Here is a 70,526-nt window from a genome sequence, read left to right on the forward strand (position 1 = left end):
AAAGAATCCAATTTTTAAGGACAAAATAAAAATACATATAAAAAAATGACTCCAAAAAAATGATTAGTTTAACCAGCCAAACGTGCTGCTTAGTTCATAAAATCAGAATAACCTGATTGAAAGAAAATTAAAAAAAATCATGAAACCTACTTTTCAAAAGAAATAACGTCGAATGATGAAATTAAAAATTAAATACAAAAACTCCATGTTAACTTTTCAAACTCGTAACCCAAGTCGCTAAATCAGAAGCAACAATTAAAAAACCATATAGTCTAATTCTCAGTAACTCAGATATCAAAAGATGATATTTTAAAACAAAAATTATAAAAATGTTAAAAAATAAAAAATAACAATTAAGTTAATGAAGATCAAATGTGAAATAAAAAAAATGAGATGACAACTTAAAAATTTGAATTGAAGGGTAAAATAAAAAAAAAAGGTTCAATTCATAAAAGAATCTAAAAAAAATCAAAATCAAAAGAATAATGAACAGATTTGAAAAAATAAAAATTCACAATTATAAATTCAATGAAAAAATTGAAAATAAATTGAGATTTGACAAAAAACATTAAGAACAAGAAATAAAAAAAAGGATCAAAATTAAAATATCAATAAATAAAAAAACAATTTTGAAATTTTAAATGAGAAACATGGGTTTCAACGGGAAAAAAGAAAAGCGAAAAAGAAAAAAAAATATTCCATTGGCAGTACACCGTGGCCTAAACCACCACAAGTATCGCCGCATGTTAAAGAAGCCATGGCGCTTCCAACGCGGTTGTAGAAAGCGATATTTAGGTGCAAGATGACACCATAAGCCCAAAGGGCCAGGACATTCCCTCACGCCACCTTTGTTTTAAATGTATTTATACTTGTTAAACTACTAAAATGCCCCTCGATTATAGCCATTATAACAAAAAACAATGATAGAATAAAGAGATTTTGTTTTCAGGAATAATTTAGCCATTGTAGCTAAAATGCCCCTCGATAAGCTAGCAAAGTGATTTTTTTTTTCTTTTAAGGAGGTGATACACTGATTACATTTAACCGGAACAAGTCCCTGGCCGCAGATGCTATCTCCGACCGAGCAAAGGGCCTTGTTAATAAATACCTAAATAGGCGTGTTCTTAGTCTAGCCAAGATTGCCCATTCCCTGTCCTTGAAGTTGCGCTACGGAGCCCCCTTAAGATTCAAGAAATAACGGATAGGTCCAGCAGAGAGCTTTCTACTAATAGCTAGCCATTGGTGTTTTTTTTTTAATAATTACTAATAGCTAGACAGAGAGCTTTCTACTAAAAATTTGGATAGGACTAACAGCAGCTGGGAAACGAGAGAGAAGATGCAGCTAGCTTTTCAGGATCTTGATATGGTAAATACCTTTCATATACTCTTGCATGGTTCATAATCTATGCTACAGCGGGTTAGTCCAAGACGATTCACTTGGTTCATATGATTAACTCTCAATCTAGTTTGATATAAAACTCAATTTGGGTAAGCCCCGAATTAGCAAATTATCGGATTAACTTGCTGGGCTGAGGATAAATTCTATAACAATGTATTTTTGTGATAAATTATATTTTTGCTTACACATATAAATTAAAAAAAGGTTCAAGATTTGATCTCTTATAGATTAGAATAAGTTGTCGATATTTATTTTGTCGAGGTCGCAACTTGGCAAGCATGATCGTGTTGATAGAGACAGTACTAGTCATGCTACCACTTTTTGTGCTCTTACCAAAATGAGTTTACTTTGAATCAACTCTAATTGTGAATTCAACCCTTGCGCATGATCGCAGAACCACCTTCCCACCCACGCACGAAGGTTCAAGCCTATTTACAAATCCCGACCATAATACCCTTCAATGATATATACAAGAGACATGCTGTGATCTCAAGAATCAAGAAATTCTACTCCTCATATTTCATTGTTTTCTTGAACAATCTTCTTCCTTGTCAGTACGTGATTCTTAGTTCGATGGAGGGTGTGGAAATCACTGTAGAGGAAGAGCAGAGAGATGAAAGTACCCAGGAGTTGCTTCAACACCTCCCAACAGAAATAGGTATGGGAGGTAATCTTCTCTATCTATACCAAGGATTCTGGTGTCCACAGGTATCAATCAAGGGCATGATGTTGTTTCAACAACACTTCAAGGCACAAGAAACTGACCTCATACTTGCCAGCATTCCAAAATCAGGTACCACTTGGTTAAAGGCCTTGACTTATACTATAGTTAATCGCTCCCATCACTCACTTGAAAAGAGCCCTTTGCTCACCAATGGCCCTCATGGGGTGGTGCCCTTTCTTGAGTTTGATATCAGCTCCAGAAAGCAGTTTCTGGAACAAGACAAGCTTCCCGAGCCTAGGATTTTCGGAACCCACTCACCTTACACGGCACTCCCGTGTTCGGTCAAAGATTCTGCTGCTAAGATTGTGTATGTGTGTCGGAATCCTCTGGACATGTTCATTTCCTATTGGAAATTCAGTGTCAACATCCTGAAGGAGAATGAGAAACACCTTTCACTAGGAGATGCCTTTGACAAGTTCTGTCAGGGACTTCATGGCTACGGTCCATTTTGGGATCATTTATTAGGGTATTGGAAGGCAAGCTTGGAGAGACCTGATAAGGTCTTGTTTCTGAAATACGAGGACATTAAAAAGAACAATGTCCTCTACATCAAGAAGCTAGCTAACTTTCTGGGGCTTCCTTTCTCTGTGGAGGAAGAGGAGCAAGGTTTGATAGAGGAAACATCAAGGCTATGCAGCTTTGAAAGCATGAAAAACCATGAAGCAACCATGACAGGCACAGGCCCTCTTGGGATACCAGCTAGTGCCTTCCTCAGGAAAGGAGAGGTGGGAGATTCACTGAATTATCTAACACCCTCAATGGTGAGCCGTGTGGAGAATCTGATTCAAGAGAAGCTCCAAGATTCTGGTCTCAGCTTCTGTCTGTCTAGCGCATTCCAAAATAGTTCTTGAGCTTTACTTTTTCTTTTTAAATCTTTGATGTATTGATCTGTATTGATGATTGAATCTATACAGAATAAGTGATGAAAGATATGAGATTAGATGGGAGACAGGCAAATTAATGATTACTGATTTTATTTCTTGGATATGCATGTGGAAGGAACCCACAGGGAGAATGAAATTAGCTTTCCTTTGTTCCTCTCTTCTTCTCTTTTTTTTTCCTTGCATAGCTATAAAATCCGGCTAAATTTATTATCGAAACTCCAAGTTAAACGGGTTAGTCCAAAGCAATGCTTTTTCAAGATTCATCTTAACCGGTAGTGGTTATAATAACGTATTTTTGGGATAAACTATATTTTTCTTACATTTATAAATTCAAGAATGTTCAAAATTTGGTCTGTTATATATCAGAATGATCAGTTGTCAATATTAATTTGACCGGTGCGAATGGATCCCGGCTACTCAAGATGTTAAACATGATCGATGTCTTTAGACAGCCATGGTTACCCTCCGAGATGCAGAGCATGAGGGGAAGAGGGTGAGTCGTTCGACCCCAGCTATCGAGGCTGCTAGGGAACGCGAGGGACCTACCTAGTCACTTGGTGTGCAGCTAGGCTCGTTAGGTCACCTGGGATTCGAGTTGTACAGCCGGGGTTACAGGTTGCCTCCTCCCCAAGTCTTAAAACGTAGAAACGGACAAACATTTACACACTCTAACCCTAGAAATCAATTTATGGAATTGTTGAATGCTTTCCTAATTTGGAGTCATGCTGATAATGGTATCTTGGTGAGATGGGTCCACGCCACGAGTAACAACTTGTGTCCACTCACTTTGCTCTACTTTGGTGGCTTTGTAGGCAGGATAAAGGGTCTTGGGCTCCTGTTTTTTCTCGGATTTTTCATTGATATCGTATTAAATGCCATTGCCCCAGTTTACCACTAGCGAACCTGTAGCCTAAGCCGGTCTAGATAGAAGAACAAAGTGACCTAGTCTAACTCGACAAAAAAACCTCGAGTTGATATGTGGTCGGTATAAAATTCTATTAAATATCAACCAAAACATAGTTACGTCGAAGATTTTTCAAATCTGTGTCGAAGTTTTGGACTTGTTATCTGCTTGAGGGTCTTGTAAGGCTGGTGATGGAGGCTCTGGTTTGGTCGGACTGGAGGCATGTTGCTGGTTTCCATGGCTACTTTTTGGTGAAATGGGTCCTTGAGTACATGCACTGCTTGCTTTCAGCTCCTTCTTTCTTCTTTCCTGTTGCTTCCTTCTTCCACCATTGAAGTGTCTCTTGCTTCATAGAACCACCACTGCAACAACTTGAGCCGCTGCTATCATCATCGTTGGTTTTTGAACCACCACCGCTCATGCACACAATATACACGAAACGCTTCTGTTTAATTACAAAACAATATCTATCTATTAGCTCGAAATATTTGTTTGCTCGCTGTATATGCCACGGACGGCGGGCCTAATTTCTATTTTAAAACATAAAAAAAAAAAAAAATCTTGCTCTCTGTAATTTTTTGATCATCAAACCTTGAAATATATTTGTTTTAATAAACATAAAAAAAATTATCGACATATTTCTTATTTATTTTAGCCAACATAATATATATAAATTCTTACTTGCAAGCATTATTTTTTTTCTTTTAAAAAATATGATTGTTAAAACAAGCTTTTTTTAAAAAAAAATATCAAGATAGTATGTTCATATATTTATGTGATTGAAAGATGAAAAGATTAAAAAAAAATTTAAAGTGGTAAAATCATGTTTCAAATCTATTAATATATTTTAATAATAAACAGCTGATTTCAATCGAATTATTTTTATAAATAATTTATTATTAGTATTATTATTTTCGAATCAAATACATAATAACTAAAAAACAATTTACTCGATCTCAAATAAAATTTTATAATAGTATTTAAGAACCATGTTAAAACTGAAAAGGAGGTGAATCTTATAAAAAAATTTCAAAGTGTCAAAAACAAAAACCAAAGAGAAAACAAAGGCAAAGAAAGCAAAGAAAAAAACCATCAAAGGGTCAATCTCGATGCTTGGCCCTATTTTTTTTTAATTTAAAGAGCGAATGATATGTTGTTCGGCCCTTATTTTTTAAAACAGAAAAGGTGACATACGACAGTTCATTTATCATAATTTAGAAAATAAACATGTCTATTAGCTCTCAAAACCCGCAATGTTGTGGTTGTCACAATTAAGTTGTGACTTGGATTTGTTATAAAATTACTAAAAAAATATTTAAGGTGAATCCCGTAAAAAAATTTAGAATGTAAAAAAAAAACAAAGAGAAAACCATCAAAGGGCCAGCCCAAAGTCTAGCCTTGTTTTTTTTTTTTTTAATTGAGGGGGAATGACTTATTATCTGACTCTTATTTTTTTTAAAAAAAAGAGAGTAAGAAATTACAAGTTTTTTATTATAATTTAGAAAATAAACATGCCTAACAACTGATCAAGACCTGCAATGTTGTGGTTGTCACATGTCTTAACCAACTAAGTTGCGACTTGAATTTATCATAAAATGAATAAAGTTTTTTATAAAATGTTTCATTGTTTATATGAATAGTAAAACATCATGAAAACCCTAATTTTTTAAACATTTCAAGTAGGTGACTCGCTAATGTAGAGCTAGAATCGAGTTGGGTTTTATTTCGCATTGAATTGACAAAAACAACTTTTTTTATTTTAAAAAAACAAAACCTAATTATTTTGATTTAAGGTAGGTGACTCGCCAACCCAAAGTTTTTAAAGTTTGAATAAAATTTCAGTATGTTAAATTCCAAAAATTATATATCAAATAAACAAAACTAGCTAATAAAGTACTAAGATATTTGTTTATTTAATTTGACAGCCTCGGTTCAATTAAATCTCTATCATTTAATTATTATTTTTTCTTCTATCAAATGAGTTTGTTTTCTCTACTTCTCAGAATATCAACATCCCTATGATCACCCACTGAAATTAAGGGGAAAAAAACCACCATTATTTAATTAAATATGATATGGCCGGACAAGTTTAATAAAAAAAATTAATTTAAATTTAATTTGTTTGTTGAAAAATAGTTTTTTATTGATCAATTTTTTTAATAGTAAATATAAAAAAAATTAAAAATTATTTTTTAAAAAGTTACTTTTTAAGAAATAAACATAATCTTTGCAAAGGTAGAGTAGCATGCACCACACCCTTCGAGATGACAGCCGCCGTCGCAGCAACAGCAGCCACCACCACAGTCATCGATATCAAGGATATATAAATTGCTCATTGCCTGTGATTTTTGTAAATGAGACGATTCTATGTTATTTGTGATTTTTGTGGTATTCAAATATAAAAATAGAATTAAATAAATTTTAAGTATTTATAATTAATATCTCTTAATTAATATTTTCATCATTCTTATTTTTAAGGAGAGATTTACATATTATATCAGTATTTCTATATGTTATAATATTAGAATTGTATTAAAAAAAAGTATGATCGTGGCTATTTTATTTTATTTTATTTTATGTTTTTGGGATTTGAAGCACAAATATTTGAAAAAACCAAACAAGTTATACAATTTGAAAGAACAAAACTCAAGATTTGCACGCAATATTTGAAGCTTACCAGAGGTCACATCTCTTTGTTCTCTTATCTTCAAGGTTTAATTTGCTAGAGATATGCCAAATTTCCATGGAGGACTCCAGCTCTATTTATAACTTAATCATAATTAATTAGTGTTCAATCCCAGACTTCAGTTTTATTAATTATAGAATATTAATAACATGATTTCTTAGGTCAAATAATTAATTCAATTTAAGGAAAAATAATTATGGATTCCTCATTCATTTAATTTGTGGTAAGTCAACCTTATTATTTACATCTATATATATATATATGCTAATTTAATTAATTTATATCTGATTTATTTAAAACTTCATGCTTATTTAAAGATGTGACAAATTAACTAGATTCTTATGAAAATTTAATTTTTTTATTATAAATTAATTTTGTAGTATTTTTTAAACTATTTTATATGTTAATATCAAAATAATTTTAAAAAATAAAAAATATATATTGTTTTATTAAATTTCTAAAAACAACACTAATATCAAAAAATATATATATAAAAAATTCATCTTAATATATTTATAAAAACAATCGTTACCCCCCACTCGGTAACACCCCTTTCTTCTTTCATTCATTATAATTATTATTTTGCACACTTCGCTTTGAGGCAGGGAGGCAGAAAGAGAGATATGAGTGGATTTTTAAGAAGAAGAAACAGATCTTCTTTACTTTTTTCGTTGTTCTTCCTCTCTGTTCCTCTTCCTTTCTTTTCAGGTTTGTTTCTCTCAGATCTCTCCTTCTCCCTCTCCCCTTTCCTTTCTTCTTTACCATATTTACTCAAATCTTTCATCACCAAACGAAAAATAAATGCTTCTATTTCTCTTAATTGGGAATGATTTATTTATCTTTTTAAAATAAATGATAACGCTTCATTTTCCCATAGAACCTATTGAAAAGGGAAAAAAAAATGAAGGCAATGCACGTAGCTTTCAGGGAATTCTATCAGGTTTTCAGGTTTTTGTTTTTTTTTCATGTTTACAGGTATAGCCGATGACTCGTCTGGGCCAAAAAATGGCACTATGAAGTCTGATAAGCATGCTGCTTCTACAAACAATACTGGGATCCCCAAGATTGCCATCATTTTTGTTTCCGTGGTGGCAATAGGGTTTCTCGCTTTTTTCCTTTTCAAGTTTTGGCAAAAGAAGAAAAGAGAAGAGCAGTATGCCCGTCTTTTGAAGTTGTTTGAAGAGGATGATGAGCTTGAAGTTGAACTTGGCCTTCGGGACTAACTCTTTTATTGTACTTAAAGGTGTCTCTATTATTAAAGCTTGATTTTTTTGGTTCCCAGTTGGAGAGATTTTACTGCATTTTTCCTAGGTTTCGACTGATTGCTTAATGTGTAAAATGTTGCTCAAAGTTCACATCAAAACATTAAGCTATTTAGCTAGCACTTGCTTTGAATGATAGTATTTGTCTTGATGTTGGGTGCCCATCAACCTTATGTTCTGACCTTGGTAATGTTGTGCAGGCTTGAAAGAAATTTGTTCAGAGGAAAAGTTGCTTCTCTGTTGCCAAGATTGGGCTGTGGTGATCCCTGTGTAGAGGTTAGATGATCTTCCAATTGAATTGCGTAATATTTGTCACTTTTCATGAATTTGAATTCTTTGATTACTTAGAGAAGATTAGATTCTTCTTTGAATAAGTTCCGAGGGTCTCATTCCCAGTTTGTAAAAATGATTCTTTGTTCTGATGGACATTGAAGTGTATAAGATCATGCATTTTGATGCAAAGCATCTTGAATGCATATATTCAATGTTACTAGAAAGGATGAGTGGATGTAACTTCTTCGATTCTAGCTGCTATTTCGAGCTATTTTTTCTCCCATAATGGATGTGTGTGCCTGCTGATAATGGATGTGTGTGCCTGCTGATAATGGATGTGTGTGCCTGCTGCTCTCTGGCTCTGGACTTATTTAGTTTCTCTTATAAAAAACAATGAAGAAATATGCCTCAAATGTTACAGCCTTAGATGCTTGCTGTGAATGAATATAAACTGTGCCAGTGCTGTTCATTTACAGGGATATGCTTCTAATGAGCTTGAAACTTCATAGATTCGAATGAATTTGTTTTTTATTTGCTTCCTTTTCCTTTTCCATTTCTTCATGATCTTGGAACTTCATGGATTCTGAAAATTCTCAGGTGAGAATGAAAATGCTTGTTGACTACACACATTGTCGGTCCGGTAGGGAACTTGTTCTTTGTGGTTGAAATTTCCCCTGTACACATTTTGTGTCTCCCATCAGCTGCTGAGCAAATTTTTATGAATTTACCGGGCAGCATTTGGTTGCTGAATTTTTTTTACCTTTGAAGCTTTTTTCTGCTTTGCATCCAACCCAAGAAAATGACTTGGATATTCTTGGCCTTGTTTGCAACTAGCGACAGATTGAAAAGGTGGGCATAAATTTTTTGGTAAACTGTATATTTTTTTCCCTGTAGACTCATCAATTCCCCATTTATTTCCTTATAATTTAAAAATTCTATTTGTTAGATTAAAATTTTGAAAAACCCCATTGTTTTCCTTGACCATTTTACTTAAGTTTTAAGCAGAGGGAATGAAGGTGAGCAAGGCCATATTTTTTTCAATTGGTTTGATTTTTTTATATATTTTTTTTTAGGTCTTGAGTATTTTTTTTGTTAAATATTATCACATATTTCAAAAGAATTAAGAGAAGATACGAGAAAATAAGACAAAAGGAATGGAAAAAAAAAAAGAGAGGAGCTTTTCCTTAGATTTGTTAGAATTTTCATATTTAGGGATTAGAATTCCACATGTTTCACAAAATAATAAATGTGGTCTGTTTTCTTTAAAAGTTTCTCAATCATGAACAAAAAGCTTACTCCATTGTTTACCCTTGAAAGAGAATTTCTCAACACATGAACCCTCAAACCTTCCTCCCCCTAAAATTGTGATACACATGGTTCATTTTCTTAAAAAAAAAATTGCAATTTGGTTGCAACCCCAGAGGGGGTGGTGTTAGTTGTGCTTATAGTTGTCAGATTTATTCGAGAACTGACTTGAAAAAAGTACCAAGTTACCAAGTTACTTGGTCACAAGGTCAGTTTTCAAGCATGTTAACTCAATCAGATTCGAATCTATATTATCCAGTTTAATTAAAAACTCGAAACTCCACAAGTATGCTTATACCAATAGCACATTCCTTTGTCAAACAGCAATATTAGAAAACCTTAATGTTTTATGCGTCATCCGCATGTACAGACCTTAATTGTCATCCTACATGCAAGAATATCATCAGCTATTGCAGCATCGGGTGAAGAGATAGGTCAATTTGGAAAAGTTATTCCTTATAAAATTGCTATCGATGTTAAAGCGCTCTTCATTTTGCAGAGAATTTAATGACCTGTTAGGATTTAAAAGCTTACTCACCAAGATAAGGGTGGAAAGGAACAAGCACTTAGTTTGTCTCAGCAAGACAAGACACTGGTAAAATAAATAAATAAAACCCCTCAAGATTGATCATATTCTTCAATCGAAGGAAGAAAAGGGCCTGTGAAATCAATGGATTCCTCTGATACAAAGCATAGCCAAAGATTGATAATGAAGCCATTGTAAAAGTGTAAAGATGCCTGCTTTAAACATTGTCATTCAACTGGAATCTTGTTGAGAAATTGAAAGCAAATAAAACATAAAAAATTCTATCACTAGAAATTTAAAACCTTTCACCGTTTCTCTTTCTTGGTTTGCTTCTTTTAATTCATTAGATTATAACAAGAATATATTATCTATAGATTATTTCCTTAGAATTTCAAAACGAATAGCTCGGGATAAAGGTAAAAAATATAGCAGTAACATAGAACTACAAGCAATTGTGATGATATGGATGTTACTTGTGCAAAAAGTCTTTTCAAGTAAATTTAAAGTTGCATCACTTGAAATAACCTAACTGAATTGTTGATTATTAGTTTATTTAACTAATGAAATAGATAATTCCATGCTCAAAGGAATAATACATGAAAAGAATAGAGATTATTTGATATATGCTAGAGCACATTGAACAAAACTAGTGAAAAAAGATAACCTATGGAAGATTCCAAGCAATCATGCCCAGAAGAGAGGAGCTCGTTTGTGACGGTCAAATGCTCAGCCTCCAAAGCTCCTCCCAGCTTTCTGGGTATAATGCACCAAGAAGCCATTAGGGCTCCAATCAATCAGTTGCTGTCATCAAGCAATGAATAAACGGGGTTTATCTTCCTGTCTTGGCTCGTTTCATTCCTGCAGTGTTGAAGGGTGACATGCTTGGGCTCATGCTAGGACTCATGCTAGGGCTTTCCTCCCTTAGTGTACCATTTAGCAAAGCTAGTTCCCTTAATTGTTGTTTCTTATAGTTATCAAAGGATTCATCCTGCAGAGAGAAAGCATAACAGTCAGAAAAATCAGAAAGCTGTGGCGGGGCCAAGAATTTAACAGCAAAATCAATTAGTCATTCGTGTCCATACCACAGGCTTCAGGAGGCTTTCTAATATTGTTATTGCATGGTCCAAGCGGGCATTCATTATATCCTCTGGAAATTCAGCCTCCACCAACACATGCAGTGGTTCATTAAGGTGTTCATATCCAGGTTTATCTTTAAGTTTTTCTTCCTGGACAAAACTCATAGTCAATCATTGGACTTCCTTGTGCAGTCAACAAATCATTTATCAAAGGAAACCATGACTGCTACGAAACAAAAGCTTTATCTTTCAAGAGAGTTGAGAAATATTAACTGAAGTTCCCTTCTGTAACACATCAAATAAATGGTATGCTTCGAGGCCTTCAAAAAGTGACTACATTAAATATTGTGATTCCTAAATACGAGTAGAATATCTTTACCAAAGAACACAGATGAATTAAAAAAAATAATAACATATGAAACTGAATCATGGAAGCTCCATCTCGATTATATTCATATTTCTGATCAGCTCATTTATAGTCAGATTACCACTCCTCGTCATCTGATCAACTCATTTATCGTCAGATTACCACTCCTGGCCATCATCATAAAATACGAACTCTCCTAAATGAGATGTGAAATCCTGAATACAGATGACACACACTCGAGCATGCACAAAGCTCAAAGTAGTAGTATTAGATATTCTTTAATGGAAACTGGAACTGTATACAGCTTTAACCCAAACAAAACCAAAAGCGGGAACCAGTTCAGCCCATAGGCTCAACCTTCCAGCCTTTGGACCGAGTTACCAGCAGAAACTGAGGTGCTAACAAGATAAACATTGCATTTACATCTTCCTGGTTTTTCAGTACTAAGTGGCCAATTTACCATACTCGGGCATCAAAAACCAACAATCAACCGTCATATCAATTCATCATAAAGTAAAACACAGATGGTCATTGTGGTAGTTTACAGTGCAAAATGGAGGAGAATATGAGTAAGAAACCAAATTAAATCTCCTTAATATAATTTCAACAATCCATACATAATGAAATGTGAAGGGGGAAAACAAGACAGAACAGCCATGATCGAAATAGAAATAAAGGCTAAATATTATACCAGGAAAAAAAAAATTGTGTTTTATGACTCCTTCTATGTACACTAACACGAAAACCAAAACCAACCACAAACAACATCAATATCCAGTTACAACTAGATGTGTCACATTTCTGTCATGGCAACCATGGCTTGACTTAGTAAAACCTATGACTAAGGAGCAAATACTGATCAAAACTTTCATAAATACGAATACGAATATAAATATTCAAAGTGAAAAAGACATCACTATTAAACAAACTTCGCAAAGAGCTATTAGTTGGATCACAACAAATTAACATGTCCCTTTCAGAAAAATTCCATTAGGAGAAAAATAGGATAATAAGACACAGCTACCCATTTCAGTAAGAAAACGTGGAAATCAATGTTACGTGAAACACAAACAGAAAACAGAAATTTCAATTTCAAACATGATATAGTACATGCAAGTAGCAGCTATAGAGTCATTCACCAAGAGTTCACTTCCGATTCTCCGTGAAGTGCAACCTAACCATCTAACTAATGTAAAACGTACTTCTTTGTCAATTGAATTGAAAAGGGTAAAAAACCATAGTCAATCATACCTTTAGAGAATCCTTTACAGAGCCCTTGCCTCTTATATACACCCTACATTCTGTCAAGGCTTCAACTCTTTTTAAGGAGTTCCCTCGTGGTCCCAAGATTCGGCCAACAAAATTATACTGCCAAATTTGGGTTAGCTAGAAATTATAATTAATTCCAATCTCCATTACTTCAAGAAACATCTTTGACTTACATTTGGATATTTGTCAACAGGAACATCGAGTCTAATTACTCTCTTCACAACTGGCGTACTTGAAATTCCAGGGACCCCGGGCCAACCCATTGAAGCAGCTGGTAATGAGGCCATTCTTTGAAGATGCCCATTCTCCTGTAGTAAGACATGACATGTTGGTTGAAGTATCAATTATTTTGTTTCAGAAATTACAACTGGGATGTCTTAGTTTGCCTGAAGTGAGATAATTTGGGGCATGGGGAGAGGAGAATTGTTTTTCTCAAGCAAACAACAGAAGGGTTTTGTTCAAGATGGGGCATGGAAGTTAATCCAATCCTAAACAACTCCCTCCCCTCAATGAAATACCATGTTTCTTTTCTTCTAACAGGTGGTAACACCATAAGTCAAATAAAATTTCCTCAGGAGATGCACTTAGACAACCAAAAAGGGTAGTCCAGGACATTTTCCAAGTGATCCAGATATCTGGAAAAAGCAGACAATCATTGAGTTGCTAATGATATTCATTTGCAGAAATTATATGATGGGGTTCAGGTTATCATCCTTAGGACGACACAGACATCAGTTTTATAATTTTATCCAACATGGGTACCCCCAGTAGAAGTCACCTACTCATACGATGGAACTTCAAAGAATTTTCTTGCAAGTTCAAACAATTTATAGTTTCTCAAGGACATATGTCCGAAAGAAACAATATAGTACACTGCTTAAAGAATCAGGAGAGGGTAAGAAGTAGTTGGATACCATTCACACATTGATAAATTTCAAGCTTATTGCTTTTATGTCAAGCACTCAAGGTCAACAAACCATCCCATGTGATCAAAAGATGGATCAAGTAGTTAAGATTTGCTTCCTAAAGGGTTTTTCTAATTCCCATAAATCTTCAACAATTTCTAGTTCATTGAAGATGACTTGGTGGTATTACCTTCTGTACAGTCTTATGTTTGCACATTTTCTTTAGTTTCTCAAGGAGAAATGCACGTTAGAGAAATAATGAAGGGTCAAACTACCAATTACCAATAAAATTGGAGGTAATATGATAGCCAAATAATTGATATATTAGAACATTCGAAAGAATGACACAATCAATAATTGATATGGGCAAATATTTACAGGAATGAGTTAAATTGAATGGCTTGAAAGCAGAACATCTCGAGCACTTTTTGTAAGTTTGGATTCAATAATGCCAAGTGTTATGCTCCCAACAAAGTTAACACATACTGCTAACAACCCCTGCAGTAATAGGTAGTAAAAAACGCAAGAATGCAAGATAGCAGGATCACCATATGGCAGTTAAAAAGCAAGTCAGGTAAAATTTATTTCCTGTATAGCATACCAGGAGTATCCAAGTCGGGCACAAAACCACAAACTCGCATTACCTCTTTTGGCATAGCAGACCATCCCTCCAGATCCATCGGCCTTCCATTTGGATGCTGACCTAATGACCTAAATGGACTCTCATGTTCATATCTTTCATGATCTACAAAACCTTGATTGTAAGCTGATGCCCGTCTGATTTCTGAATTGGAATTAAAGTATAGCAACTAAGTGTGTAGTTTAAGAATTTCTAGCAGATCAACTATGGAACTATGATGTATCACTCAAACATACACTTGATGTTTCCAACAGACAAGAGCAAGCGTGTGCTATAATAAACACCATAAGACAAAGCTATGAATGATGTCTGATGTGTTCCTTAAAAACTGATAGTTCAAGAATTTCCAGCAGATCAACCACAGGCATCGTGATTTATAATTCAAACATATACCGAAAATTCTAAGCAGACAAGAACAGGCAAGCTGATAAACCAAAACCACCAACTTCAAGGTAACTATATATTTACCAAAAATCCATTATGCAATGGCCTTCGTGAGACAGTATTCAGTTTTTCATCAATGGACTGTTGCAAGATTTCCCTTCCCATTTGTGTGTAAAGTACCCAATCTAGGCCCATCCATGTAACAAAACAAATATCCAGCATGCAATCATCTACTTAAAAATCATAAAACAAACAAATAAATGATGATTTCATGTACCAGTATAGCATGCGCATCCACATGCAGGTATGTATGCAAACCATGCACATTGATATAGAAATTGCCAAATTCAAAAGATAAGAACACCTGTGATGCTAGCAACAAGAAATCATGTATATACAGCATGTATCATGTAAGATAAGTTTGATTCAATAACCTTGATAAAGAAGTCTGCAACAAATTGGTAAAACTTGCACAAATGGCCCCAACTTATGCTTCTCTGCTAACAACTCGGCCAAATATCTGCATCAATATACTACTCAAATCACATATGGAAATACTTGCAAAAAAAATGGTCATGGAAAGAAAATAAGCATCCGAGTATTTACAGCAAGATTAGCATTGTGGGTATGGGCAAACTTATGATGAAAGACATACCACGATTCACAATGAACATAACAACAGCTATTTAGATAGTAGTTTTTTTCACATTTGAACTGCAGTAGTTGATGTATATTTCAATGGCATGCAGACAGATACTCTTACAATCATTCACAAGCATGAACAGATATAACAATTCTAATACAAGCTCAGCAATCATGGTTTTAAATATCAGCCATTACATTACGCAACCACCAAATAATTAACAGAAAATCTACATTAGTGGTTTTCAGTGTTAATACTCATACACACTGCATCACATACTTAGTGGCCTATATCCACCGGCTGATATATTGAAATATTCTGAGACCAGCAGGTATCCAATTATTCCAACACCTATTTTGTCAGTTTATGTTCCCATCATCCTCTTTTTTAGTTTTTTCACCTCTTAGCTCCACACTGGGGTCTCCATCCAATTATTTCACCAAAATTTGTTATTCTAGGTCTAAATCAAGTTTGAACCTTGAAATATTAGCTTAAAAAGTCAAAATATAACTTCTTTTGTTTCTTTCTTTTTTTGAGTTGAAGATTTGAAGACTTCTTCATTGGTACAAAGTTGTTAGGACTCGCATTTTTTGGCATACTTCATAACTATATGATTATAAATGAAATTGTTAAGAAGTTGATTTCCAGCAGTGATGGCCATGGCAGTTATTTATGCCTAACAAAGGCATCTTCAGCGACTGTCCCTAATTTAACCATGCTACTAACAGCTTCATATTGTTTTGCTTTGGTCATGGACAAATTTAACCAGGCACTATGCTATGATTTTACTTAAATCTATAGCTCCTAGTTTCAATCTCTTCACTGCACTCGAGCACCAAAGCACCCTGCAAATTTAGGGTTGTAATTATTTTCTGTAATTTACTCAAATCTATAGCTCCTATTTTCAATTTCTTCACTGCATCTGGAGCACCCTGCAAATTTAGGGCCTTTATTTGGACTGTGATACATATAAGGATGATTGTATATCCTAATGGCCACATAAGATCTTGTCCCCTGTAACTGTTTCATGTGTGGTAATGACGGAGAGATAAAAGTATCTTTTGTTCGACCATTTAGTAGCTTTATATATGTGGAATAGGTTTTTCACTTAATCAAGACCAATTACAGGTGGAGTGGAGGATTTTTCCATTGTTCAATGATTAAGGGAGGATCTTCTTCTTCCATGGAAGGATTCTTATCCTGATTATCTCTATAAAAATTACATTTTATCTTGCATCATTCTTTCTCTCTTCTAATAATATATTCTTCTCTTTACCTGACAAATAGCTTGAAGAAGTTTAGTCATATTAGGAAATAAAGGTCCATAGAATGAGCCTAGCTAGAACATAAATGATACTTTATTCAGTTCAGTTGAGTAATTTGATTCCAAAGAAAGCAGGCAACTCAACTCAATCTAAACAAATAACAATGGACTTTTCTTTTTAAGCCTGAAAATGATGAAAATGATTATTGTTTTCATACGAAGCAAAGTGATGTGAGGAGAAGAATAGCACCATAATGACTTGAAGATGCTTGCAACTTAAACACCAAAATGAAAAGAAAAAAATCAACTTTTAAGAAAGAAAGAGCGAGACATGTCAATTAGAACAAAAGGAAGAATAAGACATTTTCTCAAGAGCAAGATAAAAAACAGAAAACGTAAGAAGAACCATTTGAAAAAACATCAATGTATGGCGATCCTTTTGACAATAGAGAGTGAAACACCACGACAAGATATATTCCCCTAAATCCCCTAATCACAATGTGGTTTTGCAGTAAAAAAAATTATTTCCAAAAGTTCACTCTCAAAAGAGAACAAAAGAAGGAATTTTTCTTCAATTTTGATAACAAAACTTTTTCAAAATAGAATTTCCAATAAACAAGAATCAAAGACAAACTCTTTCTCTTAAATACCAGCATGATAGTTTAAAAAACCATAAAACTCCTTCATTTCTGTTCCTTCTTTCCAATCCCATTATCAGATACCCACAAAATGAAAAGAAACACCTAGAAGAAAGAACCCTGAGCACAATACCAACACCATGATCCACATAAAATAAGTCAAAAATTAAAAAAACACTAATGATAGCAAACCCCATATAAAGGAGGACTCAAAAATCCATGTATGCAAGCAAAGGAAAACAAGCAAAAGAAACAACCAATAACAACAAGAGAACAAAGATCAATTAGCACGACAATTAAACATGAGGAGTGAAAAAGCCAAAAGGGCTTAAAAAACTAACCTTTCAAGATCTGAAGGAAGAGAACTGGACCTCTGAGGAGTAGCATGGTGGACTCCAGAGGGAGGGTACTGAAAGTAACTCCCGGATGGAATTCTCTCTCCCATCGCACAACCACACACACATACAGAAAAGGAACAATATTACAAAGTGTGAAGCTGTTTAAATACGAGAAAAAAAAAAACATCAGGACAACTGTGACACTGTGATAACAAGTCAAGACATAAATGAAACAAAAAACAAAACAGAACCAAGAAATGAAAAGAAGAGAGAGGGCTTACTGGATGTCGATGGGAGCAGAGAGGCAGCTAGAAAATGAGTGCTTTGCTTTCAGCCTCTCTCCTCTCTTGCCTCTTTATTGTATTGTTGGTTGTTGGGGATGAGATGGAGGAGAGTATGAAAGGGCTACAGTTTGTTTTTTTTAATATATTAAAATATTTTTTTATTTTTTATATTAATTTATTATAATCATTGGAAAAATACTAATTTTATATTTTTAAAAAAATAAATATACTTTTAAAAATATCTAAAGACAGAAACTATAGCACTTTTCAATGGTTTTTATTAAATTATATTTGATTTATGATAATTTTTATGATTATGATTCGAAGAAGCAAGTTTAAAACATAACTAAAATTTATGATTTATACAAAATTATAGTATATATTAATTAATTAAATATTTCTAAAATTATAATTAAAAAACAAATAATTTCAACCGCCCTTCTTGGCTTTATCAAATGGATCCGCGTTGTTGTTTTTGTTGGTGGATCTTTCCACATGCGGTGGACCTTTCCTGTTTTCTTTTATTTTTTCAAGGAAAAAATCTTTTATTTTTTATATATATATATATATATATATATATATATATATATATATCCTATCATTTTTATGAATTAATAAGTTGATATAAGTCGATAGGTAGGTGTAATATTAATGTTATATTAATATAATACATCAATATATAAAATGCATCAATATAAATGTTATTGTAAAATAATATGTCAATACCAATAAAATATTGGTCTAACAGTTAATGTATTGTTATATTCATGCAAGAATGAGAATATAAATTTGATTTTCAAAAAACATACTTATTAAAAAGGGCAGTTACGAACCCCAAACATAACTAATCCCATTCTTTAAAAGTTTGTGAGAATATCTAAATAAAAAAAATAATATATGTCAATATATTGATGGAAGAAAATTCGAGTCGTGTTGATGTTATTGGAAAACATAATATAAATATATACAATGAAAAGGAACATATCAGTAAGATAATATGATGTATAGAAAAGGAGTATTTTTTAAAGCATTAAACGATGGAAAGTGATATAACATGGTGTTGGGTCGGTCTAGTGGGTTGACAATTCATGTCTAAGTCTGTTCAACTGTCATCGGTCTCTCCCCCCGTTCATTGGGCACCTCAATCCATGAACATGTCTGATCATTAAGGTTGTAAATTTCGTTACTGTTGATGTTTTGTTTTTTTTAATTCAAATTATAAATGTTGATTTTAAGTTGCACAGTTCACACACATCGTGTTATATATATATATATATAAGAAAATTCATGTGTTACACTATAGGCTGGATTAATTTTTTTAGCATAAGAAAAATATTTAGGTGTAGCTAATATTTTATTATAGTATAAAAAAATTAAACAATGTAAAAGTTGATATAATATGACCTAATTGACTTAACAGGTTTAAAAACAATATAGACTATTAATAAAAACATAATTTCACTTAAAAAAATCAAAGACAACATTATTTTTAAAGATATTAAGATGATATCACATTAGATTGACTTAAGATAATTTTTTAAATTCACAACCTGGATCATTAGATCATGAAAATCCCAGATAAAACAAATTGAAATAAATTATGAGATTTGAACCTTAATAAACTTATTATTGAGTAATTGAATTAGAAAAATAATCAATTTAGAAAAATGACACATAAAACGATTCAGGTCTATTTGAGTTAACTCGCAAAATCCGTTATCTAAACCACGAGACTAAGATAGCTTCATAAAAAACAAATCAAAATAAATAGCAAGGCCTCGCTCATATTTAACATAATGTTGAAAATGTTGAATGATAAAATTTTTAAAATATAATTTAAAAAAATAGACAAAAAAACTTTAGTTAATTGGGTTAACCTATCAAATCTATGATATGAGTCATGAGACTATGATAACTACAAAAAAAAAACCATGATCAAATTTGAAGCTCGATACTCAGTAAATCAAGTGTTGAATGATGAAATTAAAGATAAAATACATTGATTTTTTTAAAAAAAAGGTGGAATGAAACTGAAATATCTCGAATGAATTTTGAGTGGTAATATTTGGAGTGTTTGTTTCTATGGTTGCTTCTGCTTTTGAAGCAAACCACAACAAAATTATGTTTGGTAATCGAGGAAACATTGTTTAGTGTTTGCGGGACTCATCATTTTTTGCATTTTAAACGCAGGGTAGCTGATAGCAGCTACACGCTGCTTCTCCCATCAAAATGTTCTCCATGGTAGAGAGTGAATTAATTCACTTCCCATTGTTCGTTGTTCTAGCCGGACCAGGTCCGGTCCAAAGCTAAATGCATTGAATCGTGTCCGACCCAGTAAAAAAATTAAATTTTATTTTTATTTTTAATTGTGTTTTATTCAAAAAACTAGTGTTTAACATTATTCAATGACACTACATAAATTAAAAGGAAATCGCTTGATAACGTAGCATTTGTAAAATTTGATCACAATTCCAATTTTGTTCATGATGATATTTTACATAATGTTGTTGCACGCTTAAGAAACCAAAGAAACTATAGTCATTATCGGATAGATTTTGCACGTGATAGAATTATAGATAGTTTAATGCAATAATAACAAGTACTTTATATGAAGTATTATTTATTTTATGATGTAATAGCAGTGGTTAAATTTACAATATTTAAATTAAAAACCTTCAGTATTAACACACACACACACAACTTTAATTTGAAAAGTATTCTTAACCAAATACATTAAACTATTTTTTATTCAGTCTCAATTTCAACCATAATTTTAATTAAATATATATATAAATATCATATCTATCTTAATTAAAATTACAATATGTTCAAAGTTGAGTGCCATTTTATTTTTATTTTTCTAGCACTCAACTTTTTTTATTAATTTTATCACTGCTGTGATATTTTATTTTCTTTGCATATTTTCAACGAATCAAGGTATTTGATCATAGTTTATAATTTAATCAGAGGCCACTGTAATAAAATATAATTTAAATTTGTAGTGTAAAAAATAACTAAAAGAAAAGAGACCAACATAACAATAAAACAAGGTTTTTTTCTTTAATTTATTTTACATTCAAGTCATATTTTTTTATAAACTTTAATTATAAATTTGAGAGATGAGAGGGAGTATTACTAGACAAAAAAAAAAAAGAAAAAAAAATATATTGACTACATAAAACAATAAAAAAATCGATCTTAATAAAGAAGCACTATTAAGGTGTTTTAAAACTCTCTTCAGAACCTGAGTTTTTTTATTTGATTTAATTTTAAATTTTTGGACTTGTGTTTTGAAGTTAGAAATCCACGACCCAGACTAACCCAACAAATAAACAACCCGAATATTAGACCAGACCAGACCAGACCAGACCAGCCCAGCCCAGCCCCGGACCGGGTCGGTTAACTATGCACCCAACAAGGAAATTTTGCGTGAAATATATATATACACACACCAACCCCTCTCTCCTCTCTCTGTCTCTCTCTCAAATTCTCAATCCCCACACAACACGCGGACGACAGTCTTTCTTTACCTCTTTACCAGTCCTACTGCATGGCGATTAGGGCTCGATCTCAAAATCAGGGCACGTAATCCCCCTCGATCGATGCGATTTCAACTCGATTAAGATGTAATCTCACACTGATTTACGACCTTTTTAAACCAATTTGCAAGCCAACTGAGTTTTTTCCATTTTCGATTCGGTGATTTTAGATTTCTAGGGTTTGTTTCTGTTCCTTTGGTTTTCTTTTCGTCATGAAGGTTGGTCAGTCTGACAAGACCAAGGTGGTGGTCCGCCACTTGCCACCGGGGGTTTCTCAGCCGATGTTCGTCGAGCAAATCGACCTTGCTTTCTCTGGCCGCTACAACTGGCTCTCCTTTCGTCCTGGCAAGAGCAGGTTAGGGTTTGCTTGTTTTTTATTTTATTTTACCTGATTTAGGGTTTTATCTGACATTTTAGTTTCATGTAGTGTGGTCTAGGGTTTTCTGTGCGTGTAGAGCTTAGGTTAAATTAAGGTTTCTGTGTGCGTGAGGCAGTTCTGCTCATGTTTTGTTATATTAACCATGATCCGTGTAAGGTAGGGTTTGATGGTTGCTTTGAATGAAGTTGGATAAACTTGATATTTTAAAATGGGCTGTTGCTTTATGAATCTTAGGCAATTGTTGTGGATGGGGGAGTTGGGAACTTGAATGGGTGCGAATTTGGAATTAAAGACATTGAGATGGCTAAGAATTACATCCAATTACAAGAGTTATTGCTCGCTTGAATTGAAGTTGTTTCCAGAAGCACGGGGAATCTGAAATGACGGAATGTGTTGGGGCCTTAATGGACAATCAACTGATTTGTAGAACAAGACGCTTCTGGGTGTTTGTTTTAATGTTTTAGAATTTCAGAGTTGATTGTCTTTGTTTAATTAAACCAGGAAAAACAGAGAATGCTAGGTTTTTTTTGCCAATCCTTTAACTGCTGTCTCTCTCTGGTTGTTGGTCGTTCATGCTCTTTAACTGGTGTTTCCTTTGTTTGATTGTGATGTCTGGATTATCTTAGCATGAAGGAGTTTGTTTTTCTCCTAACTGTAGAATGTGGTGCAAGTAGCTATTTTTTTTCTTATTCTGTCTAAAGATAGTTTCGAATTGAATATAGGCTGTAACTGTTTTTTGTATTCCCTCTTCATGGGTAACCAGCATTGGAGAATTAATGAAACATTTTGATTCACGAATGGAATTTTAGTTATGGCATTTCTCCTTTTGACTGTTTTATAGTTTCCTTTTCAAAATCTTGTTTGATTTTAGACAGAATTGCAGTACTGCTTTTCTAATGAGTTGATTCCTGTGGAAAGTCCATCCCCTTCTTCAAGTTACTAATCTCTATGATCTAATTATGACATGTGAAGATAGATGGTTTCAACCCAAATTCGTGTTTTCAGTGAAGTGTGTGATTGATAGTATTTCCTTCTGATTGTTTCTTAAAATTGTTTCCCAGCCAGAAGCATCAATCCTGTTCTAGAGCCTATATTGACTTTAAAAGGCCTGACGATGTTATTGACTTTGCCGAGTTCTTTAATGGCCACCTATTTGTTAATGAGAAAGGTAAATCTTGAATACTCAAATCTTGCTGCCATATATAAATATCTTTGTATTTAAACCATGGTTTGTCATTGCAGAATCTGATGTCAGATAAAATTTTCGTAACTTATTATTCCATCTATTGTTTAGGCACTCAGTTTAAAGCTATTGTTGAGTATGCTCCTTCACAGCATGTCCCAAAGCAGTGGTCTAAGAAAGATGGTCGTGAAGGCACCATATTGAAAGGTATTTGATTGTTTTTTTTTGTGGAATGAAATTGAAGAATATTTGTTCCAAGTGAACTTAATATGCCATCACTTTGATATCTGTAAATACAATCATTTCCTTGTTGACATATAGATCCTGAGTATTTGGAGTTCCTTGAATTTATTGCAAAGCCTGTCGAGAATCTTCCAAGTGCTGAAATACAATTGGAGAGAAGAGAAGCTGAAAGAGCTGGTTAGTCACAAAGATCTTGGAATGCAGCATGTTGAAATTATAGTACTAGAAATAGGGAAAAAATGAATGATTGGATTGTTTAAATTGGAGATAATTTTTCATTTAATCTTGCTTGATGTTTTTCCATTTAACTGGGGAAAAATGAATGATTGGACTGTTTGAATTGAATATCATTTTTCATGTAATCTTGCTTGATATTAGTTAGTCACAAAGATCTTGGAATGCAGCACTTTGAAATTATAGTACTAGAAATAGGGGGGAAATGAATGATTGGATTGTTTGCATTGGATATCATTTTTCATTTAATCTTGCTTTATGTTTTCCCATGATGTATCTACAGGTGTTGCAAAAGATGCTCCCATTGTTACCCCTTTAATGGACTTTATTCGACAGAAAAGAGCTGCTAAGAGTGGACCTCGGGTATTGTTTGAAATTGAATATTTATGACTGATGTGAACTTCATCAATTAATTTGAAGCTGCATTTTTTTTTATCTCAATTTATGTGCTATTGTGAAAGCTGTAGTTTAAGTGAATTTAGAACAGTTTTTTTGTTAATTACTATAAATTAATTTGCAATGGATTCGTTTGGCATGTATGATTGCTTCAATTGGACAATTTTTTTCTTGGATTTTAGTAGCAATGACTTTATTTCAGAAAAAAAGACAACTGTAATGCAAAACTCAAAAAATGCCTTAGCTTGAACTTGGGGCTGGCTAATTTTCATTGTATTCACACTGGGAAATTAGCCTGTTAGCTAAGAGTTTAGTCCTTGTGTTAGTTCATATGCTAATGTTTAAAAAACATGTACCATTTATACTCCTTGCTGCAGTTATAAATAAAGGCATGGTGAAAGTAGCTGAAATCTGGAATTAGCATTGCTGTAAGAATATCTTTTCATAGAGTGATGCACACAGATCTTTGCTCTTGTTTCAAGGTTTCAGATGAGTTTAAATTTGTGAAACTGATTTGATTTGATGTGTTTTTCCTGATTGTGTGGCTGTTCGCTTTGCGTAATTTTTCTTTGTTCTACTTGTTATCTTATTTGTAACCATAATAATATAAAGTAATTCTGATTTTGGTGACAGAGGATTTTGTCCAATGGGAAACCGAGCAGAAGGGCTGGTGGCAGTGGAAGTCCGAGCTCTTCCTCATCAAAACGAGGTTCTGAGAAGAAGAGAGCTTCAACAACAATGGTACATGTTTATAATGATGTTTTATTCCTGAAGCCACATAGGGGAATGCTTTTCTGAAGTTATTTTACCAGCTTGGATGTTGTCTGTGATTTACATGATTTTCTTTCAATAGAACTTTGAGCCTGGTACATTCTGCATCCCTTAGCAACACTTGATAAGTTATTAAATGGGCCATGATGATTTAAACAAGCTTTGCAAGTGGTTGAAGCTTAAATTAGTCATATTTGTGGTGTTTAAAAGATGATGAACATCTGATGTCTTGTTTCTTTGGTATTTGCTGAGCTACTGTTCTGAAATGCTCTGCTAGTTGAAGATAGTGCCTTGAACCTGTCTTGAGGTTATTGTGCATTTTGGGATCATGTGTTCACCAGAAATTGTAAAATGCGAGGAATACGGAAAACACTTTGCAGAAAATTGAACATGGAAAGGTGGAAATGTTGCTCTATGTGCTTGTTTTCTCGATCCAAACCACAAATTGTATGTGAACGTTTATGTTTTCTATTAGAAAATATCTTGGTATTAATTACCTGTAAATAAGAAAATACAAGCCCAGTAGAATTTTGCTGGTTGTTTCTTGCTTGGAACTTGTTGCTTTATTTGTTGAAGGATTCCATTCCATTTTTCTGTCCTTTGATCCTCACATGCATGCTTTTAGATGTCCTAATTTAAGTTTGTGTAATCATCTAGAAGCCATAGTTAGTGAATATTGAGATGTTATATTTTTTAAATTATTAATACTTTCCCTTGTCTAATGGGCAGTATGTTTTAAGGGACACTGTGAAAGGCACAAGTGGAAAAGACAAATCAATTTATGCGCAGGTTCCCAAGCTAGATGATCGGCAACTATCTAAAGCTGTAACTTTAGGTTCTGGATTTGGGACTGAAGTATCAGAAGAGGAAACTGGTATGATGTGAAACTGAATTTTTAGGTTTTCAATGATGCTTAGACTGGCTACTAAGCTCTTGCCTGTTTTATGGTTTTAAACCTGTATGCTATTACAAGTTGCATTCAGCTTCTTCACAATTTGAGGGAATGCATTAACACTCGTTTTATTTTTTTGGGTTAAGCACTCTTCATTCTCTTTCATATAAAATTGTAATTTTTTGTTCTTGATCTTTCTGAGTATCTTGTTTTCTTTTTGGAAGAAAAAGCTGCTGGTTATCATACAACTCTTCATGGAAGAGAACATGTTCCCTACTTGTCTGAGATTGTTGGCTTTTACCTTGCTCTGTTATTCATATTTCAAAAATCTGCTTTTAATAATCATTAGATATTTAAATGAGTCTTTTCTCTTTAGATTACATGTGTATTTTTTATGCTTTCTCCCTTTTATTTTAATATACTTTTATTCTCAGTGCTGTAATTAAGCATGGTTTGTTATCAATTTTTTATTCCAGCAGTTTCTGGAATTACTGGTACCGGGAAGAAGAAAATCCTGCTTCTGAAAGGGAAAGAGAAGGAAATTTCACTGGTGAGCCTTGCATTTCTCTTCTCCTCCCTCTTTAGTGATTTAATTGGCGTATAACACGCTATGGATGGAGAAAGCATGCTTAATGTTTGCAATGCCCTCAGAAATGCATCACAAGAGGGAAAGTTACAGGATAAGGGAAATGTAAGAGAGGAATTGCAATATGCAACTGAATAGTACTTTCCCTTGCCCCCTTGTCCTGGAAAATGGTGCAAGAGAGAGGAAGGAGGTTTTTTTTAAATAGCGGGCACAAAAAATAAGCTAATGCAAGAGATCCTTCTTGGATGGATGTTCTACAACTAATTTGGCTGCTGTTGGATTGTGTCAAATGAAGTGGCCCGGAATGATTCTGGGTTGCTCTTGATTGAAATAACAATACTTATCCAATGCTGACCAAAATGATGTGAACTGATTTTTTTTTCCCGTATCCTGACTGAGTAGTTTTTGAATGTATTTATTTTTTTGTTTCCTGCACTAATTCATGCATGGTTGTGTTTGATTGTTAAATGACTCTTTGCCCCTTCTGTCATTTGTTTTATCATGATTACCATGACAGGCTTTAGTTATTTCTGAAACAATGTTTCTCATGGTTATTGATTCTCCATGTTACTGGCATCACATCCCAGCAACAGAGCATATCACCATCTGATAGAAATATCATTAGTTCGACCGCTTTAAAGAGCCAGCGGCATGAATCCTCTGGAAGGGTAATCAAAAGCATACTCTTAAACAAGGATTCGCGTCGAATTCAATCCTCTGGAGTCCAGTCTGAGCCACAGATGCAAACCTCAAATCTAGAAAATGTCAAACGTCCTCCTCGGCCCCCACATGCATTGGTTTTGAAGGATGCAAATGGAACACCAGATGACAAGGTTGTTGGGAATGATTTGCATGGTTTTCCAAATGAGAAGCAGGAAAGGCGAACCAGAAATAAAGATAGACCTGATCGTGTAGTGTGGACTCTCCGCAGATCAGAGGGATCCTATGCAAGTGATGAATCCTTGTCATCATCTGCATCTCTATCTACACAGTCAGGGTTTGATTCTTCACAAGGTAAGCTATTATTGATCTTCAGCCTAAGTATGTTCAGAGTAGTGATATTGGGCTCATCTGGGTTCCCTGCAATTGCATTAACAAGTTCAAATGATTGTTTATTGCACTCTCACAATACAAGATAACATATGGCAACATTTGCCAAAAACCTCAGCCATTTGAAGAAGAAACAACTTTCAGCAGCAGGATATTTTACACTCGAATGATTTGTTTTAATAACTCTTCTGTTTTTTTTTATCTTGTAGTAAACCATGGAGATGTTAAAGCAGACACCTTAAATTTAAGGAGCGGAGAAGTAAAAGCACTCGGAAGTGGGCGTAGTAATCATTCTTCTTTAGATAATGGTTAGATTTTTTATTTTATTTTTTTGGTTTGGACATTCAACTTAGATGTTGCTTCAGCATCTATTTGCCAATGCACATTTGTTAATCATTAATATGAGTTGCATGTTTCAACTCAGATGCTTGATTTTATGCAGGATCACATAAACATTCTGGTCGTCGGGGACCACCACATCCTGTGAGGGATGCTGATGGCTCCACTGTTGAGGGGAAGACTCTTAAAAGAGGTGGTGCTTCTGGTTATGGGTCCCATGAGGTGCTTACACTTGATTTTTGGATGCGAAACCTCGTTGCCATTTTCTGCATTTCTTTCTTGTTTACTGATATGTTGAAGGTCTGCTCACTGAATTTACAGAAGCAAGTCTGGGTTCAGAAGTCCGGTTCGGGTTCTTAGTGTTTTTGAAATGGTAAGTCAATTCTTTTTCCTCTTAAATATTTGGTATGTCTTCTTTTAACTCGAAAACACTCATGATGACACTGCTACAATCTTCTTTACCATAAATCTTGTGGCTTCTCTGGTGCTGTTATATAAGCTGAGAATGAAACTGGTTGGAGGAACCTGGAAGGAGGGTTAGATGTAGGGAGGGTGAAGGAACAGGTGTGGTTGGAATTTGTTTTTTGTTCTTGTTTGTTTGTTTGAGAGGAAGAAATGGGATGTTATAGTCCGAAGCAAGATAAAGGGATTGTGAATGTGTAATAGCAATTTTAATCTTCTTCCTTCCTTCCAAAGAACAAAAAAAATCCTTCCAAGAAAAAGAACTGGTATCTCTTCCTCTTCTCATCTCGTCTCTTTCTCTTCCCTCTTTTGAGTCTGCATCTTCCTAGTTCCTATTGACATGCTTGACCGTTCAGACCAATGATTATCAACATTTGGTTGGTTTGATAATTGGTACTCTTGACATATGAAGGGTGGATGTTGGGGGTCTAAAATCATGTTGTATTTGCATTAAGGTTGTCACGGGCAATTAAGCTTGTTGAATGTGTTGATATAGAAATCTGCAAGCATTTTGATTATGGTTTTATACATTAGATAATAGATGTAAAATTCATCAACGTCCTATATTTAAATTCAGTGGTCATCTGCATCTGTTTCTTTCATTACAAAGCAGCCTTTTGCTTTAGCTGGTGGATATCATGTCTATTCCTGCGTAGGCCTTTTGCTGAGTTGATGATGTTTTACTGTCTCGCTTTACCTCTGCAGTGGAATGCTTAGTATCAGTGAAATTTTGGAGCATGCAGTTGCTGTATGCTGGAGGCTGTCCCTTTCTGTTAGACAGATGATCAGGTGTGAAGTATCAGCAGTGGAGAAGGTTTTTCTTTTGGAAACCTAGAAGAAAATTCAAAGTGGACATCAATGATGCAGGTATTGATGTAATTAATACTTGGGTTGATGAAATCCCGATCTCAGGTCAAAGACGGCTCGGAATGGGAGAAAGGAGAAAAAGATATCATTGTTACTATCGTACATAAGACCACAGTTTTTGCCAGGGTGTGTCCCCTTACTGGGTTCTACTCAACAGAGCAGCCATTTGTGTCCTCATTCTTGCCATTGATTGGATGTCGGGATATTCTCTACTTCTATAGGTGGATCCCTAAGTTAAACTGTATATATATCCACTGCAAATAGTTGCAACCAGGATTCCTTTAGTTGTTATATGTCACATTAAGCAGTCTGCTATACGCCTTTCGTGAGCATTTGTGTATCACCCCTGTTATTTTGTAGGGCTTCCTATACTCCAGTTCTTGTAGAAGAGAAGCAAATGTGGGTCTTTTGCAAAAAGCTTGGTATGTTGTGAATGGATTTGACCGAACGGTTAAAAGCGTGGATGAATATTGTAACTGGTAGGAACTCATTGGTGTATGTTATGGCTGTGTTGATGACGGTGTTATTCGGCCGAAATGGAAGATTGCCTTCTTACAACATGATGGCTTATGATGGTTTTCATACCCGTAGTGAATATGCTGTATGCCTTCATGTTTGTTTGAGTTTCGACAGGTCACTGCTCATTGCCTGATCAATAAGAGGTCCTGTGTGGCGATGGCACACGGGGAGAATATGAGGCGGTAAATGCAGGCACAGTGCACTGGGATTTTCACTCATGTCTTGCACCATAGGATCTGAAACAACTTGTAAATCTCCTGTTCATGTGCTCTGTCATTATCTCATCACAATGTCTGCATTTTTTCAGAGTTTCTCAAGCAATGGATTACTGTATTTGAAGATGCCTCTTCATGCGTTTGGTTCTCTCTTCAGGGCTGGGAGTAAACCGAAATGGAGAGCTGTTATTCAAGTTCACCTTTTCAATTCTTACTCTTAGGTCCTAACATGTTTGACAATTCATGGAAAACAATTCTTGTTTTGAAAAAAAAAAAAAAAACCTAAACCACTAACCTAACGTGGAGGACGTTGAACCTGTTTTTATTTTCATGAAAAGTGGATTAATTCTGTTCTTTTTTCAAAGAGATAAATTTGTGTTTTCTTAATTTAATGATCTGTGTTTTTCATCCAGCACAGAAGAATATTTTTGAACTAGTTTGTACTGTATTAGTCTCTAAAAAAGAAATCATGCCTTTTTAACTAGTAAAGTTATCGAGGGCGGTTCAAAATTGTATTTCAAATACTGTTTTTTTAAAAATTAAAATTAATTCATCTGTGTTTTTTTAATGTTAAAAATAATTTTTTAAAAATAAAAAAATATATTATTTTTATGTATTTTTTAAATAAAAAATATTTTGAAAATCAATTATTATTATATTTAAAAAAACCTACTATATTTTCCAACTTTATCTACATCTAGCGATTTAATTTTTGGCATTAAAATTTATCAAGCTATACTGCCTTTACTTCTATTATTTAATTTAAAACTCCAACATGGATTAAGGTGGGTTAATGGTATGTTTAGAAGTATAATAAAAAATATTTTTTTAAGTGTTTTTTTTAATATATTAAAATAATATATATATATATATATATATATATATATATATATTGAGATCAACCTATCAAATAATTAAAAAAATAATTAAAACTGAAAAAATAAAAAATTTAAAAAAGATGGTTGGACCACGGTTAAATCAACAACTCACCACGGGCAGAAAAGAGGGCGGGTGTCCAGTTGAGAAAGCAATCCTTTAATTTGCGCACCACCAGATATTGAGAGATGGGAACAGGTTAGTGACGTGGATAGTCTCAAATTCAAGAAAAGAGAGCCTTAGAAAAGGATTGCTGGATTTTCCTCTGTATGGCCAGAGACAGACAGAGAGAGAGGTTCTTTAGTTTAAGGACAATGGCTTATTATTGATCAGTCTAACTCTATCCTTATAGAGCTCCCGAAATGACATTCTCTGTCTTCCCCAACCGATCCCACTTTCTCTCCTTCAACTCTGAATCCCCTCCTACTCTCAAGAAATCAGTTTTCGCGCGTACAAGCTCCAACGCTCAAACCCCCTCTTCCGCCGGCTCTCTCCTTGTCAATGATTACAAACCCTTCCCAGGTCTCTCTTTCTCTCTCTCTCTCACACACACACAGTACAGCTCTATTTCTTCTTGGCACTTGCTTTTGTGGTTTCTTCCGTTTTTTGGTAGCTGTGTTTCTTGTGACTTACGCTATGACGCCTACTCAAGGATTAACAGACTCTGACTTTGTCATTTAGAATTCAGCAAACAATTTAATATCCAACCCACTACTTTGTGCTGCCAGTATGCACTATCATCATCTGGTTGATAGCTTTATAGCTTGAAATGATTCATCAATGGCTGTCTTTTGGGTTTCCGAACGTAGGAGGTAGGGGATTTGAAATAGAAGAAAGGGAGTGAAAAAACATATTATACATGAAAGCTTTTCTCTATGCATCGTTATTTTCATTCATCTCTACCATGTTCTTGGACAAAGAGACTCATTTGCGCTCCTTCGCTGCCTTGACTCAGGTTCTTGTGGTCCCTTCCTCTTGTTCTTTTGAAGTGGTTGGTTTCAGATTACATGTAATTATCACATTCTTTGTTTGCATATATATACGCACGGGAAAGAATCTCATTGATCCTTTTAGCATAATTAGACTACATTTGAAGTTATAACACATTGCACGAACTTTTGTTCGTTTTACCTTGTCTGGATGCTTGAACTTCTGCTACAATTGCAAAATGCTGTGCAGGGAAGCCAGAGGCCGATGTTGTTGTTATTGGGAGTGGTATTGGTGGGCTTTGTTGTGCAGGACTTCTAGCTAGATACCAGCAGGATGTTCTTGTATTGGAAAGTCATGATCGCCCTGGGGGTGCTGCTCATTCTTTTGAGATAAAAGGCTATAAGTTTGATTCTGGTCCATCATTGTTTTCTGGTTTTCAATCAAGAGGTCCTCAGGCAAATCCCCTTGCACAGGTATTTCTTCTTTCCATTTTTCTTTGTTGTTATTTACGTTTTCCTGTTGCTAGTAAATTGATCATGCTGCTGCTTCATGATAAATACTGTTGCCGGATTCCAAGCACTATGTTCACATAAAATCATAGAGTTGACAAGGAGAAATATGCATGAACTTTGAGTCATATTAATTACTAGATATGATCTGGTTTTATCAAATGATTCAGTCACTTTTTTTTTGAAGTAGTTAATGATTTATTATAATCCTGACTTCAGCGTTGGAATTTTCCTCTAGGCAAGAATTGATTACTACTTGCTCTAGCTTTTAGAGTCCAAGCAAATAGTTTGTTTACTGGTTCTATTATTTAATTCTTTGCTGACTTCAGGTATCAAGCCACTTTCTCTGATGTTCTTACTGACAAAGTTTGTTTTTCTTGAATGGTACTCTGACCTTTTATCTTCTTGAAAAACAATAATAATCATCTTTGTTTAATGCATATCTTTATATGATTTTCAGGTTCTGGATGCTCTGGGCGAATCAATTCCATGTGTGAATTATGACTCTTGGATGGTTTACGTACCTGAAGGTGAATTCCTGTCACGCATTGGCCCCACAGAATTTTACAAGGTAGGTTTTGATCATTACCATGTTAAGATTGCAGTCCCATTTCAGGTATCTCATGTGTCCTGTTTCTTTATGAGTTGCATCTTTGATCTGTTTCGTGCATGCTACGAGTGCAACTTGTTTAAAATATGCACACTGTTGATTCAATGTAAGAACAGGAGAGAGGTGGGGGAATATAAATTATGCGAAACAACTAATCCATCCAGAAACAAATGGAACCTAACATCACTCAGCAGCATCTTTAACCAATTACGGATGACAGCTGCTGAAATTTGGCTGCAGTTTTGGTGCGTTTGACATTGTATCAGATCAGGATGACATGGGTATTGATTAAATTTGCGTAGGACTTTGATTCTGCATATTTGGTTGACTGAACTCAGTAATCTCCATTCTTTTCTTTATGTTGCACTGAGGCTTTAATGATCGCACATTGACGGCCATTGTTTCTGACATGGTATTGTCCAACATGACCTCAAAATAAATGAATAAACGAGAGAAAAACCCCAGCAAACATGTAGATATTGGTGTCAGAACAAGGATGGTGAGAGTTTGTTTTTCGTTATGCTGTAAGTTGAAGATTTGACCATGCAATAAATGGCCATGACAAAGGATGTTAGTTATATGTAAATGTTATGGATGATCCCACCTTTTTTATGTTCTTTGAATGACCTTTCCTAGTAAGTCATCTACCATAAAGCATTCCCCTTGGGTAGCTGTTTTTGGTTGCTGAATCTGCCTTGTATCATTCCAACTGACTTTTTAAGTGTTTTAGGAAACTAAATTAAGTAGGGATGTACAGTTGCAGTCGAAGCTTTTCTTCAAGAAATAGACAAACAAATTACATAAATCCCAATTGATGCTTTGATGCCATAGCTGAAATGTGAAGAAACTATTCCTGGCTTGCCGTATACACTCGTCAAGTGATTGAATTATTGCGTTCATGAAACCAATTTTTGTGAAGATGGACATAAAAATATAAAGAACAGCAATTAATCCGACTAGCAACTCATCATCCATGTACGTTTGCATTCTGATTGGCATTCCTCAACTTCTGTGCTCTTCTCACATCTCATATTTCTATGATGATTTCACTTTGGGTAAGTACCAAGTACTCTCTATTCATTCAAACAAGTTTTTGATCAATGGGACTCTTTTACCTTTTCCTCCAGGACCTTGAGAAGTATGCAGGTCCCGATGCCGTGCAAGAGTGGAAAAAGCTTCTTGTGAGTTGTGCCAGTTTTCCTCCCCTTAATGAATACATGTTCCATTACTAAGATTTATGTTGCTAAGATTTCATACTATATAGTATGTATGTATACCAGTAGTTTTCGCTCTCAAGAATTAACCATCAAGCTGAATGCATTCTTTGAGGATATCAGTCATCTAAGTTTGCATGGTTCTCAACTTATCTTGAAAGTGTAATGTAAAAGATCAGAAAGGAAGAAAGAAATACATTTGTAACACTATTTTCTCGACGTTTCCAAACTTCAAAACCATTTTTTTGTGCCATTGTGTAGTTTGGGACCTGTGACTCTCGGGAGCAAGTTTCTTCCTTCAGAGCAGCTACTTCATGAATTGCTCAAAGTGGGTTTTTTTTTTATGTAGTTTTTCTCCAAGGATTTTGCTCTCTGGAAACATATATCTAGTACATGATATCTTTGTCTGATCACTGCATGCTAAACCAATTATTCAGAGATGAGCTAATGGGGTTGATATTTTTTTTTTTGCTTATAAACATTTCACAAGTAAATAGTATGGTTTCATGTCAATTGCGTCACAACCATCTAGCCATCTGTTGTTGATCAATATCTTTAGATGCTAAATGCAATTCTATCGCAGGATGCGATACTTCCACTTTCTTCTGCTGCAATGGCTCTTCCTCCTTTATCTATTCGAGGTGATTTTGGTGTTCTTTCCACTGCTGCCGCTAGATATGCACCCTCTCTATTGAAATCCTTTCTGCAGATGGGACCTCAGGGAGCTTTAGGTGCTACAAAGCTTCTTAGGCCTTTCTCAGAAATCATTGACTCATTGGAGCTGAAAGACCCTTTTATACGAAACTGGGTGGACCTTCTGGCATTCCTTCTTGCAGGGGTGAAATCTAATGGTATACTCTCAGCAGAGATGGTAACTATTTTATAATTTAATTTCTGATATTTTCCACAGAAATTCTTTGAGACTTCTTCTAGATGGGATGCAGAAAAAACCATGTTATACTCTCAGCAGAGATGGTAACTAATCATTTTCTTCATGATTTCCTGTGGGAGATTGTACCATTCGTTTGAATAAGTACATGTCACCAATAGCTCTAACTTGAAGCAAAAATGCTAGTGGCGTCGAGCATGTGCACTGCCTTCACAGAGAAGTTCTCCTTTGATCTTTCCTCTGCAAAAGACTGTTTTCCCATTGATTTTCAATTCAGTGTGGTAGAACTGTTATTCGGGGAGCGATTGCGCATGCTTGGGTGACATGATACAAATTCTTGTGTCGCAACTGCACATATAAAGTTATATGATCTTGATGTGTTGATTTTCTGGATGAATTCAGCAAATATGCAAGATGTCTTTTAAGAGTCTAGGACCATTAACAGCTCAACTGTTTATTTGGAAATTAAAAATCGGTCATCTCCCTTATTTCTTTTTATTACATCTTAAAAAATTCATGATAGATTTGCTCCTTTTATAATTAATAACATGCTCATTTTCCTTTTCCAATTTTTCAAGGCTTGTGTCTGTAGAAAAAAGTTTTGATATACTCTTCCTTTTCCAATCTGATATGACGATAACTTGCCTTTCTTTCCCTCTTTGTTTCAGATTTACATGTTTGCAGAATGGTATAAGCCAGGTTGCAGTCTTGAGTACCCTCTTCATGGAACTGGGGCCCTAGTTGATGCCCTTGTCAGAGGACTGCAAAAGTTTGGTGGACGGCTTTCTCTAAGAAGTCATGTAGAAGAGATTGTTGTCGAAAACAATAGAGCCACTGGAGTCAAGCTAAGAAGCGGTCAAGTGAGTAGATTGAACTCTTACATGAATTGGTTGCTAAACAAGAACCTATCGTATCAACACCTCTATACTTGTATGCTGCAGTTTATACGTGCTAAAAAGGCTGTAATCAGCAATGCATCCATGTGGGACACTTCAAATCTGTTGCCCAAGGAAGTTCTTCCAAAGTCATATCTGGACAGGATCAACACAACACCTCAGTGTGAATCATTCATGCATCTCCATTTGGGTTTTGATGCAGAGGCGAGGATATTAATTTTTTATTTTTCAAATTCTATTTTTATTCATATTTCAATTCTTTTCTAGTTTACAGCTTTAAGCCGCAATACTGATATCGTCATCTTTCATCTTCCGTTTTCAAATTGCTTTACTGATCAGTGTATAAAAAAAGACTTGGGGATTCATCACATCGTTGTTAATGATTGGAGTGGAGGAGTCGATGCAGATCAAAATGTTGTCTTGATATCTGTTCCTAGTGTGCTTAGTCCAGATTTAGCACCCCCTGGAAAACATCTATTACACGCTTACACACCAGGAACTGAGCCATTTGAATTGTGGGAAGGACTCGATCGTAGAAGTGCTGAGTACAAACAACTCAAAGCTGAGCGGTCAGAGGTATGCATGCAGTAACTGACTTATCCCATCATTGACTGCTTATGCTGCCTTTTCATAATGATCTCCTAACAGGTTCGTTGAGGTTGAACAGCACCTGGAGCCATTAATTTAGTTGGAGCCATTAATTTAGTTGATTAATAGCAACATATTTTCACTTTATCATGTTTGGTTTCACTGATTGATTCATCAGTAGACTTCTTCAAAAACAAAACTTGAGCCAAGCTATTGTTAGGGATCAATGAAAAGTGAAGTTACACCCGCTGCTGATGATCTTATTTTCCTGCTGTTTAAATCAGTTTATACTAGAGAAGGAGAAGTTGTGATCTTAAATTCCTACTGCTGTTTTGTTGGTTGTGAGACAGGTTATGTGGAGGGCGGTGGAGCGTGCCCTTGGTCCAGGCTTCAGCCGCGAGAAATGCGAGGTGAAGTTAGTTGGAACTCCATTGACACATAAGAGATTTCTTCGAAGGAACAGAGGAACTTATGGACCAGCTATTGAAGCTGGGAAAAATACCTTTCCTGGCCATTCAACTCCCATATCCCAGCTTTATTGTTGTGGAGATTCTACTTTTCCTGGCATTGGAGTCCCGGCAGTTGCTGCTAGTGGCGCCATTGTTGCTAACTCACTAGTTTCTGTATCTCAACATTCCCAGCTTCTCGACGCGATTGGGATTTAAATGTTTTGGTGAGTTCATTTTTCTCCTTCACAAAATTTTATTGATTTTGAACTTGAATGTTCTTGCTTTACGCATATCAATGTATACGTTGTACCGCAACTTAATTTATGTGCAAAAAAAGTCCCTTTGAACACTGAATGTAGCAACAGAAGAAACATGAACATAAACAGGACTACGTTATCTTTATGAAAAGTTGTTTCCAGTGGGAGCCTCGACTGATAATTTCCCGCAACACAAGAGACAACAGATATAGAAAGGACAAAAATATGTTTGGTCAAAAATAATTTGCAAGTAAATTTCTGTTCTCAAAACAGGAGATACAAGGAGATCCGCCTCTTCTATCTCAATGCAGCAACCAAACAGGGTTTCGTTTTGGTAAACATTAAAAATAAATAACCCCGACAGCTTGTAGATCGACTCGGATGCAAGCGAGATATTCTATCTATATTTTACGGTGCCTGTGGACGCAGGTACTCATGCAAGCACTCACACCAATGCACGCATGGAGAGAGGAGGAGGGGTTGGTTACTCAAGAGCACAATTGCCCCTTGAAGGTGACTCTGTGGGATCTATTCAAAAGTCTTAAAAGTTGGTGTTAAAAGCTTGCCTAGACATGTTGTAGTCTTTTTAGCCCCATATAATTAAAATCCCTTTGCTTTTCCACTTCACATTTTATCGTATGATTACTGTCCCACTAGGTTTTGAATTCTATGGAACTGTAAATGAATGGAGGACCCTCCCAGTTCTCCCACTCATGACAAGAAGGAAAGAAAAAAAACTTGTGCGCTTTAGGCTCCAAAGTCCAACCAGTAATGCACATGAAGCAGACAAATAAGAAAGGTAAAAAGGGCAGCCAATATTCAACAGGAGTGCTCATGTCTCCATTGACGCTAACGACAGATCATGAGATAAAAGGTCTGTAAAAATATTAATTAATCCTATTACTGTTCTTGAGTTGTATCTTGTGGGTATTTTAAAGTAGAAGGGATCTCTATTATTTCAAGATCAAAACAAGAACATGTTGTCTTTCAATCTTTATTCTTTCGCACATCCTCCCAGGGCCCATAGCAGCTAACACTGGCACTTATCATGATGCATTTATAACCCTAATCAAAAGGGGAAAAAGATGAGAAATTTGTCTACACAGAGTGTGACCAACTGAAACGATGACCAAATGCTTGAGAGAATTGCATGCAGACAAGAGTAATCAGAATTAAACAGTAGGTTGTAGATAGACAAATGGCAGGAGATTGTTTTGCATATGAAGCCTTCTTAATGTTTGGATGACGATATTACATTTATTTATTATTTTTTATATTTTCAAAAGTGATTTTTTTTTAAAATTTTTTTTTTAAAATTTTTTATATCAAATTAATTTTTTTATTGTTTTTAGATATGCTCATATAAAAAATAATTTTAAAAAATAAAAAATATTATTTTAATATATTTTTAAATAAAAAATATTTTAAAAAATAACAATATTTATAAATACTTTTTATGTGGTGTTAGAATCCATCTCACTTGATTGACCACTTAGAACAGTAAATTATTTTTTTATTTTTTTAAAATTATTTTTAATATTAGTTGAAAATATAAAAATAATTAATTTTTTTTTAAAATTAAATTCTTTTTAAAAGGTAAAAATAAACAGGTTAAGTAAAAAAAATGATAATTGATATATAACTAATTATTATACGAAAGAAGAAATAATAGAGAAGTATATAACATAGAGGTTAGATATATAATATAATTATTATATTATATTATCTATTCAAGAGCCGCCAGATTGAGAGAAAAAAAACTTTGTTGAACTTATTTATTTATTGATTTTTTTAAAATTTTCTTCTTTACTTTTGATTTTTTTTTTTTAAAAATTAAAATAGTTCTGATGAACCTCCTGATCCGTTTTTACTCTAAATTGACCACGGGTCGGGTTTTAGAAGCGTCAAGGTGTCATATGAGGCAAAAAATAATATAACAAAAGCAAATAATAATAATGATAATAAAAATAATAATAAACAGAAGCAGCAGCAGCAGCAGCAGCAGCAGATAATATTTAATGTCAGAATCAGGAGGAGGAAGAAGAGGTTATTGAACATGGTCAGGTGACTGTAAAAAAAATAATTCCAAAACCCAGAAAACAAAAGCATTAATTAATTAATTTGAGTAGAAAACCCTTATTGTACTAGTAAGAATTTGAATAAAAAAAGCAATTGTTTTTTTTTTTTTTAATTCCCACTTGAAACCTTCAAGGCAAGAAATGCCCTCTCTCTTGAAACGTTTCCAGGTTAGTTTGATTATCATCTATTGATTCTTTACTTCATGATCTGGTTTGAATTTATGGAAAAGATGCTGTAATTAAGCTTTAATCAAATGTTCTTTTTTTTTTCTGGAGTTACAATTTTGGGCTTAGATCTGATCGGTCTTGTCTCAGTTAGTTTCAGTGTTTAATGATTTTCCTTTTCTTTTCCCTTTTCATCTCATTTAAATTGTGGGTTTTGTTTTTTATTTCTAGATCATGATAAGAAGCATTGGTTTTCAGTTGAAGTTTCAATCTTGAACTTTTTGTTGGAACATTGTTTTGATAGAAGCACAGTAAGTCTAAGCATCTGGGCAGATTTTGTTTGTGGTGCTATGTATAATTCTGGGCTGTTTTTATCATGTAAGTAGTTGTATCCTGGATATTGAGCATTTGTTTGAAGGAATTTATGCAGTTTCCAAGTTCACGTTACAAGCCTTGATTGCTTTTATTGATTATGTTAACTTTTCAAGTTGTTTGTGGATTGTATGATGTGAAATCTAGCATGAAAAATTATTTGTGTTGATCAATAAATGATGTTATGTGAAATTGACTCTTCCTTGGCCTGGCATCTCTCTCTTTCTCTGTTTTTTTTTTTTTCCCCTGAATGTTTAGTTTCTGTCTGACTTGGAATTTTGTAATTCTATTAGGAATATAGGTGGGTGGACTGCAGAACTACAAAGTGTCATGAGGGTAGGGAATACTAGCAAGTGCAATACTTGTCACGTGTACTCATGTCGTCTGCCAGCTTAGGAAATGGGGGGGTTGGAAGTTCCAGGTCCGTTAATGGTTTCAAAAGTTCGTCTAGTTCCGTGGATTGGCTGGGCAGAGAGATGCTTGAGATGAGATTGAGAGACAAGGTGGACCATGATGAGGACAGGGTAAGTTGCCATGTTATAGAAGCTTTTGTTTTATATTATTATGAGGTGTTCTTTTTCTGTTGTTAGATATCCAATGATTGGCCTCGTCCTTCGAGTATCTCCTGTCATTGAAACACTCTGCAAAGTGGTTGCGAAATGATTTGATCCCTTATGTGGGAGGTTCACTCAATCTAGAAACCACGACTCAATTTCCATAATCAGCTGACCTTACCTGGCTTCACAATTTTTTCTGTACCTACTTAGTCCTTTCTCTTCCATTTCAGGATAGTGAACCCGATGTAATTGATGGTGTTGGTGCAGAAGCGGGACATGTCATCAGGACTACTATTGGTGGCCGAAATGGTCAATCTAGGCAGGTGGGAAACTCATTAATGCAATACACAAATCTCATCCTGTACGTGATCCTAATTGGTGAAACCTTTACATCCTATGTAACTTCTGCTTTGTTTGGGTTGACAGACCGTCAGTTATATAGCAGAACATGTGGTTGGAACTGGTTCTTTTGGTGTTGTCGTTCAAGTAAGCGTTTTTGTCCATTGAATTGATTGTTAACTATTTTCCATTAAATTACATTTCTTTAAACTCTATCTGAACTACCTTTGCAGGCGAAATGTAGGGAAACTGGAGAGATCGTCGCCATCAAGAAAGTACTTCAAGACAAGCGCTACAAGAACAGGGAGTTACAGATTATGCAGATGTTGGATCATCCAAATATTGTAGCTCTTAAACACTGCTTCTTTTCTACAACAGACAAGGAAGAGCTCTACCTAAATCTTGTTCTTGAATATGTTCCTGAAACTGTTAATCGTACTGCTAGGACCTACAGCAGGAACAGCCAACGAATGCCTCTAATATATGTTAAACTCTACACCTATCAGGTACATAGCAATTTGGCTAGTTCCTACGCATGTCCTATTTTGGCATCTTACCTTTTTAGTCTCTAGTTTAGAACTATTTTCTGTCCCATGGATCTTGCAATTGAGTGTGGGGAATAAAGCTTTTGTGCTCTTAATGAACAGTGATTAGAATTCAATCCACAAGGGTTAGCACAAGTGGTTAAGAATTGACCTGGGATATGGGGAGGTTCCTGGTTCAAGTCTTACCCTTGGATATCTTGTGCATTTCTAGTTCTTGTGGGCCACCAGGCATGAGGCCTGTTTCCTAAAAGACAAGGTTGAGGAATCCCACTTCTTGTAAAATATAAAAATGAACCAAGGGATAGGAATTCTATAGAAACAAAGACAGTTTTTTTTTTTTTCTAATTGTGTTTTCGAAAGGTGCTAGGGATTTTCTGGTGCCATCTAAGACATGCTTTAAGTATGTCATTTGAACAGATTAAATGTTAGATCTCACCAAGCAGTATATGGGTAGCTATTTAAACTAAAAGGTACTCTTTTCTCATAATTTTGTTCTTTTATTTTTCCAACTATGTATTGGGGATTCAGATGTTGGCACTATTTTTGTACATCTACATTAGTTTAAGATCTAAATCTATGTTCATACCTTTGGCTTTCTCATGTGGGTTAGTGTTTGCAAAATAGTGGATTTTTGCTGGCCAGTGGCTTGATTAATGATATTGTGGCTTATTGGTTGCCACCAATTTGGGTTGAATGACATGGTGGTTTGTGTTGGTGCATTTAGTTAAATAGCCTGCTCACCAATTTCATACACCGAGCAGAGTTCTCAGGATATGTTTGATGGGTTTAGTTTGGTTTGAGAGAGTATTCTTTTGTTATACTGGTTTAAGTTGAAAAGGAAACTTTGAAGTTTGAATGACTCTTGTTGAGGGTTTTGGAAATTGAATTTGGTAGCAGGAAAAAGAAGAGTCATAGAGGTAGGAGTTAGTTTTGGAATTCCACTTTAGGTTTGTGAGAAATCATGCGCTGACCACTGTTCTGTACAGATGGCTAGGCTAGAATGAGGTATGGAGGTGCATGATTCTTCATCAATTTGTCTCTCTTCATAACACCGAGGGTAAAAGTCTTTGGTATAGGCAAATGACCTACTGATTAGCAACTTCTTCCTGTATTTTTGTAATAGCTGGGATTATCAAAATTCTCCTACCAGTGGCTATTTTGTAATATAAGATGGTATCTCCCAATTGTGGAGCAATTCCTCTCAAGTCATGAAATCCTCCTGCTAGGTGGCATTAAGGGATGCTATTAAAATCATCTATCTTTTCTATTCTAGCATTTGGTTTATTAGGAGAAAGTAAAGACTAGCTTTTTGAAGCCCTCAATTAAAGCTAGCTTACCTTTTAACTTCATATATTCTTTATCTCTGTGGAAACACCTGTACGTGAGATTTTTAGAAACTTTTAAGACAAAAACAGCTAAAAACTCTGAAATGGAGCTGATTGAATCCACTTCAACTTGGTTGCAAAGTTTCAAACCTTCTTCTAACATGACAATTGTAAAGCCATGAAGGGATGGTTGCAAAGTCAAACCTTCTTCTAACATGATGAATGTAAAGCCATTTATGCATACTTCCTGTTTCTGACAATAGCTGAGAAAATTTCCGACACAGCCTGCCAATGCCATGAAACTTCTTGAAGTGCAAGGCTTAATACTGGCATCACAACATAGGTGTTTATGAGGAAAAAGCAGGCGCCTGTGTTAACCCTGACACTATCTGCTTTTATTATTTTGTTTTTCCCGTTTTTCTCTCCATGGGAGTGGAGAGGGGGATAGAGAACAGTGCTTCACTAGAGAGAGGACTGCATGACATGCATGGATAAGCCTTTTTTTTTTTGCGGGAGAATAATTTTGTTTTCAACCAATGGTTATATTTTCCACTTATAAAATGGTTGTGCAATATCATATGTATAAGCCTTTATGCTTGTCCTAAATAACTACAGCTGTACGATGAAAAGCACAGAAAAGTAGTATAGGTCATACATGTATTAACTATATTAAAGTTTACCAAGGCTCAAATCCTTGTAATGTGTGTAAATCGTCATTAATTGTTATTGTTTTTTTCCCTCCCTTTTTTGAGTGCAGATATGTAGGGCGCTTGCCTATATACACAACTGCATTGGTATCTGTCACCGTGACATCAAGCCTCAAAACTTACTGGTAAGATGTTCTGTTTAAGGATTTAGGTCTTGTTTGATGAAACCCTTGTACATGTAGAATGACATTTATAGTATAATTAACATTTGGTATGCAAGTTGGGGGTTACCTAACCAATTCAGTTACTAGCATGGTTGTCCATGTTTTGGTGTCTCTTGTAACATTTTGATGAAGCTTCCCTTTCAGCATATGTATTGAGCACTAAATAGTTTGAAATTTCCAAGCAACTAAAGTTTCCTATGCTCTGTGGATATTTAGATAGTGTGGCTTCTATGGAACAAATTGATGAAGTATATGAAAAAAACCTTTCTTTGTTGGAGGCCAGGAGTTTGCATTTTTAAGTTGGTTAACACAGCTCAATTTCAGTGGCATCTATTTGTGGTTAATGTAGCTGAAATGGAATAGGGTCGTCCTGATTTTAAGCCAATCCACAACTTGCATTTGCTTGGCTTATCAAATTAGTTTTTCTATTTGATACTGAGGCCATGTTTGTTTCCCGGAAAGTAGTTTTCGGGAAACCACTTTCCAAACTTTTCTATGTTTGTTTTCCATTAGGAAAGGTAGTCAACGGAAAACACTTTCCGGTCAATGGAAAACACTTTCCAGTCAAACGAAAATTTGACTTGGTTTCCAGGAAAGTATTTTCCCTTTTGGCTGTGTTTGTTTTCCGGAAAGTGGTTTCCGGGAAATCACTTTCCAAACTTTCATGTGTTTGTTTGCCAGTAGGAAAGTTGGTCAACGGAAAACACTTTCCAATCAAAGGAAAATTTGGCTTGGTTTTCAGGAAAGTGTTTTCCTGAAAAATTTGGGCGGAAAACACTTTTTGAAAGTTGTGAAAAATTTAGAAAAATCATTATTTGCTGATTATATCAAATTTGATCCTTAAACTTTTGATTGCTATATATATTTTGTTTTGAATATTTATTTTTTAATTTCATCTCTTAAAATTTAATTTTTATATTAACTTTGGTCCTTATTTTTATAATTGTTATTTGTTTTTTCCTTATCATTTTTTTATTGAATTTTTTTTATCTATCAAATTTGGTCCTCATTCTTTTGATTGTTACTTATTTTATTTGAAATAATTTATGAAATGTTAATTATTATTATTTTAATTTCTTCATCTTTCAATTTTTTTATTTTTATTTGATCTTTATTATTTTGATTATTATTTATTTTATCTGAGATAATTTATGAAATTATTTTTTTTTCAATTTCATTCCCATTCAACTTTTTTAATTTGTAAGATTTGTTCCTCATTATTTTAACAAACTTGAAAAAAAATAAAACATTAATAAGTTATTTTCCAGCTCATTTTCCATAACATAACCAAACACTGGAAAATGTTTTCCAACTTATTTTTCATTACACTACCAAACATCGGAAAATACTTTCCCGGAATTCACTTTCCAAAAGGAAACTACTTTCCAGCAAACAAACGGGGCCTGATACTCAAATGTTTCTGTTTCTGTTAGTTTTAATAGTAAATTGTCCATTATCCAGGTGAATCCATCCACACATCAGCTGAAACTTTGTGATTTTGGGAGTGCTAAAGTGCTGGTAAGCTTTCATATGACACTGGGTATTTATGCTTGCCTCTTCTTTCCTTGCTTGAGTGTGCTTACTGTCATTTTATCAGGTGAAAGGTGAGCCAAATGTATCTTACATCTGTTCAAGATACTATCGTGCTCCAGAGCTGATTTTTGGTGCTACTGAGTACACAACTGCTATTGATATATGGTCTACTGGTTGCGTGATGGCTGAGTTGCTACTTGGGCAGGTAGCTTTATACTCGGCTTACTATACTTATTACCATTTCTCTTTTACTTCTTCAGATTAACTGATGATTTATGACTTACTGTACAGCCTTTGTTTCCGGGAGAAAGTGGAGTTGACCAGCTAGTTGAGATCATTAAGGTAGTAAAAGCTATTGACTCTCAAATTTTTTTTCCTTTTGATATGTGATTGCTGAATTAGATTTGATTAGTTCCCCGTGCTGAATAAGGCTGCCCAAGTTATATAACAGAACTAAAGTGAAGCTCAAAGTTTTGGAATTGGGAAGATAATTTTGGACTATTTTTTGGTTGAATCCAATCATCCTGGAAAGGAATTCAATTCTGAATAGCCATTATCTTTTCTGGATGACTTCGTACTTGATAGAAATGGGTAAATGTTGAAGAATAACATTGAATTTTGTAACATTAGCTTATTGTCTCCTTGCCAATTCATGGCAAACAGAAAATCAAAGATGGAGAAGAAAAACTTCAATTTTCTAGAAACATACAATTTAAACTTTGGAGATTAAGAAAGGAATTCAAGAGACAGAATACTTGCCTTTCTCACATGCCATCATTTGTGTTTCTGATTGCACCTAGTTGAAAATGTCAACTTCCATGAAGGAAGTGTTAACGATTCTGTGTTTTTCCAGGTTTTGGGAACACCAACCAGGGAGGAGATAAAGTGCATGAACCCAAACTATACAGAATTTAAGTTCCCACAGATTAAGCCTCATCCATGGCACAAAGTATGTGTTATTCCTCCCCTATACTGACTGATTTTTATTAAGTTATGAATTAGATTATAGAATGGCTTGCATAGTTCAGCAAATTTTCTATCTTTGATACATATAGAAATCAACAAATGAGTAAGTTTATGGAATTACGTTTTGAAGAATTCTTCATGTTCGCTAACTTGGGTTTGGCGATTGTTAGAATCAGTCAATTGTATATAGTTAATAAACCATGAGTTTAAATTTCTTATGTTGGGAAAGGCTTGATTTAACTGTCACAGAAGCCTTAGAACCTCGTATGTTTTCTTTAGATCATTCATCTAAGAGCTCGTTCCTTTGTATCCATATTCTGTTAGCATATAATGCAGTTTTGTTGAACCTTTGATGCTGCATCCATACCATGGCTGTATGAATATCTTTGGAGGCCAGCTAAACTAATGGAAGCTCAATATATGAATCTCAATCTTCTCAAAAGTCAACCACTGGTAATTTGTGGAAGTGATTACTGGCAGTCTTTTAACCTTTTTTATTTTTTTAGAGAATTAGTCTGGAAGAGTTGAGTTTAGTGGTTTTTTCTTCCATGACTTGAAGTAGTTTGGTCCATTAAACACTTTACTTATTTTTATGTAAAGAAAAGTCTTACCTTTTTGAAACTGAAGCTAGCGAGTGCATCCAACAGTGAATCAAAATCATATCTTCAACAACGAAGATGTCATGCAAGTCCAACATATGGCAAATAAATCTCATTTCTGACCATTATGAGAAAATACAATAATGGGGTGGTATCCAAACTATTTCTTTACATGTCTAAGATACCAAAACAGCTAAAACCATAGTTTATCAATTCGTGTTCTTTCTTAACAAAAAGAAGAAAAAAAGAGTAGAAACTTGAGACTCAATGGTTAGATTTTCATGTAGTAAATAGGAAATTAGGATTATGTTGTTTAATTGCCGAGAGGAGATATGAAAGTGAACCAGATCTAATGATATTTTTGTCTTCTGTTCTACCACGTCTTTTTTTTGTTTTTGTTTTTAGTTGGCTCAAAATTATGCAGCATAATAAATTGGGTATTCTTTTTTTTTTTTTTTTAAGATGGGTTCCATATTGTAAAAACCAATAGAGGTTCCCCCAAGTCTTTGTCCATGAGTTCATCCTGTTCCTTCCATACTAAAACATTGAATATTTAGTAAAAATCTCAAAGCAACTTGTTATTCTTCATGTAATTTCCTTTTTTAAGAGACTAATAGGCTGCTGAAACATTTTTATTATTTGCACAACTTTCTTCTCGAAAGACTATCATCTTATCATGGCTGTATGCTTGCATCATGAAATATCTCCTATCTTTATCACGAGCATCCTGTATCTGCACTGCATGTTATTTATAATCTGATTAGTAATAAATTCTGTTACAAGAATTAATTTTTCTGTGGAGATTTGGTCTGAAATTCTCAATCACCAGGTCTTCCAAAAGCGTTTACCCCCAGAAGCAGTGGACCTTGTCTGTAGATTTTTCCAGTACTCTCCTAATCTGCGATGCACTGCTGTAAGTTTTATCATGTTTTCAAGTTATTTGCACGAGTGATAAACTTCATTTATTGACCAATTTGAGTTGTTTTTTTGGCGGTACTGCAGCTAGAAGCTTGCGTTCACCCGTTCTTTGATGAATTGAGAGATCCAGCCACCCGCCTTCCAAATGGCCGCCCTCTTCCTCCACTATTTAATTTTAAACCTCAAGGTAAGTTTCAACTTAATTGCTGCATCATGGTGCTGCCATGTTTATTTGGAGACATACAAGAAACTAGACCTAGTCCTTGAATGTCTTCCAACTTCTGCAGCAGCTTTTCCTGCCACGAATAAAATTTGCCTCAATCATGTTGTTTTCTTACCTGTATTCTGTTGGAATTGTTTTTCAGTTTCTTTTGCCTCAGCTTTCATGCCTTATATAATTTATAAACCTGTTCTGTTACCGCAGAGCTCTCAGGCATATCAACTGATATTGTCAATAGGCTCATTCCGGATTATGCTCGTAAACAGAACTTATTCATGGCTTTGCACGCCTAGGAATCGATACAACAACCTTTGTTCTGCTCAACTTCCACGCCATTGTCTTGTATTGAAATTTGTAAAAATTTTCTCCCTTGCCATCCTCTACTTGATGTGAGAAAGGGTGCTGCCAAAGGAGCTCGGATAATTTGTGAAACCTGAGGCGCTTTAAGTTTGCATGTTGGTGAAGGTGTATTTTTGTTATTATATGAAGACAACTACAATTTGTGATGTATATTTATGATATGCCCTCCATTATAGAGGATTTTAGTGCTGGATGAGAAGGTGGAGAATGCATGGTTTTTAGTTTATTCTCTCACCCTTTTGCCTTGACGTTGATCTTTCTCAACATTTTTCTTCTGTCATTCACATCATTTGATCAGAATTATGAACAGGGTTTGTCTTTGTTGCTCCTTGTAATCTGACCTAATCTCCTACTTTGATTGCTGTGAAGTTAGGGCTTGGCTTCTATTAAAAACAAAGACAGGGACAGTAGACATTTTTCTGTCCCGTGTTCTTGGTCTCCTCACCATCTTCTAGCATGTTTTTCAGGACCGTGAATTAGCGCGCCCATGCAAGCGTATCGTTTAACTAATTAATGTATTTATGTTACTAAATGGATTTTATTTAAATTGTTGATGGATGAATAAATTGGAGATTTATGAATTAAAATGTTTGATATTTACATTTGAACAATTTTATATAAAGTTTGACAATTTACTTTTAATTTAGTTAATTTTTTTATTTGTAAAATATAGAAAACAAACTCTAATTGCACTAAAATTAAAATTAGAGACGTAAAACTTAATGCACTTATTAAAAAAAAAAAAAAAGGGCTAATTCATGTATTCTTGATAAAATGGATTTGATGGTGTTAAATGTGTAATAATGTTTCATAGGCATGGATTTTCAAAAATGTTTTGATTCTATGTTATTAGCGGTGGTAGAAGGTAAGACTTAACATTATTAACTATAATAAAAAGGAATTAGTGTTTTATTATAGCGGGAGTTACTGTGAACTACAAGTGTTTTCATTGTGGATTATACTGTTTGGTAAGCCATGATGAGATTGCAAACCCGCTTCCCTGGGTCAGCTCTAGTTTGGGTGAGGCTGTAACTTCCGGGCTGCAGACACCTGGCGCTAGGGCTGGCATGCCCTAGGTGCTACGTGGGGTTGCAAGCCACGGGCTATAGACACATGGTGCTAGGATTGCGCCTTAGCCTTGGATCCTGTGTTAGGACCCAATGTTGTCGAGTCCGTTGTCAGGACCCACTGCTCATGGATCCTGTGTCACGATCCATTTCTCTTGAGTCCTTTGTTAGGATCCAATTCTCTTTGGTCTTATTATTTGTGTTATAAATACTATTATTTTTCTTATAATTTAAAATATTCATATAAAAAATATTATTATTTGTGTTAAAAATATTCTTGGGTTTCTTAATATAATTATTTGTATTATAAATATAATTATTTTTCTTATAATTCAAAGTATTCATATCAAAAATATTATTATTTATGTTATAAATATTCTTATTCTTATTATAATACAAAGTGTTAATATCAAAAATATTATTATTTGTATTATAAATATTCTTGGAATTCTTAATATAATTATTTGAGTTGTAAATATAATTATTTTTATTATAATTCTAAATATTTATCTAAAAAATATTATTATTTGTGTTAGAAATATTCTTGGGTTTCTAAATATTATTATTTGTGTTAGAAATATTATTATTTTTATTATAATTCAAAGTATTAATAGAAAAAAATTATTATTTGTGGTATAAATATTATTATTTTTATTATAATTCTCTTGGGTGTTGAACCAATTGATCTTAGGTCCCGTGTCAGGACTCAATTCTGCTGGGTTCGGTGTCAGGACCCATTTCGCTTGGGTCCTGCCTCAGGACCCATGTCTCTTGGTTTTGGGTCTGGGTGTGAAACCTGAGAACAAATTATACAAAAAATAAATAAATTTGAGGGGGGGGGTTTATAATAATTTAAATTTTTGTTATGATACAAAATAATGTAACTACAAAATTTTTTTTTTTTGTTTAAATGGATTAATTAAGAAAAAAGAGAGAAAGATAGGGTCAAAATGGAATTAAGAAGAAATGAGACTATAAGTACTCATTCCTTCTCTCACCTATGACCGACTGACAACATTAAGAAGAGGGGGGGTACTTCAGATTTTTCCTTCATCAAATCTAAGAGTAAGCACCCAAATTAGTATACCAACGCAAGCCTTGGAATTATTAAGTGGAGGAAACACATTTGGGTGGAGAATTAACAAGAAGAAAAGTGAAGAATTGGTGAAGAAAAGAGGGAGAAAAGTGGCCGGTTATATACAAGGAGAAGAAGGCTAAGATTCTTTTAAAGTTGTAAAGTAAAGTCTAGATTTCATCCAAGTAAGGAGTCCTAATTCCAATTTTTAAGAAATTAACTTCAATTTGATTAGAAGTTTCACAATTTTCTTGAATTAGGAATTAGGGTTCTTGAACATAAAATTGGGGAAAAGGGCAGAAATAATGGAAATTAAATGGATTAGAATAGTTTAAGTGCCTTGAAAAGATGAATTGGGTGTATAAAAGAGAGGAAGGAACCTTTGGTTCCTTTAAGCATGTTTCGGCCCAGAGCCAAACTAGGGAGGGAAGGGAAATTCTGATCGATTAAGTAATTCTTGATGCATAATTTAGTGATAGAAATGGTCTTGGATGTGGAGGGGTTCAAGGAATAATAAAAAAAAAGAGACAGAATAGATACGGGGTTGGTCATTAGAGGAGATGAAAAGAGGGGAGGAAAACTTATGGTTGCTTAATTAATTAACTTAGCACAAATAACCTTGGAAGGTCATAAATGAGACGGGTTACCATGAATAAGGGGAAGGCATGACTGTATCTGATGAGGAAGTAAGGAGTGGAGATAAAATTGGAGATGCCTTGTCTATTTACAAAACATGGCAGATTCGTCGCCTTGATTCCTAAGGGAATTTGGACATGAAGATGATAAAATCCGGGGAGGGTCCCTTTATATAAGTTGTAGCCAGGTGTGTTAACTTTCTAACGAGTTTGACCCCGTCTAATTTAGAGTTCTGGAACTTCAAATAAAAATAAAAATCTGAGGGGAGGTCAAGTTGTCACCCTTGCTGGCAGAATCGACAAAGTGGACAAAATGGCGAGATTTAGCTATATTAAGAGTAGAATTCGTTTTCGTGCCCTTGGTAAAGCGTGTAACATTATGTCGTGATCTTTAGAAAGGAATAAAACATGATTTAAATTAAATTCATAATGTTCATTAGGATTACTAATGAGCTAAATTTTAAAGGATAATAAGGCGATTTAGGTGAGGAAGAATAATGATAAAGAGAAATGAATATTATCATCATTTCTGCTGTTATGTTGTGATATGTGGATTAACATGGAATAATGATGGGTTTTTTTTGTGGTTTCAGGAGGAACTGTAAGAGGAGTGCAACAACAAAAGGGGAACGCAAGTCGAGCGTCTATAGCAGGTAGGTACCCGGTACCTATATCTCCTTTAGTTAATAATTATTTTAATTAACTATTGAACTATAAAAATTTGTTGCTTATTGATGAGGAAAAGAAAAGGGAGAAAGGAAAGGTTAAATGACGGGAAAATGGAAACGGAGAACTAGATTTAATTTATAGATTTTTTGGAGGAGATGAACAGTAACAATGAATTTTGGGAACAATTGTTCCCTAAATTTGATTAGCATGTCCCAGATAAGGAAGGATAATGATATTAGCCAAGTTGGTTAACATCGGCATTACCGGAACGTGGGAGGGGAAGTATAAAACTTGATTAACTATTCAGATTCAGAATAGTAATGATATCGGCGGGTGACGTCAATATCGACAAAATTTATGGACTTGATTAGCTTTCCAAGGTAAAAGTTAATGATGTCAAAAATCCTTGACATCGGCATACCTGATGACCTCCTAAGGTAACATAGAACATTGATTAACTATTTTGGTCCAAAAATAGTTAATGACACCAACGATCGTGTTAGTGTCAGTATTTTCATGAATTTGATTAGTTGACCCCAGGACGGGCAACTAAAGACACTAATGGAGGTCATTAGTGTTGGAAGTAGTCCTCTCAATGTGGGGAGAAGTAGTTAAAGGAAACAAATTTGATAAACCTTAAAAGGGGTTGGTGATGGTGTGTTGAATTGCATATGACTTAAGTACATAGATACGCTGTATAATTTTTCTCCCGTGAATTGTTTGTATTTTAGTTATTTTTTTAATTATGTGGAAAATTTATGTTTTGCAAGTCCCTTCCATTCACGCCAGGAATAGAATTTAGGTTTCTTGATCCCTTTTTGTACAAGTTAGGAACTTAGGGATTATTTATGTAATTTTGTTATGCAGTAAATATGTAACATGTATAGAATTGTATACTCGTATTATTTTGTTTTTGGAATATTAAATGTATCAATCTATGCTTGGGATGTTATAATGTACTAGCTTATGTTTAGAATACTAAACTGTGTTGTGTTTATATATGAAATTTGAGTGTTCGAATGGTTCTCTTAATTATTATCTTAATTATTAACTTATACATGTGATATGAGATGGAGATTGGGCATGAAGATTTGTCGTGAGTGTCGCACCCGGACATCGTGGCGGCCTTAAAAATAATCTCGATTGAAAAAGAAAAGATATCTGGCATCTTGTTCTTTGATGGAGAAATGACTCATTTAAGGAGTCGCCACCTAGTATTATGGTCACTAGGAATCCTAACTGGTCAACAGAGATTCTATAGCTCGGAACTGGTTACATAAAAGGGAAGATATTATCACCCTTTAAACGTCCTGCCTAAGACAGACTGCATTGCTGGTTTTGTTTGCATTGTTGGTTTTGTCTTAAATTGCTCAACGTTTTATTAGTTTATGCTATGATAATTTGTTTATAATATTCCTGACTTTGACGCTAGTGAATATTCAAATAAAATAAATTTATTTTTACGCATGCACATATTTTTTTTAATTTTTTCTAGCTAAATAAAATAAAATACAATGAATAAAAATAATATAAATTTAAACTAGTATTTTTATTCCTGACTCTGGCGTCAGTGAATAAACCAATAAACCAATAAATTTATATTATTTTTATTCATACATGCACATATTTTTTTTATTTTTTTTTGGGCTGGGCCTAGCTCAACTTATATGGATCGGGCTAGACCCAGTCAGCCAGGGTCGGTTACTGGCCCAAGCCAGTGACCAGGCTGGGCTGAGCAACACGCGTGCGCTATGTTGTGCAAGTGGATTAAAATTCACTTGCACAGAGCCAATGTCACCTAAATGAACAAAATGCAAGAAGGAAAGGCTCGCTTACCTGTTCTGCTGGAGACCGAAGACGCTTGCAGTGCTGATGGATTCTCGCCTATTGCTTCCTTTTATCTTCCTCCTTTGCTCACTTTGTCTGCGTTTTCCTTTTGTTTTCTTAGTAACTTTTGAAGCCAAGAGGATGATGAAGAGGCCGGCCTGCTGGGAATTTGTTTTGATTCTGGGTTTTTTCTTTGTCTACAGGGACGAAAGCAATGGCAAAACCAATACTCCTCTCTGTGTTTCTCCTTGATTTTTCCTTCTCTTTCTGTGTTTTTCTTTGTTTGGTTCGTGCTCTCTGTTTCGTTCCTCTCTCATTTTTTTGTTCTCCCCTGTTCTTCCTTTTTATCCCCTTCTCTCCCTTTTTTTTTCTTCCCCCTTCTCTGTGTCTCCTGTGTTTTTTGCCTTTTTCTCTTCTCTCTGGATATTCCCCCTCCTCCTGCGCGCTCTCTCATCTTATCTGGCTTTATAGCCAAAGAATGCCAAACATCCTTGTGATTGAAACGACTTTGAGCCTTTACTCTAGAAACGGTTCCTGAGGAAGAAGGCGACGAATCACTTCTCAAAACGACACCGTTTGTGTGATGGGAATAGCCATTTTCAATCTGGTCACTGAAGTTCTAAATTCATGTAATCAAACCCCTGGGTAAATTGTAATTGAACCCCTGCATTTCGGCGCCTTTTACAAGCTAGTCCTTGGACGTTAATCTGTTGCACTTTTGCCCCCAATTAACCCCAAACTTTGGTATTTTTTTCAATTAAGTCCCTAATTTCATTAATTAATTTAATTTCAAGTTCAATTAAGTCTCAAAACTCATCAATCCTCCAATTAAACTCTTGATTTGATTAATTAAACTAGTCAAGAGTTTAATTAAATCTCTAAACTTCCAATCATGTTGCCCTTAACCCAAATTCATTCTTTATTTGTTTTTTCATCATCATTTTTCATTTTTTTTATTATCATTTTTCAATAAATAATAATAATAATTAAAATAAAAGGCATCAAAAATTGGATTATGATGCTGAGTATATCTCGAATGAATTAAATGGTTGGTTGTACCAATTACAGATGTGATTATAAATGTTTGTATGGTAAATTATCGATAACTTGGGACCTCCCGATATAAAGGAGGTTTTGCTGAAATTTCGTTAGAAATTTCGGTGAACTCAATGAAAAAAAAAAATTGCTCCATTTACCCTTCATGTGGAAGATAAATGGATAAACTAATTTAATAATTGGGGTTGTTACACTGGGCTCCATTGGCTTGGGTACTAACATGAAATGGATCCTAACACAGGACCCAAGAGTATTGGGTCCAGAGGTAGGACTCAATGTTCTTAGATCTTGGGTTGCGTTATAAATATTATTATTTTTATTATAATTCTAAATATTAATATAAAAAATATTATAATTTATGTTATAAATATTCTTAAGGTTCTTAATATAATTATTTGTGCTAAAAATATAATTATTTTTCTTATAATTCAAAGTATTCATATCAAAAATATTATTATTTATTTTATAAATATTATTATTTTTATTATAATTCAAAGTATTAATATGAAAAATATTACTATTTTTATTATAATTCTCTTGGGTGCTCTAAACACAGAACTAATTGGCCTTGGGTCCCGTATCAGGATCCATTGCTCTTGGGTCCCGCGTCAGAACCCATTTCCTTTAGGTTCTGATGCAAGACCCAATGTTCTTGGATTTAAAGTTTCTAAATATAATTATTTATGTTATCAATATCATTATGTTTATTATAATTAAAAGTATTCATTTTAAAAATAGTATTATTTTTCTTATAAATATTTTTATTTTTATTATAATTGAAAGTATTAATATTAAAAATAGTATTATTTGTATTATAAATATTATTATTTTTATTATAATTAAAAGTATTAATATCAAAAATATTATTATTTGTATTATAAATATTATTATTTTTATTATAAATAAAATTATTAATATTAAAATTAGTATTATTTGTGTTATTAATATTATTATTTTTATTATAATTAATAATATTATTAAAATCATTAAAAAATTAAAAAAAATATTATCAATATTGAAAAACAACCATAGATTTGATTTGAAGTGTAAAATTAAAAATTATTATTATTATTATTAAATTTTAAAAAACTATTATTACTATCAAAGAAAAACCATAATTGTTTTTGAAAGATTTCAAAATTCAAAAATTTTGACAAATAAGTTAAATATTATGAGTAATATTATAGATATTATTATTGGGTCCGGTGTTGTAGCCATACTAAACACTCTTGGTTGCGACGTTGCATCAAAGATCCTATGCTTTTGAGTCTTAGATTTTTATGATATTTTAAAAGGTGAGTCCACGGCGTATCGCGAGCCACCTAACTAGTAATATACTATATCAATTCAAGTTTTGTGATTTTACTTTAAATTTTTAGTAATATCTCTTCTCATCTAGTTTTTTTAATTAAAAAAACTCAGTTTTTGATATAACATCACAATTTATTCCATGTATTTGGTAAAAAATATGTGTTTTTTTTTAAAAAAACATGAGTATTTAACATCAGTTTACGTGTAACAAACTAATTCTTTACGTGTAGAATTAACTTTTATACAAAGTTAAGCCTTGTATAACGTCAAAAAATTTAATGGTAGCTAGGAGGATTTGAAATTAAAACTTGGAAGGAATCAACCTTCTAAATCCCTAATTAAATGCAGCTAGATGAACATCTTGTGGTTTCGCCGGAAAATGTTGACTTAGACGATGTCGTTAAATTCAAGAAAATGCCACGTGGGGCTTAGACTTGATATATATATGCCATGATGAGGCCGCGCTCTCTTCCTTGCATTTATGGATCGACGGTTAAGTACACGATAATTAAATTAATTGTTACGTCAACTTATATTTATAAATAATATTTTTTTCTTTTAGTTAATGCAAGCACTAGTCTCTCTCATATAAATATCAAAATTATTTTTGGATATGTTTTTTTTATCTTCTCCAATAATACATTTTTTTTATAATTACACTTTAAACCTTGAATTCATTTCTACTCATGGAAAAAAAATCAGCAATTACCAGTAGATTTACCATGCATACATGCACAGGGAATCAAGATATAATTAATTGTGGAATTGCACACTTGTTTTGTTATATATTAAAACTAATAGGGAGTTAGGGGGAGATGAAGCTTGGGTTACCGGGGGGTGACATTCGAGCTGCTGGGTCTCGTTTTGACAGCAGGACCCAACACTGTTGAGTTTGATTATTGTAGCGGGATCTAATAATTTTTACCAGGATTTAATAGCATTGGATCAGGCTGGATTCTATTCGAGTTAGGTTTTGCCCCCAACAGGATCCAAGCAACCTATTATGAATGTTCGGTGAAAAAAAAAAAAAAAGTTACTCGACGGGCAGTTATTAAGCAAAGCATCAGGTTGGTATCAAATTACAAGCTGATAAAATTAAAATGTGTTTTAAAAAAATATTTAAACACAACCCTATCAAAGGTATGAAACCTTCCTTCCATCCCTCTACTCAATACCTAACTCCTCACTCAACACCTGCTTCTGTTTCTAACTCAAACCATCCTTGTGCTTCTTTTCTGGTCTACACACAGCAAACAATGTTGCCTTCAATAAAGGAAAATCCTGACCCCTCAAAACCACAGATTTCTCCACCACTGAATAACTCATCACCGTAATTATTTACATTATCAACTAACACCGGTAATTATATTTTTTATATGGATACTTTAAATTATATTTTTAAATCTAAAAAAATATGTTTTTTTTTCAATAGCAATAATTGTATTTTTTAAATTTATTAATGATAATAATAATGATAATTTTTTTTTTAAATTTATTAATTATTATATTAAAATTAAAAATATATTATTTTAAAGAAAAGAAAAAAATTAAAATTTAAAAATTTCTTGGATCTAGCATCGCAGTCAAATACACTGCCAACATTTAAAAAAAATACAAAAACATAATTGTTTTTTAATTTCAAGTAAAAAAAAACTTCAAAATTTTCAATTTTTTTTCAAGAAAATTTTGAAACATAAAATCAAACATGATCTAATTAGTTTGAAATAAGAAAAAAAAATCAAACAAATATTAGTTTAAAGTAAAAAAAATAAAAAAATTTCAATTTCTTGAGTCTTGCCTTTCAACTTTCAACTAGACACAATCTCAGTAAATTTTAAGCAAAGAAAAAAACCTTAAAAATTGTCATTTTTTTCAAGGAATTTTCGAAATGCAAATTAAGATTTTTATTTTTTTCCCTCTTGAATTGTTTTTGCAAAATAAAAGCATTCAGAAAAAACTATAATTCCAATATTATCATAGTACCTACAGTTACCTTGAAATCACTTGAGGAAGGAAGAAGGTGATGTACGGATAAGCTCAAAATGGAGAAATTCGACCTGGAAGAAGTTATGCTGCCTTTGGCTCTCTTTCTCCCACGTGGAAGCGTATTTTTTAAAATTTTAATTTTTTTATTAAAATTTAATATAATTTATATATTTTGAATCATTTTGATGTGTTCTATATATTAAATATTAAGTCCTATTTTATACAGGATCTAAAATATCACTAAATACTAATTTTATTTTTTTTATTTCATAAAATTTTGTTATTCGTATGCTGAGAAGCGTTGACAAAAAAACTAGTAACATACCAATACGTGTAAATTATTAAAAGCATCACAGATACAAAGCTATTGAAAAATATAAATTTCTTAATCATATATTTCTAATAAAATAAAATATTAATTTGATAGAATAAAAACAATATTATTATTTTAAAAAAAATAGTTGATTCGAGTTTACTTAATAACTTAATAATTCAAAAAAATTTCAATTCAAGCAATTTTGAAATCAATTCTCCAATTAAATTTAGTGAGAAAATTAACTCAATTCGTTAGGTTTTTTAGTTTTCTCTCCAATAATTATGAATTTAAATTTTCTCATAATCACTAAATTTTTTTGTAAATATTAAGTTCAATAATTTCTTTCTAACAATATATACCAAAAAACAAATAAATCTTCACGGACAGCCTCATAGTCAATCACCAAATCCTCTCCACCACCTCAACATGGAAAACACCTTGCTATACTCAGTAATCCTTTTCACTGTCTTCCTCGTTCTTTCCATCAACTTGCAGCTACGAACAAGAAAGCAACGCAAGAATCTCCCACCAAGCCCACTTTCTCTTCCGATTATAGGACATTTTCATCTTCTCAAGCAGCCCATCCACCGAACCCTTGAAGCTCTCTCGCAAAAATACGGTCCAGTCTTTTCTCTGAAATTCGGATCCCGCCTTGCCATCATCGTGTCATCCCCTTCAGGTGTGGAAGAATGCTTAATCAAGAAGGACATAGTTTTTGCCAACCGCCCCCATGTTTTGATTGGAAGAATCTTGAACTACAACAACACTACCATGGGCACAGCTGACTATGGTGATCACTGGCGCAACCTTCGCCGCATAAGTGCTATAGAGATCTTCTCGTCAACTCGTCTCAACGCTTTACTGGGCATGCGAAAAGATGAAGTCAAGCTCTTGCTGAGCAGACTGTACCGCGTTTCAATTCATCGCTTTGCCAAGGTAGAGTTAAGGCCCCTGCTTTTTGACTTGACGAGTAATATAATGATGAGAATGATTGCAGGGAAGAGAAATTATGGTGAAGGAGTGCGAGAAGTAGACAAGGCAAGGGAATTTAGAGAGATGATGGAAGAGTTTATTCATTATAGCGGGGCGGCAACTGCTGGGGATTTTCTTCCCTTCTTGCAGTGGCTTGATTTGAATGGATATGTGAACAAGTTGGATAGACTTAGTAAAAGGATGGATGCGTTCTTCCAAGGACTGATTGATGAGCATCGAGTTGACAGGAACAGAAACACCATGATAAGTCATTTTCTTACCTTGCAGGAATCGCAACCTGAATACTACACAGACGAAATCATCAAAGGTCATGTTCTGGTAAACAAATTCTCGTTCTGTCTTTCGTTTAAACCTAGAAAACCTGAATGGATTGAGATCCTTACAGCGAGCTGATCTCCAACTGAGCCTATATATTCTCCTGATTAAATCTGAGGTTGCATGGTTTAATTTTTTTTTTTTGTCTATTTATCTATTGTAGACGCTGTTGGTCGCGGGGATAGAAACAAGTGCTACATCGTTGGAATGGGCAATGGCGAATCTGCTAAACCAACCAGGAGTGTTGAAGAAAGCTAAAGAAGAATTAGACACTCAGGTTGGCCAACATGAGTTGATAGACGAGTCAGATCTTCCAAAACTACATTATCTTCATCATATCATCTCCGAGAACTTGCGTTTATATCCAGTAGCTCCACTGCTAGTGCCACATATGTCATCCGCAGACTCCACTGTTGGAGGTTACGACGTGCCTGCTCGAACAATGTTGTTTATAAATGCATGGGCCATTCACAGAGACCCTACGTTGTGGGATGAGCCAACAAGTTTTAAGCCTGAAAGATTTGAAAATGGAAGAGTTGATCAAGCATACAAGCTCATGCCCTTTGGTCTGGGAAGGAGAGCTTGTCCTGGGGATGGCCTCGCAAACCGAGTGATGGCTTTGACTTTGGGCTCTTTGATTCAGTGCTTCGAGTGGAAGAGAGTGAGTGAAAAGGAAATCGACATGGCTGAGTTCACTACGATAACTATATGCAAAGTTGAACCTTTAGTGGTGATGTGCAAAGCTCGCCCAATTCTAGACAATGTTCTCTCTCGAGCTTGACATTTACTGTAATGTATTTGATGATGTACGTACCAATAATCTTGAAGATCAAGACAAATGTTCCCTTAAGATGCCAGATTTTATAGTGTTTGGTTGCTCTCTCCACCGGAACAGAAAATATGGATGCATTTAGGATAAGGAGGATATGTCTCCTTATTCTTTACATTTTAAAATAATAAAAATATTTCACTCTATAATATTTATTATCATAAAAGCAAATTTCTTTTTATATCTTCGTCTTCATCTTTCTAATCATACATGTTTTTATCTTGTTGTCTTCAGTTTTGTTCCCAGAAAGTATATGAGAGAGCTTCTGTTTTTGACGACTTATAAAAGCATCAAATTGATGTTTATTTTATTGTTTTTTTTTTTATGATTTTAATGTACTTATATTATTATTACTCAATTTTTAATCTATTTTTGTGAAATATTTTGAGAAAAACAACAAATAGAAAAACAAAACAACAAAAACCTCAAAAAATATGTTCTTGATGTATTTGTATCATTTTTAGCATTTTTTTCAAAGAATTTTTTTAAAAATCTACTTTCAATGCGTTCAGTTATTAATGTGTCTTTTGAGTTCATGTTGATGTTGCCCCTTTTTTTAAAAAAAACCAAAATATAAAAAAAAAATAAGAAAAATCAAAATATAATAAATGAGCAAAGGGACCAAAAGTGAAAATGAAGAAAATGAGGGACCAAAAAAAATTTAGATTGAAGACCAAGTAATTGAAGGGAAGAAGGCAAAAGATTTTACCTGTAAATAAGTGATCTCACACACACACACACACACACAAAAGATGGGAAATGTTGAGTAGAGAGGATAAAAAAACAAAAAAATTCCAAAAAAAAAAACTCTCTCCAATTCACACACTCTAAAAAAAAAACACAAAAAAACCCTAGACCTCATCTTTACAACATTGTAGAAATAAATTTAATTTTATATCTTCATCTCCATCTTTCTAATCAAACATGTTTTTATTTTGTCTATATTTAGTTTTGTTCTTAGAGAGTATATGAGAGAGCTTCTACTATTGGCTTAAAAAAGCAAAAAGTTGATGCTTCTTTTAATGTTTTCTGATGATTTTAATGTGATTATATTGTTGCCATCCAATTTTTGACCTTTTTTTTTTGAATTTTTTTTTGAAAAAAACAACAAATAGAAAAAAAATAAAAAAATATGTTCTTGACGTATTTGTATCATTTTTTGTCTTTTTCAAAGATTTTTTAAAAAAAATCTACTTTCAACGCATTCAGTTGTTAACATAATTTTTTTTGTCAACGTTGATATTGCCTCTTCTTTTAAAAAAATCAAAATATAATAAATGGGCAAAGAGATCAAAACTAAAAAGAAAGGAAATGAAGGACCAAAGAAAATTTAGATTGCTTGGGGACCAAGCAATTGAAGGGAAGAAGACATAAATATTTACCTATAAATAGATCAAGAATTCAATCAAATAAGGGCTTTAAGCCATTAAAATTAGATCAAAAGTGATTATAATGCTTTACCAAGCAAGTAATTAAACTCTAAACATGAAACGACCCAGCTTTTTCAAGCAAAAACGGTGGAATTGTTTTTTTTTTTTGTTCTCGATACTTCTCATAATGATATTCTGTTAGTTAGTAATTAGATTCCCTTCCTTATCATGACATTATATGGATATAGTTTTTGTAAATTGACATTCCCATAATATTATATTTTCATATTCATACATTTACATTACATCCTATTGACATACTCATGAATTTATATTCATGTTCTAGTCTCGTTATCAACACGAGTTTATACACGAGTGTCGAACGACAATCTTACAGAATCAATACCTCCTTTCATATGATTCTCATGTGATTTCTCAACACAATATTCTCATAAACGAGAATACCACATAAATATATTCATAACATCGTATCTACATGTTTGCACATCCACATCCATGTTCCATTGCAATTTTTCATTACATGTCTTTACAAAAGTGTCGAATGACAAATATTCAGCGTAACACTTAAGACATATTATTACATAGCACCTTTCAAACTATGAGAACCCGTGGCATGGTTTTCCTACGCACCTTGATTGTATAATGTCTCTGTTACAAAAACAACATGGATATAAAAATTATAAATAATCTAAACATAATAATAATAACTAGAAGGACGTTATCGTTATTTTCTGTTATCAACTGAAGGTGGTTATACACAAAAAAAAATGTTGAGGAGAGAGGATGAAAAAAAAACCTAACAGAAAAATACCAAAAGAAAAACTCTCTCTAGTTCACACACTCTAAAAAAGACACACAATAAACCTTAGACCTCATCTTTACACCAATATCTCTTCATCCAACCCAGTAGTCAGTCTAAACAAAAAACATCTCTCCATTGTTATTAGCCAATTTTCCCTGAATCCTCACAACAATCCTTCTTCTCCAACATGAGCAGCTCTTGACAAAACCAAGCTCAACAACCTTTTCTCCTATTGATTCCAACCGCGATATAGAGCACCTCTTTTATAGAACCAATACAACCTCTCTCCCTTCACCTATCGTCGACCACTCTACCACGTCTCAACAACAACATGTCATTTCTCTTCCAACGTACAAGTGCATTTAGTCTCCATTAAAGTCGTGAGCAGTAGCAGTAGTAATCCAAGATCCAAAAGCCTTGCATCTTGTTTTTTCTAACCGAGAGCAACAGAGGAGCGCAACTAACAGCAGCAAAATGTTTCCCTTTCAACACCTGTCTTTGGACTTAATTGAAGTCATGAGCAACAACAACAATCCAAGATACAATAGCTTTCCATCTCATTTTCTAATTGGGACTAGCAAACTAGTAGAACCAGGCTAAGAGCAACAAATGAGTACAACTAACACTAGCAACACATCTCTTTTCTAGCAATGTCTTTTGTCTCCATTGAAGCAACTACGTCATCACCTCCTACCTGCATAAGCTAAATTGATTGCCTCGGCCTCCATAATTTCAAAACAGTAGCTCTCATTTGTAGTAGAGAGAGTGTGAAGCAGACTTGAAAATAAAAAGAAGAAAAAAAAAGCTTTCAAATGACTGGATGTCCCTTATTGGAGAGCGTGAAGGAGTATCGTCGATGTAAGAGCAAAGAGGAGACCGAGGAGCGTCATATCCACCAGCCCGGTCTCTACCAACAGTGGTGACGTGTGAATCCACGCCCCGATAGAGTTGGTGGCACAAGGTACATCCGTCGCCACTATTCCAACGGTTCTCCAGCCTCGATTCCAATAGATCCTAGACACGCCAAACACATTGGAACGTCGATTCATAACCTCAAAACATTTGTTTGGACAAATTGCTAAAATATTATGAAATTTGAGATAAAATCGCTTATTATTAGATTGCTTGGGGACCAAGCAATTGAAGGGAGGAAGACATAAATATTTACCTATAAATAGACCAAGAATTCAATCAAATAAGTGCTTTAAGCCATTAAAATTAGATCAAAAGTGATTATAATGCTTTACCAAGCAAGTAATTAAACTCTAAACATGAAACGACCCAGCTTTTTCAAGCAAAAACGGTGGAATTGTTTTTTTTTGTTCTCGATACTTCTCATAATGATATTCTGTTAATTAGTAATTAGATTCCCTTCCTTATCATGACATCATACGGATATAGTTTTTGTAAATTGACATTCCCATAATATTATATTTTTATATTCATACATTTACATTGCATCCTATTGACATACTCATGAATTTATATTCATGTTCTAGTCTCATTATCAACACGAGTTTATACACGAGTGTCAAACGACAATCTTACAGAATCAATACCTCCTGTCATATGATTCTCATGTGATTTCTCAACACAATATCCTCATAAACGAGAATACCACATAAATATATTCATAACATCGTATCTACATGTTTGCACATCCACATCCATGTTCCATTGTAATTTTTCATTACATGTCTTTACAAAAGTGTCGAATGACAAATATTCAGCGTAACACTTAAGACATATTATTACATAGCACCTTTCAAAATATGAGAACTCGTGGAACGGTTTTCCTACGCACCTTGATTGTATAATGTATCTGTTACAAAAACAACATGGACATAAAAATTATAAATAATCTAAACATAATAATAATAACTAGAAGGACGTTATCGTTATTTTCTGTTATCAACTGAAGGTGGTTATACACAAAAAAAAATGTTGAGGAGAGAGGATGAAAAAAAAACCTAACAGAAAAATACCAAAAGAAAAACTCTCTCTAGTTCACACACTCTAAAAAAGACACACAATAAACCTTAGACCTCATCTTTACACCAATATCTCTTCATCCAACCTAGTAGTCAGCCTAAACAAAAAACATCTCTCCACTATCATTATCCAATTTTCCCTGGATCCTCACAACAATCCTTCTTCTCCAACATGAGCAGCTCTTGACAAAACCAAGCTCAACAACCTTTTCTCCTATTGATTCCAACCACGATATAGAGCACCTCTTTTATCGAACCAATACAACCTGTTTCCCTTCACCTATCGTCGACCACTCTACCACGTCTCAACAACAACATGTCATTTCTCTTCCAACGTACAAGTGCATTTAGTCTCCATTAAAGTCATGAGCAGTAGCAGTAGTAATCCAAGATCCAAAAGCCTTGCATCTTGTTTTTTCTAACCGAGAGCAACAGAGGAGCGCAACTAACAGCAACAAAATGTTTCCCTTTCAGCACCCGTCTTTGGACTCAATGGAAGTCATGAGCAACAACAACAATCCAAGATACAATAGCCTTCCATCTCATTTTCTAATTAGGACTAGCAAACTAGTAGAACCAGGCTAAGAGCAACAAATGAGTACAACTAACACTAGCAACACATCTATTTTCTAGCAATGTCTTTTGTCTCCATTGAAGCAACTACGTCATCACCTCCTACCTGCATAAGCTAAATTGATTGCCTCGGCCTTCATAATTTTAAAACAGTAGCTCTCATTTGCAGTAGAGAGAGTGTGAAGCAGACCTGAAAATAAAAAAAAGAAAAAAAAAAGCTTCCAAGTGACTGCTCATTTGCAGTAGAGAGTGTGAAGCAGACCTGAAAATAAAAAGAAGAAAAAAAGAGCTTCCAAGTGACTGGATGTCCCTTCTTGGAGAGCGTGAAGGAGTATCGTCAATGTAAGAGTAAAGAGGAGACTGAGGAGCATCATATCCACCAGCCCGGTCTCTACCAACAGTGGTGACGTGTGAATCCACGCCCCGATAGAGGTTGTTGCACGAGGTACATCCGTCGCCACTGTTCCAACGGTTCTCCAGCCTCGATTCCAATAAATCCTAGACACGCCTAACACATTGGACGATTCATAACCTCAAAACATTTGTTTGGACAAATTGCTAAAATATTATGAAATTTGAGACAAAATCGCTTATTATTTTGTATAATATTTGGAATGTTTGGACTATTAATTTGGTTGGATTTTTGTTTGTATTTTGAAATAATTTGATTATTTTTGTTGAATTATGAGTTTATTTTTTTAGGATTGTGATTGTTTTGTTGACGCTAAATCTGGGCGCATGAGTTATGTTTGGTTCAATTTGATTTATTTGGATTAACATGAAATATGAGCCAAGTAGGTGACATTAATAATATTTGTGTGGATGTTTGGCGTTGTTCGGTTTTGAGTTGATGTACAATAATTTGTTTTGAATTAATATTGTGGTTTAAATAGCCTTGATAAAAATATTTTATTTGTGTTTTGTCAAACATAGTCTTCGTCTAGTTCTTAATAAAATTTTAAATGTTGGAAGATCATTTTGAAATAAATTTTGAATTTTCCATTTTTTTCTACCCTCACACATTTAATATTTGAAATTGTGACCCACATGTGAGGTGTTTTTGGGTATTAAATGAATTAGTTCCCTTCCACAAAAACAACAACAAAAAATCTTTCTTTTATTTTAAATTGCATATGGCCAAAAATCCTAAAAGTTGTTTGAGCATTGTTTAAAAATCTAAAATATTTTGGCATTTTAAAAAAATATTGCATGGATTTTACAACAAGTTATTAAAATTCCAAATAATTTTGGCCAATATTTCAATAACCCTAGAAATTTTAATTACTGAAAATTAATTAATGATCAACATTCTAGTATAAATATGAGACCTACAAGTAGGTTGATATTTAAATATCAGGAGTTGACTAGAAAATTCTCAGAATTATTTTAGATATTCATCAATTTTAATTGGGAGTATTTTTCACCACAATATATGAGTTGTGGAAAACACCTTCGCCTTCCAAGATGGGTGAACCATGTCAGGGCACATACATGAATTCTTCCTATAAGAATTTATCTGGGCATACGAGCTCATAATAATTTAAAATATATCAAATTTATTCATAAGTGTAAATATTTGTTTTGGGTCATAGATAGACCATTGGTTAAGAACCCATAAAGACCTTGAAACAATATCTAAACCATACAATGCAGTTTGCTTCGGGTAAGATGTGTTAGAGATGTTAATATCTTCTGTAGCCACAATTAGTCTCTTACTCTTAAAATTTATGATAAGACCATTACACTCGAGTCTCTTAATGACCCTGAACTAAAAAAAAATCATTTAAATACATTACATTACAATAATCTCAAACATTTCTCTTCAAAAATTTTTTAACCTCGTACCAAACATAATCTTAATTATTTTGTAATTGCTTCTTCCACTACTTATGCCCTGAATCATTACATGTGTATACAATGCAATTATTAAATTTAAATTGAAGAGTTGATTTAAAAAAACTATAATAGGTTTAATTTGAACTGGATTTTAAATTGAACAAATAAAAGCATTGTTTTAGTGAAATGAGATTGACATATCTGATTTTTAGTGATTTAAATGATCCGATTAAATTCAGACTAAACTCAATCGGTTCAATAATAATAATATTTTAAAAAATAAATAATATTATTTTAATAAAAATAATGAAGCACAGATCAATTGATGGATTCCATTATCCAGTAACATCAAGGAGTCCATGTATTATTGGAAGGCATTATAACCAGTTATGTCCCTTCCTCTGAACTGATCACAAGGCCCACTTTCGAGACCTTCCTCGCTCCCTCGGCTTATATACCTCCCTCCACCCTTGCTCTAGCCTCACAACAATGGCAAAGTCTGTATCGTCCATAGCCCCACCTACCTTTTGATAAGCTAGCTAGCCAGCTAGCTAGTCCAGCAATCAAAATGAATGGTTATTCCAAGATCAAAATTTTTGGCACTGCCAGATCAAGATCCATGGACTTTTCAGATCTTTCATTAGCATTTCCTGAGCCCACAAAATCCCACACAGAGCCCCAAGAAACCAACAAGATCGTAGGCGACCACGACAATACCAAGAAGAACATGAGTAGGACAGACACCACCACCCAAGACTCACTCTCGGTGCTTGAAGAAGATGAAGAAAACAATGTTGTAGAGGGGTTCGGCGCGAAGCTGAGGAGGAGCTCGTCCGTTTCTTCATCAGCTTCTGCACTTCAGTCTGCAGTGAAGAAAGCATTCTCCGTGACAAGATCCTCTTCGGTGTCAGAAAGGTATTGTAGGATCCATGACCAGTCTGCAACACTATCATCACCCATCCATGATGAAGATGGTACTTTGGACACGATGGAGTCAACAAGATCTGTGACGAAAAAACATAGCAGATCAGGCAGGTTCCTGAAGGTCTGTAAGAAACTTTTTGGACTTTAGTGCACTTCTGCCATTTGTTTAATCCCAGTTACTTGGCTCATCATATCATTATTCACTTTGCTGCTGCCGCCGCTGCTGCCTTTTTCTTTTTTCAAGTATTGTTAAGCTACTTTCACTGTTATTGTAATAGCTCTCTATCAACAATATATTTTTGTTAGGAATTAAAGTTAATTTCTACCACAGTGAAAAAACGAGTGCGTTTTATATAGATGTATTTTCATGTTTCGTAAGTTTTGTTAGATTAAGCGTTATAAAATAAATTAAACAAATACATAAATTTTTTTAAAAAAATTAATACTAATTAAGTATTAAAATGAAATGCTAATATTTATAATAAAAACAAAAAATAAATACATATATAAATATTTTCACACCTGCCCATTCAACAGACAATAATTCCATTAACCCAAGAATTTATTCATTAACTTGTTTATTTAGCAGGGTACTAATTCCATTAATTCAAGAATTATTTCATCACATCTCGTATTCATTCCTCAAAAAACAATATAATTAATTAACCACAACTCATTATAATAAAAATAAAAATATAATTTAACTATTAATAAATTTAAAGCTTTAACATATATACTTGATGACTGAGTTCATGCTGAAGTTCTCTGTTACGGTAATGGTCTAACAACCTCTCCAGCATCGGTAGAAACTTCACATCATTTCTTTTTTTATTATTTCTTTTATAAAAAATCTTTAATTTTTTTAATTCAAGCTCAATTTCTATTATCATTATATTCAATCACAATTCTCTACAAATCTATTTATTTATATTAAATTTCTCATTTCCTTATTTCCACTCCATTTGATCGAAAATAAAAATGAAATAGATAAACATAGAAATTTTGTATACCAATCATCCATTTAACATTATTTCATTACTTTACTATCAATTTCCTTCCACTACATCAAAATTCCTAATTTCCTGATTTTTCCCTCCCTTGGCCGAAATTGTTTAATAGATGGGGGGAAGAATTTTATTTTTCTTTCATTCTCTAATTAATCTTCTCTTCAACAAACCAATTCTAATGCAACTTCATGCTTATGAATTTATCACTTAACAACATTTATTCACAAATAAATCTCCTAAAATCTCCCATCGGCTATTAATTAACTCTCTTTAATTATCAAAATTTTCACTTCAATTACAATGATTTAATCACTTTACTTTAATTTTTACATTATGCCCCATAACAAATTACAATAAATTTTTATTTCCTCGAGATTTGTTTAACAACCCTAACTTTTTAATTTCAAAAATTCAATCAATTAAAAACTTTAAGCTATTAAAATTAGATCAAGAGTGTTTAGAATATCTTACCAAACAAGTAATTAAACTCTAATTAAATACTTCCCAAGTCAAAGCTTCCAACCCCTCTTCTTCTTTAATCTTGGCCGAACTTCCTCTCTACCTCTCTACACTTGATTTTCTTCCCTTCAATTAATGCTCACTAACCTTGTTTAATGTTCCCTCGAGATCTTCTCTCAAGATTTTATGTTTCCATTAAAATTTCTCACCTCTCTCACATGTAAATGGTGGTTTTCTTTTTCTTTTTCATATGGCCAAGTACACACATGCACACCCACACACACTAACTTTTCACCAAATTTCTTCTATATCCTAAATAGTAAATTTATGTTCTTTATATAAAATTTTTAGATCCTGACATCGGTCTATATAAAATTTTTACCTGGGTGAATTTAAATTTCATTAAATAACATATTGATAATTTTTTTCAAGTAACTCACTCCCGATAAAATTTTATTCACATTTCTATATTTTTTTATTTTTTGAGTATTTTTTATATTTTATTTTTTTAACACTCATACAAAACATTTTACTTTGAATTCTCAATTCATTATCATTCTCATAATTTAATTAATATTTTCCCCATTTTTCATAATATTTTCTTTTATTATTATCAAAGATTTTACGTACACGGGGGTTTACATTTATTATTTTTATTTTATATGTTTTTATTTATTTTATCTTATAGGCTAATTGTAGTTACTCATAACAACGGATTTATGTTTTTATGAATGCGCTATAAAAATACAACTAATTTATATAAAATATAAAAAGAAAAAAATGGAGATAAATTATATTAATTTTTTTGAAGTATTATGAAACTAGAAAAAAAACATGTAAAAAATTCAATATCTATTTAAAAATAAAGTTAAACCCAAAATTTTAAAAAACAAGATAAATAACATTATCAATATTTAAATAAAAAAGATTAATGTAAAGTTAAAAAAAAGCTAGGTGTTGATGAGTCTAGCAGACTAGACCCAAGCATTGGCCTATAATTTTTTTTTTAAAAAAAAAACTAAGTGTGCCTGGGTTTAGAAATCCAAGCCCACATGCTGGAGAATTTTTTTCTTCTTCTTCTTCTTCTTCTTCTTCTTCTTGTAGGAGTGGACGTTGTTCTCTCAAGTTTTTTTTATATATAATCGAGTGATTTATCGTCTAACTTGTTGCTTGTTAGGTAATTTTTTATAAACTGAAAAATTAGAATATAAGTATTTGGATCCTCAAAACTCATTTTTCGACTCGTTTAACCTAGAAACACCTTGAAAAACCTATATCAACCTCAGTAAATCCATTTTCAATTCTTAAACACACTGCAATCACTAAAAAGACAACAAAAAGAATAAAAGCTCAACAAATCCTACTATACCTTTTCCAACATGGTTATAAAAAACACTATCCACACTGAATTTCTCTCGAGAAGTCGCATCCATGTACACGGAGATTAATGTTTTTTTAGTAGCTAGAATGTGCATGTTAATCCGGGCATTTTCTCTCTTCCTAAAATTTTCTAGTGATTTTCTCTCACCACTTTAAACACACAGGGATTGAAACATTATGAAAAGAAGTTTGGTACTGAAACATGAATAGCCAAAAAAACAAGGATCAAATGATAGAAAAATTAAAATTTTAGGGATCAAATTGAATTTATCCACGCCAAAAGTCTAAATGAGGTTTTTTTTATTCTTTATCAATTCTAATTCTTATTCTTTTAATTTTTAGTTCCAATCCCAATTAAATTTTGTATTCACAAAAACAAAAGGCAAACTATCTTCAAGTAGTATCTTTAAAAGCTTAGCACATGCGAGATAATGCGAGTTGAAAGAAATGAAAACCAAAAACAAATCATGGTGTTGTGATTTTGAAGATGAAATTGCAAAGCTTGAAAGTTTGATAGATGAAATGAAAAAAAAAATTACTATTCAAAACGAACTCTTCATTATAATTAAGAA

At 33.7% G+C, this 70,526-nt stretch overlaps 7 protein-coding genes and 1 long non-coding RNA gene across 15 annotated transcripts; 7 read left to right on the forward strand and 1 right to left on the reverse strand.

Annotated features, from left to right (window-relative positions):
• The first annotated feature begins 1,972 nt into the window (after window positions 1-1,972).
• Window positions 1,973-3,557, forward strand: LOC133701480 (cytosolic sulfotransferase 14-like). Its single transcript, XM_062125412.1, has 2 exons — window positions 1,973-2,942; window positions 3,460-3,557. The coding sequence occupies exons 1-2, from the start codon at window positions 1,973-1,975 to the stop codon at window positions 3,555-3,557; spliced, it is 1,068 nt and encodes a 355-aa protein (XP_061981396.1).
• A 3,599-nt stretch (window positions 3,558-7,156) lies between these two features.
• LOC133702328 (uncharacterized) lies at window positions 7,157-8,393 on the forward strand. Its single transcript, XR_009843707.1, has 3 exons — window positions 7,157-7,305; window positions 7,573-7,840; window positions 8,060-8,393. It is a non-coding gene; the product is annotated as an uncharacterized LOC133702328 (long non-coding RNA).
• Window positions 8,394-10,436: 2,043 nt separating this feature from the next.
• LOC133701752 (KH domain-containing protein At1g09660/At1g09670-like) lies at window positions 10,437-17,926 on the reverse strand. Its single transcript, XM_062125818.1, has 8 exons — window positions 17,769-17,926; window positions 17,491-17,645; window positions 15,039-15,124; window positions 14,225-14,364; window positions 12,849-12,983; window positions 12,658-12,774; window positions 11,046-11,189; window positions 10,437-10,951 (listed from the first exon to the last, which is right to left on the reverse strand). Exons 2-8 carry the CDS (start codon window positions 17,592-17,594, stop codon window positions 10,793-10,795), a joined length of 885 nt encoding a protein of 294 aa, XP_061981802.1. The 5' UTR covers window positions 17,595-17,645; window positions 17,769-17,926; the 3' UTR covers window positions 10,437-10,792.
• A 3,306-nt stretch (window positions 17,927-21,232) lies between these two features.
• On the forward strand, window positions 21,233-29,270 carry LOC133701597 (regulator of nonsense transcripts UPF3-like). Of its 4 annotated transcripts, none has more exons than XM_062125567.1 (13): window positions 21,233-21,665; window positions 22,751-22,857; window positions 22,984-23,079; window positions 23,194-23,292; window positions 23,633-23,712; window positions 24,379-24,486; window positions 25,246-25,390; window positions 25,885-25,958; window positions 26,582-27,008; window positions 27,254-27,352; window positions 27,487-27,605; window positions 27,705-27,756; window positions 28,551-29,270. In XM_062125567.1, the coding sequence occupies exons 1-12, from the start codon at window positions 21,523-21,525 to the stop codon at window positions 27,741-27,743; spliced, it is 1,536 nt and encodes a 511-aa protein (XP_061981551.1). In that variant the 5' UTR covers window positions 21,233-21,522; the 3' UTR covers window positions 27,744-27,756; window positions 28,551-29,270. The 4 variants fall into 4 exon arrangements, with proteins under 4 accessions (XP_061981551.1, XP_061981553.1, XP_061981554.1 ...); XM_062125569.1 differs by having other exon boundaries at window positions 26,588-27,008; XM_062125570.1 differs by having other exon boundaries at window positions 25,888-25,958; window positions 26,588-27,008.
• A 1,303-nt stretch (window positions 29,271-30,573) lies between these two features.
• Window positions 30,574-37,655, forward strand: LOC133702089 (prolycopene isomerase, chloroplastic). Of its 2 annotated transcripts, XR_009843654.1 has the most exons (11): window positions 30,574-30,844; window positions 31,502-31,725; window positions 32,222-32,332; window positions 33,499-33,552; window positions 34,169-34,456; window positions 35,143-35,334; window positions 35,416-35,574; window positions 35,710-35,946; window positions 36,309-36,631; window positions 37,094-37,177; window positions 37,322-37,655. XR_009843654.1 is itself a non-coding variant. In XM_062126288.1 (10 exons), the coding sequence occupies exons 1-9, from the start codon at window positions 30,685-30,687 to the stop codon at window positions 36,621-36,623; spliced, it is 1,740 nt and encodes a 579-aa protein (XP_061982272.1). In that variant the 5' UTR covers window positions 30,574-30,684; the 3' UTR covers window positions 36,624-36,631; window positions 37,094-37,291. The 2 variants fall into 2 exon arrangements, 1 of the variants encoding a protein (XP_061982272.1); XM_062126288.1 differs by lacking the exon at window positions 37,322-37,655 and having other exon boundaries at window positions 37,094-37,291.
• A 967-nt stretch (window positions 37,656-38,622) lies between these two features.
• Window positions 38,623-47,746, forward strand: LOC133702090 (shaggy-related protein kinase kappa-like). Of its 4 annotated transcripts, none has more exons than XM_062126292.1 (13): window positions 38,623-38,728; window positions 39,573-39,803; window positions 40,067-40,159; window positions 40,263-40,322; window positions 40,409-40,681; window positions 42,803-42,877; window positions 44,378-44,434; window positions 44,514-44,654; window positions 44,741-44,791; window positions 45,303-45,398; window positions 46,844-46,927; window positions 47,017-47,119; window positions 47,357-47,746. In XM_062126292.1, exons 2-13 carry the CDS (start codon window positions 39,657-39,659, stop codon window positions 47,443-47,445), a joined length of 1,269 nt encoding a protein of 422 aa, XP_061982276.1. In that variant the 5' UTR covers window positions 38,623-38,728; window positions 39,573-39,656; the 3' UTR covers window positions 47,446-47,746. The 4 variants fall into 4 exon arrangements, with proteins under 4 accessions (XP_061982276.1, XP_061982273.1, XP_061982275.1 ...); XM_062126289.1 differs by having other exon boundaries at window positions 38,638-38,910; XM_062126291.1 differs by lacking the exon at window positions 38,623-38,728 and adding an exon at window positions 39,133-39,218.
• A 10,134-nt stretch (window positions 47,747-57,880) lies between these two features.
• Window positions 57,881-59,543, forward strand: LOC133701228 (cytochrome P450 81Q32-like). The gene is made up of 2 exons (XM_062125070.1): window positions 57,881-58,765; window positions 58,926-59,543. Exons 1-2 carry the CDS (start codon window positions 57,881-57,883, stop codon window positions 59,541-59,543), a joined length of 1,503 nt encoding a protein of 500 aa, XP_061981054.1.
• A 7,007-nt stretch (window positions 59,544-66,550) lies between these two features.
• LOC133702297 (uncharacterized) lies at window positions 66,551-67,486 on the forward strand. Its single transcript, XM_062126609.1, has one exon. It carries the CDS (start codon window positions 66,753-66,755, stop codon window positions 67,254-67,256), a length of 504 nt encoding a protein of 167 aa, XP_061982593.1. The 5' UTR covers window positions 66,551-66,752; the 3' UTR covers window positions 67,257-67,486.
• Window positions 67,487-70,526: the final 3,040 nt, after the last annotated feature.

This window comes from Populus nigra, chromosome 8 (genome assembly GCF_951802175.1).
Source record: "Populus nigra chromosome 8, ddPopNigr1.1, whole genome shotgun sequence".
NCBI classification, from domain to species: Eukaryota; Viridiplantae; Streptophyta; class Magnoliopsida; order Malpighiales; family Salicaceae; genus Populus; species Populus nigra.

Coding starts and splice junctions, on each gene's coding strand:
- LOC133702090 (XM_062126292.1), top strand. CDS start 39,657: ATGTCGTCTGCCAGCTTAGGAAATGGGGGGGTTGGAAGTTCCAGGTCC. Junction 44,792..45,302: donor AGCTAGTTGAGATCATTAAG/GTAGTAAAAGCT, acceptor GTGTTTTTCCAG/GTTTTGGGAACACCAACCAG. Junction 46,928..47,016: donor CTAATCTGCGATGCACTGCT/GTAAGTTTTATC, acceptor GCGGTACTGCAG/CTAGAAGCTTGCGTTCACCC.
- LOC133702297 (XM_062126609.1), top strand. CDS start 66,753: ATGAATGGTTATTCCAAGATCAAAATTTTTGGCACTGCCAGATCAAGA.
- LOC133701480 (XM_062125412.1), top strand. CDS start 1,973: ATGGAGGGTGTGGAAATCACTGTAGAGGAAGAGCAGAGAGATGAAAGT. Junction 2,943..3,459: donor AGATTCTGGTCTCAGCTTCT/GTCTGTCTAGCG, acceptor GTCTTTAGACAG/CCATGGTTACCCTCCGAGAT.
- LOC133701228 (XM_062125070.1), top strand. CDS start 57,881: ATGGAAAACACCTTGCTATACTCAGTAATCCTTTTCACTGTCTTCCTC. Junction 58,766..58,925: donor TCATCAAAGGTCATGTTCTG/GTAAACAAATTC, acceptor TATCTATTGTAG/ACGCTGTTGGTCGCGGGGAT.
- LOC133701752 (XM_062125818.1), bottom strand. CDS start 17,594: ATGGGAGAGAGAATTCCATCCGGGAGTTACTTTCAGTACCCTCCCTCT. Junction 14,365..15,038: donor TTGCAGACTTCTTTATCAAG/GTTATTGAATCA, acceptor ATTCCAATTCAG/AAATCAGACGGGCATCAGCT. Junction 10,952..11,045: donor AAAGCCTCCTGAAGCCTGTG/GTATGGACACGA, acceptor TTCTCTCTGCAG/GATGAATCCTTTGATAACTA.
- LOC133701597 (XM_062125567.1), top strand. CDS start 21,523: ATGAAGGTTGGTCAGTCTGACAAGACCAAGGTGGTGGTCCGCCACTTG. Junction 23,713..24,378: donor CTGCTAAGAGTGGACCTCGG/GTATTGTTTGAA, acceptor TTTTGGTGACAG/AGGATTTTGTCCAATGGGAA. Junction 27,353..27,486: donor TCATTCTTCTTTAGATAATG/GTTAGATTTTTT, acceptor GATTTTATGCAG/GATCACATAAACATTCTGGT.
- LOC133702089 (XM_062126288.1), top strand. CDS start 30,685: ATGACATTCTCTGTCTTCCCCAACCGATCCCACTTTCTCTCCTTCAAC. Junction 30,845..31,501: donor TGATTACAAACCCTTCCCAG/GTCTCTCTTTCT, acceptor AATGCTGTGCAG/GGAAGCCAGAGGCCGATGTT. Junction 32,333..33,498: donor GCCCCACAGAATTTTACAAG/GTAGGTTTTGAT, acceptor CTTTTCCTCCAG/GACCTTGAGAAGTATGCAGG.